At 39.8% G+C, this 71532-nt stretch overlaps 5 protein-coding genes and 1 pseudogene across 6 annotated transcripts in view; all 6 read right to left on the reverse strand.

Annotated features, from left to right (window-relative positions):
• LOC128506171 (cytochrome P450 3A30-like) overlaps positions 1-1571 on the reverse strand; it is a 35349-nt gene extending 33778 nt beyond the window's left edge. For both annotated transcript variants that reach the window (XM_053476487.1, XM_053476488.1), the window contains exon 1: positions 1370-1571. In XM_053476487.1, coding sequence (XP_053332462.1) covers positions 1370-1440 — 71 coding nt within the window. In that variant the 5' untranslated portion in view covers positions 1441-1571. The remainder of the gene's footprint in view (positions 1-1369) is intronic.
• Positions 1572-3774: 2203 nt separating this feature from the next.
• On the reverse strand, positions 3775-13166 carry LOC128506176 (cytochrome P450 3A30-like). Its single transcript, XM_053476494.1, has 14 exons — positions 12978-13166; positions 12415-12587; positions 11418-11511; positions 11263-11315; positions 10297-10396; positions 9508-9621; positions 9293-9381; positions 8795-8943; positions 7458-7585; positions 7286-7352; positions 6697-6857; positions 4966-5192; positions 4731-4893; positions 3775-4560 (listed from the first exon to the last, which is right to left on the reverse strand). The coding sequence occupies exons 2-14, from the start codon at positions 12483-12485 to the stop codon at positions 4471-4473; spliced, it is 1506 nt and encodes a 501-aa protein (XP_053332469.1). The 5' UTR covers positions 12486-12587; positions 12978-13166; the 3' UTR covers positions 3775-4470.
• Positions 13167-14007: 841 nt separating this feature from the next.
• LOC128506173 (cytochrome P450 3A30-like) lies at positions 14008-20527 on the reverse strand. The gene is made up of 13 exons (XM_053476490.1): positions 20351-20527; positions 19962-20055; positions 19807-19859; positions 19056-19155; positions 18528-18641; positions 18344-18432; positions 17898-18046; positions 17671-17798; positions 17519-17588; positions 16624-16784; positions 15426-15652; positions 14961-15123; positions 14008-14835 (listed from the first exon to the last, which is right to left on the reverse strand). Exons 1-13 carry the CDS (start codon positions 20419-20421, stop codon positions 14722-14724), a joined length of 1533 nt encoding a protein of 510 aa, XP_053332465.1. The 5' UTR covers positions 20422-20527; the 3' UTR covers positions 14008-14721.
• Positions 20528-28475: 7948 nt separating this feature from the next.
• Positions 28476-33732, reverse strand: LOC128506172 (cytochrome P450 3A30-like). Its single transcript, XM_053476489.1, has 13 exons — positions 33575-33732; positions 32758-32851; positions 32603-32655; positions 31904-32003; positions 31605-31718; positions 31412-31500; positions 31162-31310; positions 30920-31047; positions 30765-30834; positions 29778-29938; positions 29396-29622; positions 28870-29032; positions 28476-28733 (listed from the first exon to the last, which is right to left on the reverse strand). The coding sequence occupies exons 1-13, from the start codon at positions 33643-33645 to the stop codon at positions 28620-28622; spliced, it is 1533 nt and encodes a 510-aa protein (XP_053332464.1). The 5' UTR covers positions 33646-33732; the 3' UTR covers positions 28476-28619.
• Positions 33733-44574: 10842 nt separating this feature from the next.
• LOC128506174 (cytochrome P450 3A30-like) lies at positions 44575-55096 on the reverse strand (annotated as a pseudogene).
• Positions 55097-58958: 3862 nt separating this feature from the next.
• Positions 58959-63470, reverse strand: thumpd1 (THUMP domain containing 1). The gene is made up of 5 exons (XM_053476495.1): positions 63379-63470; positions 62941-63261; positions 62480-62645; positions 62104-62352; positions 58959-59882 (listed from the first exon to the last, which is right to left on the reverse strand). Exons 2-5 carry the CDS (start codon positions 63148-63150, stop codon positions 59251-59253), a joined length of 1257 nt encoding a protein of 418 aa, XP_053332470.1. The 5' UTR covers positions 63151-63261; positions 63379-63470; the 3' UTR covers positions 58959-59250.
• Positions 63471-71532: the final 8062 nt, after the last annotated feature.

A 71532-nucleotide genomic window follows, 5' to 3' on the forward strand; every position in this document is an offset into this window, starting at 1 on the left:
TTGTTTACAATCAATTTCCTTAAGAAATGTGAAATTCATATGCATGCACCTCAGCTGTCTGATCAGGAGTTCTGGTAGAGAACTTGTTACAGCATGTGGCTGACTGATGGGAGACCAACAGTAGAAGTTCAAAGAAGTTGACTGGCAACAACCACACCACACGTTTCACCACTTCCTACGAATACACTAGAATCGGATATCTGTCAAGATTATTCTTAATGTCATCTGTACTTCTCCAGTATCAAGGGTCTCAAGGAGTTTTTCTTCACCAGGAATGCAATTTTTGTTTTATAGAGGTCTTTTGGTTTAAAGAGCGGGATAAACTCTGATCTGAAATGAATAGTCCCTGTAATTTTTTACCAGGGGAACTTACTCACCCTTACCTAGGGTCAGTGTAGAGGGGCAAAATAGGCTCTCAAGGTCTGTATCTTTGTAGCATGATGTGGTTGGAACAAAAAGGGTCTCAAGATATGGTTTAAGCCTGGAAAATGGCCTGTAGAGACACAAATATGATAATAGCTTGCTAGCATCATTTTGCTAGATCTTGCTATTTGCCTAGGTCATCTACTCCTTAACTAGCCTCATATCCAAGGTTTATGTAGCCTGGATAGCCCCAGCAGCAGTGAGCCTGTGTAAAACTGCTAATCACTAATGAATAAGACAGTCCACCAATCTCTATTTTACTGCAGCAGGCCTGACCATGTCTTGAGACAATGTCCTGCTTAAATGCAGAGCAACTTGACTGCAGGATGGGCATCTGCCCTACAACATGCCTTCATATGGTGAGTCCAATTCATTATCTCTCTTGTTATCTCTCACTCTTTCTTTATTTAACCTACCTGTTTAGATTATACGTTTAGGTATGGTTGATGCCTGGACAGCATCGGTTGATTTGGGAGCAGCCAGCAAGGTATGATGAAAGAGTGCAACATTCCCATACAATCACTTCCGCAGTGTCTAAGCGTTTCCCCATGAGGATGCATCAGTAATGGCTCTATATCAGTCTGCACTGAGACCATTAAAATACAGGTCAGCATCTTGTACCAAGTCAACATAAGGCCCAACACAGTCCTCGAAATGACCTACAAATCACTTATTGGTCCCCCTACAGTCAACAACATTGACTGTCCACCCTCCAGGTGGTGTTTGTGTTCTAAATGTAAGAGCTCGGAGAACCCACCTGTCCAAACATCTGCTGTGTATCTACTTGATGTGTTACATAAAACCAGGTCATGGAGATTGTACCATTGATGTTCTACATACCTCAGCAAGCCTAGAAGGAATGCATCCAGGAAGTGTTGCAGCAGGGCCATGGAGCAGCTTAGATCAACAAGTTAAAGTGATAGAGAGTGAGTGAGTGATCACTTACAGCAGGATGAGGCTGATGAGGATGATGATCAGAGCCCAGGTCTCAGCTGATAAACTCCACCAGAGCTCCATCCTGATTACTGGTAGGACTGGTGTTATTGGGAGTATAATAGTATTAGCAGAAGTGTTGGTAGGATGTGAAGTTTAAATTCAAAGGTGCTGCAGTCTGAGGTTCATGTAGTGTGTGTGTGTGTGTGTGTGTGTGAGTGAGAGAGAGAAAGAGCTGTAACATTACACTGTTGACCCTCCTACTACAGATAAATGCAAAACACCACACACACACACACACACACACACACACAGAGACACAGAGGTAATTTCTGCACACGATCCTAAAGGGCGGAGTCGTGAGTGTCAGCTGGTTTAACCCCTGAGGACTTTGTAAGGAGAGTGTGTGGCCTTTATGTTTGTGTCGGAGAAAAAGGAAGAAAAAACAGAACTGTTACACATTCAGCACTTTATAAAAACATCATTATAAAGACATAAAACTGCTGCCAACTGTGTGTGTGTGTGTGTGTGTGTGTGTGACAACAGGTCTGTACAGGAAAACCTGCTTACCTTAACAAACAAGTTTGTGTGTGAGACACATGTGTGTGTGTATAGCACTGATTAATAAAAAGTGCAATTGGATGCATTTACACTACATCATCTTATCATAGGATTATAGTGTAATAAAACACACAACTCTTTCTCTCGTGCGCCTTTAGTTTCACTTGACTCAAATTGATAACAAAACATTTAAATGTCACAGTGGTGAGTTAAACATACACAGAAGCAGCACTGAGTGCAACGGGAACGCGATCCCACAGAAAAACCAACACAGAACAAATCACTAAATTTAAGTCAAGACTGATTAAGATCGAAGGCCACTAGACGACCCAATGCACCACGGCTCACATCGGCTGGGGCCTAGCAGTCAAAGAGCCCAAGGTCCTCTACATGGCCTTTAGACTCCTCCCTGATCGAGCCCCATGGGATGCACCGGACAAACAAGTCCAATCCATAGAGGCCATAACCCACAGCCCCCAAAGGATCCACTGCAAACGTCCTGATGTCAGACACCAAAGCACCCCCCCCCCCCCGGTCCCCCAGGGGCCCTGTGGAGCCGCAGCCACTGGGGTCAGAGCCCCATTTGTAGCACAAGGGTAACCCAAACCTAGGTGGTTTTAAAGTTAGGACTAATTTGTTTAAAACTTTACTAAACAACAGAACAATAGAAAACACAGGAGGGGTGAAAAGTCACTAGGCATTGAAAATTGGTCATACAGTCCATATTTCTAATACAAACTTATTTGAACAAATTAGATTTAAAGTGCTATATTATGTAAACAAATCAAAGTAAATCTTTAAATTTCAACGTGGGCAATTGTGGCATCAACCAGTTTCCTCAAACGCCTGTGCAGTCTCCTGAAGAAAGTCATTTGGGATAGTGCTGAGAACCTTGTGAATCCGTGCCTTCGAGTTTTCCAGTGTGTTCCTCAGCATTTCCCAGGATGCTTGCTGGTGTCACGGGTTTATAAAGAATACCATTTTTTTACTCAAATTCTTCCTATTTTATTATTGCATAATTTCCGCCTTCTTTCAGCAAAATATGTAGATTTCTATTAATGACGGTTTAAAGACTTTTATTTTGAAATTTCTAGCTGTCATGACGCCATTTTGAGGTAAGTGCGTGCCTCCCGCCAATTTGAGTTAATGGGAAGTTTGATCATCAGTGACTCGGTTCTCTGAATCCGTTCATCAAAATAAACAAATCTTTTTTTGAGTCATTTTGTTCTTTTAATCAGAAATAAAATAAAATGTTGCATTTCAGTAAACAGACCCCCAGCCCATCTACATACACAAAATTTGGCTATAGTTCCAGTAATGAAAATATCACAATGTAACTAAGGACATATTATAATAAACAGAATGAGTAACTCATCATTATATCTTCTGGTCCGAATCGTTCGTTCTTTTAAATCTATTGCACCGCATAGCGTCTATGGGAGTCACGTGACAAAAGAACGAACGACTCGGAGTAGAAGACTCATTGAAAAAGAATCGCTCATTTCTGTTTCCTGTACATAACCTACAGTACGAAAGTTTTGCGATGCTTTGCGCATGCGCGCCCAGTAGAACATGAACAAATCACTCTCCGAGATCCTCATTCTCCAGAGTCACGTTAAAGATTCGTTCAAAAAGAATGATTTGTTTATGAACGACTCATCACTACTGGTGAGTGGTAGGTGCTTTGGAGCTCTTTGTTTTATGAGCAAATAAAGTTTACAAAGTTTAAAAATTGAGTTAATTCCACTTTGAAATAGTGAGACAACATACAGTGTTCTGTTAGACGTTTTGGAAAGTGCCTGTCGGGAAATGCCCACAGCCTCGTAATATCAACCTGTTGATCTTAACACCTTGTTAATACACAACGTGGTAGAGTGTAATAGTGGTCAGCGACAGACTGGGTAAACTGGGACGACACAGTCTAGGATAAGCAGCAAATATGAACAGAGAAGCACAGAACATTTCATATTTCGGGGTATTTTTGTTAACCTGATTATGTACTATACTGTTGTTACTAATGTAAAATACTCTTGCTCTTGTCGTGATTCACCCTTGAGTCTTTAACACAATAATAAAGGAGGATTTATTCCCAAAACAACATATGACAGGAGACCAAACCAGTGGAATCCTTACAGCACAGTTTACTTACAGACGTGGCCATTTAATATTTAGGAATATTTCTTGGTGGAACTTGAATTGATTTAAAATGTTTTCTCAAATGATTTAAATTCTTAGGTTAAATACATGTACATTAATACTGCATGCTCCTGCAGTTACCTAACAGATTATAATCTCTTACATGGTGTTTCACTGACTCTTTAGAAGTGTGTAAATAAGAGAAAGCCATGCTTGAACATATTACAGGTCAAATAGCATTGAAAAGTGCTAAACAAGGCTAATGTATAACAGTAGGATCATTACACACATGATCAGTGTTAAAGACACTGTAACACTCCAGGGGAAAAAAAGCATAAAAATAATACAAAAACACAGCACGAATCAGCTGAACCTTTGGGAGTTGATGTGTTAATGTGTCGTGAGTTAATGTTGAGATCAGAGATTGATATCTTCCCGAATTGTGAGTTTGAGCTTTATTGGGTCTTTAGGAGCCAGAGTTCCAGTCTTGATCAGCTCCAGAGGAACCTGATTGGAAAAGAATGATATTTACTACAGCTGATAAAAATACATGCAGTAAGGTGATCACCTTAAACACCAGAGATTCATTTAGTTTTATGTAAACTGTCAGAATTCGCTACAATATTACCAGTGTTAGCTTTACAAGGTTTAGATGATTAGAGAGAAAAGATCCTGACCTTCGTTTCCTCAGAAAGACTGACGTCGAATCTCTGCAGTATCTCAACAACAGCCAGCTTTATGATGACGCGGGCGAACCTCATCCCGATGCAGTTCCTGGGTCCTAACCCAAACGGCATGTACGTATACGGCTCGGTGCTCTCCTGATTCTCCTTAGTGAACCTGAAACAACATTATTAATCCACTCTTCTCGGTAGATGGATAAACTCATCTGATACTGTATATGCTTTGTACCTCTCAGGGTTGAAAGTGTCTGGGTCAGTCCAGTATTCAGGGTCTCTTTGTACGACATAAGTGGGGATCAAGACGACAGTACCTTTAGGGATGGTAAGGCCTTTTATCTCAAAATTTTCCTTGCAGACTCTTTCCAAACGAAAGGCAACTGGGTACAACCTGAGTGACTCATTAAGAGCAGCATCCAAATAATCCATGTTCACCAGTGTGTCATAATCAACTGCAGCCTGAAAACCAAAAGACAAGACACATTTCTTTTCCACCCCTGTCTCAGACTGTATGCCAAACCTTGTTTCAGTCCATGTGTCGATGCCCATCTGTGTTTGAGTTTAGATCCTTCTTTGGGTCTTTGTGCCGTCCTCTTTTTGCACCTGTATATCAAAATCTATCTGGGTCTGTGTTGAACTCTGTCTAGGTCTCGGTCTGTGTGTCAACCCCAGTCTCACTCAGTGTGTACACCACTATTCTGAAGAACTCCAAACAGAAGTAAGTCATCAGGGTGGATCGCACGACAGTGGTAGCTTAGTGTGTTAAGGCTCTGAGTTACTGACCAAAAGCTCCACCAAGTTACTGCTATTGGACCCCTGAGCAAGGCCCCTAAACAGGTTGGCTCCAGGGGCACCGTATCATAGATGACACTGCACTCTAAACCTAACCAGAGGCAAAGAAAAGAATTCCACTCTACAGTAACATATATGAGACAAATAAGGACTATAAAGGACTTAACTATAAAGGAGTCAGCCACTCAACAAACTTGAACAAACTGGGGGAAGACAGCAACCAAACATACCAAAAAAAATAATCTCTAAACCTCCAGGTCTGCTCATTTATCTAAGGAGATACTATTCACAAAAGACTTACATGTACATTATTTGGCAGATGACCTTTTCCAGCATGACTTCAATTTTTCTAATTACATATCTGACCAGTTCAGGGCCTTGTTCATGGGCCCAACAGTGGTAGCTTGGTGGTGCTGGGTTCTGAACCTGTGACCTTATGATCAGAAGTCCAATGTCTAGTCCAAAGCTACCACTATCACTGGCTTAACTAGACCAATAGGTTTTTCGGCCTAGATTGAAACACAGAGACTATGTTTGTAAGTCCATTACCTGTGGGACCTTTTCAGAGAAAGCTCTGCCTTCTGCTCTAGTCTTTATTATATAAGGGAGGGGTTCGGCATCATAGAATAGCATCAGTTCACTCAGCCACATGGGCGCAAGACAATTCCAAAGGTCAGCAGTAGCATTTTATAATCAATGTGAACTTGATGCTTCATACACATTGGGAACTAACAAGGCCAAAGCTTAACCCTGTTATGGTACATACAGCAGGAAACTCATCCACAACAATAAAGGGGAAATTGGACATTTCATTGTTTTGCAGGTAGAGTATAGCTGATCAGCATAAAGCTGCACCAACAGCTAGAAAGTTATGAGCATGCTGTTTTGCTTTGTTTAACTATTCATGTGGAGTAATACAGTATCTGCAAATGTGATCTTGAGGGAGTCAGTGCGCTCGTGGGATCATTAGTTTCCTGGATATTCCTGGTAGTGATCACAGGGAAGACAAAATGGGCATCATCGTCTCCTCAATCCCCTTGTCTCAGAACCCATGGAGACCCTGTCCTGGTTTGTGTGTCAAAAAATGTCTAGTCTGTTATTCGCACTTTGTGTCTAATGATAAAACAATCGTCTATCTCTAAAACACATGTGTGTAACTTAATTATTACACCTTATTAGGGAAAGTTGCATCAATTTCTTCCTGTAGTTTCTTCACTGTATCTGGATTACTGGCCAGATTGTAGAAGAGAAACGACATCGTGCTGCTGGTCGTCTCATAACCAGCAAAGATGAAGACCATGGACTGGGACAGGATCTCATGATCACTCAGACCTACAGACATCACACACACTCTTTAATGTAAGATCTTACTTCAACATTTACAGTTTATTTCTTGTATTATCTGTCCACAGCTCTATTTTCTCTATTTAGCTCTGGATATTTCCATATTTTTTCAGGGTCAGTCATTGTATATGGAACGATTGCTTTTATTTCTTTAAGCCAAACTCTATGAAGATAAACTGAGCAGTAAACCCACAGCCTGCTGCTATTAGTGTTTTGGGATTTGTTAACTAGTTTTGCGAATCACTGAAAATAAGAAACAAACTAAAAGTTGGAAAAAGGAAAAACTGGAAAATCTTTCCATCCCATTTAGTTAAAAGACAATTTTTTATCTCAGGTTTTTCTTAAGGACAAACACAGACTATTGTTAGCATTAGAGTGATGAGACTAAAGAAAGCGAACATTCTTTGTCTCTTTACCGTTGATCTGATTAACATTTTCTGATTTCTGAGAATCGATCATCAGCTGCATGAAGTCCACTCGCCTCTGCAGAACGTCAGAGACACAATAAAAATGCAATCATACTGTATCTAAAGTGTGTAAAGGACTTTTAGCATTTTTTGCAGTTCATAATAAAATAAACCAGTGTACCTTATGGTGTTGGGCCGAACGTTCAGACTTGATCTTTTGCAGAGAGGAGTAAAAGAATTCAGTCACTGCAGTCGGGAAAATGGAAACGTTGATTTTCTCCAACAGCGCTGTGATGCTGGGGAACAGCGCTATTAAGACAAAAAACATAAACTTTGTGCTGGAATACTGTATAATACATTTCTTATAAAGTGTTACAAAATATAATATTGATTCTATATATAGTTGGATTCATAAATATTTGAACAGCGACTGTTTTCATAATTTTGCACTTGTACACCACAACAAGGAATCTGACATAAGTACATAAAAATATGACTAAAGTGCACACTGTCATGCTCTGATTTAAAGGTTTAGTTAAAAATGCACTAACGGTACAGGAAATACAACCATGCAGTGGAGGGCTCATCGTTTCTTAGACACCCATGTAGGAAGACATGTCCCACAGACATGGAAAAGAAGTTACCGTGTTTCAGAAGGGTCTAATTATTGTCCTTCCTCAAGTAGAACACATTATTAAACCCTGCAAGGATATAGCTGAACCCGCAACTTCACAGAAGACATGTCAGAGCTATGTTTAGCTCAGAGCTATGTTTAAAAGTGACAGTCAGAGCATTTCCATACGCAGTGTGATGAGAACTCTCAGGATCGGGACGAAACAGCTGTGTGTCCATAAGGAAACCACTTGTCAGTGAGACTCATTAGAAACAAGGCTGCAGGGTTTTAGGGATCATAAAGACTGGACTCTGGAGTGATGGAGACAGGTCATGTGACCTGATGAGTCCAGACTGAGCCTATTCCAGAGTGATGGGCGTGTCAGGGTGAGAAGGGAAGGACATGAAGCGATGCTCCCATCATGCATAGTGTCCACTGTACAAGCCTCTGGAGACAGTGTTATGATCTGGGGTTGATCAGTTACTCAGGTCGAGACTCAGTAACGTTATGGGGCAATAAAATGAAGTCAGCTGACCACCTGAATAACCAAGTTATCTCATCTACAATATGGAGCTTTTCTTCCCTGATGGCACTGACATCTTCCAGGACTCAGAGTATGAGAGAGCGGCTCCGGGAGCACGAGGAATCATTCACACACATGAACCGGACACCGCAGCGTCGTGGCCTTAACTCCAGGGAGAGTCTTTGGAGCCAGAGAAGTCTTTACCGAGCAGTTAAACTCCTCCATCATCAATACGAAGGCCTGCCCAAATATTAATGAAATTCTGAATTTAGCTGCATAAGGTTCTCAAAACTGTCTTACAGCAGTTGGTGTGGAGACCTTTTGGGGGGCCAGGAGGTTTACTAATGCAAATTCTCTTATGCACATAAAATGTCAAAATTACCAATGATAAGAAACAGGGGGTTGAGTAAGTCAAAGGTGAGCATCTTCTTAATGTTGGTTATGAACAGATCATCAGGGTTGTTCAGGGAGTCAATATCGACACTGAACGCTGTGCTCGTCACCACGTCCATACTGTACGCTCCGAAAAACCTAAAATGATCAACAACACCATCAAATCAAATCAAATCAAATCAAATCAAATCAAATCAAATCAAATCAAATCAAATCAAATCAAATCAAATCAAATCAAATCAAATCATCCGCAGGCAGAAATGCTTGAGAGAGAGGCTGTGACTCTAAACTTATGTTCAGTGTAGAGTTCGTCTTTTAAGTGCCTTTAGATGGTTGTTAATTTTGTTGGCACTAATTCTATATAAACATTTTACAGCATAAAGGCTTTAAACTTTTGATATTTCACAGACAGACGTTTATGGATTTCAGTTGTCAGCAAACACACTTGTTGTGAGGTGTGTGTTACTGTATATCAGAGTTTATTTACTCTTTGATATCCACTGATTCTCCTCGCTCCGACGTCTTCTGCAGGTTTTCTATCAATGAGTGAGAATGTGTCTTCATGATTTCAAACATCTGAGGAACATGAAATAACATCTACTGTTAGTGTACTTATTAAGAGAAAGAAAAAGCATGTGTTAAATCATTAAAACAACACACACACACACACACACACACACACACACACACACACACACACACCTCCTTAATTCTCCCTCTGGTGAACATTGGAGAGAGAACACCCCTGATTCTCTTCCAGTCCTCGTCTTCAGCGAGGGTCAACGCATCATACAGGGGGCCATTCAGACGGAAGTTCTGAGCCAAATTAAAATGATAAATAAGTGTCAATAAGTGAATTCATATATATTGTTTAAAGTAAAGAAATGTATTGGTTGTTTTGTTCTTGTTTTTGCTGATACCTGTCGCAGGACTCACCCCTGCCTGTCCGTCACTCTTCCTCCCTGTCTGTTTGTCTGTATGTGAATCTGTCTTTCTCTGCACAATGGATACACACCCCGGCCCCACCTCAGCACCACATTTATGTACCACATCTCAGTTTTTGAGGTTAGCCAAAAAAGAGGCTATTGGTAACAGTACGAGACGTCCAACAAGCCACCAGATTTGGAGAGACATTAAGCAGATGGTCCTCAACCTCTAGTAATATCTGGTGGGACCTCTGGTTGGACCACGCCCTGTTCCATTGGCATTGCTGCACTGGTGTTTAGCACTTTAGCACACCACAAGTACAGGAACATCACAGGTGGTGGTACAGGTGGAGGAACAACGTGTAGGCACTGTGGATGTCTTTTATGTATCCGCACATCCCATCCAACAGGAACTCTATTCTAGCTCTGTGTACTGGATGATGTATTTAGTTGTGATAATAAAAAGAAGATTCTCAACTTGACTTCTGCTCTGTTCCTTTCTGTGTCTGCCAGTATCAAGTGTGTGTGTGTGTGTGTGTGTGTGTGTGCGTGTGCGTGATCTCACTCTGCGGTTAGTGAAGTAAGAGTAACACTCTTTAATCAGGACAGTTTTGATGATTTCTGTGTCCATGATACAGAGGACCGGCTGTCTCGCGTCATATAAACTGTAACAAACACCACAAACATCAGACTTCTTATGTAACATCAGACTTACCAGCTGCAACATCATTTAATGCAGTTCCACAAGAGCAAAATTAGTGAAGCCTTCCATCTGTTTAATGCATGTCATGTGTATGTATTAAAGGTCTTCAGACATCATTAACTCTCATAGTGTTAGTTAACTAGCTAACAGCAATCCTTAACTATCTTACTGTGTTTGTTAATTACAGTAGCTGTCTTGCTTTGTTAACTAGCTACTGTACCAGCGATCTACATCTAGTTCATATCTTTCATTAACTAGCTCACATTGTTAACCATCAATAAACTCATAACCCACTGTCTAAGTGAGTAAAAGCAGTCTATACAGTTCTCCTGCATGTGAAGTGTACATTTACATTTACATTTAGGCATTTGGCAGACGCTCTTATCCAGAGCGACTTACATTTTTATCTCATTACACATCTGAGCAGTTGAGGGTTAAGGGCCTTGCTCAAGGGCCCAACAGCGGCAACTTGGTGGTTGTGGGGTTTGAACCTGGGATCTTTCGAACCGTAGCCCAATGCCTTAACCACTGAGCTACCCCTGGCCCCCTGTAGTGGTACCCCTGGCCCCGTGAAGTGTAGTGGAGTCATTAGCCTGAGCTTCAGTGTGAAAGTGGTCAGGCATTTACGGCTGATCCGCAGACGCGAGTAGTAACGTTTCACAGACTCAGGAAGTCTGGAGGGAATCTTCAGCTTGTGATCTGTTGGACTAGACCCTTAAACTAGTCCCTTTCCATGACTTTACATAAACCATAACTGATATTAATCAATGTTCTTCTGGTGTTCTTCATTATAGAGTGTAAAGTGAAGCGAGACTGTAACACACTCACCCCCAAATCTTACCGTACTTCTGAAAACACTCCATATCAAAGTTATGGATTCCCTAAAACCCAGTGAGAGATATTCTGTAAATAACACTCACACTGAGTTTATCATTTAATGCAGTCTTTATTCAAATCATCTTTATAATATAATATAAACTCACCTTACGATACTCTAACATGGTTCCAAAAAACGGGACGGGTTTAGGACCGGGAACTCCCAAACGCTTAAAGAACCCGTACGGCCAGTACCCATACCTGAGGAACACCCGGCACAGGAGGCATTATTGTGTGACGTGTTGCACGTCGTTCAGAAGCACATAATCAGATTTGAACCCAGAGGAAATCACACAGATTGTACAATTCCAGCCGACTCAATGTTGCAATGTCGTGTTATAGGAGCTGTGTCACTTTTTAATAAGAATTTTAGCAATTATGTGCTACTAATATATACAGTACTGTGCAAAAGTCTTGGCCCTAATTTCTTCATATTCATTTAAATTAAAATATCTAGATTAAATAAAAGAAATGGGAACAAATGTTTTACTGCGACAGGCTGCAAAGTGTCTGAAGGTTTGCAGTATTTGCAGTGTCTAAAACGGCTTGTTTATGTAACAGCCCGAGCAGCGACCTCGTTTCCCCTCTCGTCTGTTAGTAATCACCACCTGATCATCTCTCATCATCTGCACCTGTCTCTCACTAATTCATACTCTAGGTCACTGTGTGGCTTAACAACCACAACCACATTCGTCTGAAACTGCTCAGGTACAGGGACTGGAGAGAACAAGAGACTTCAGGAAACCCAGAGAACTGTTCCTCAAGACTACAGTTATATATTCATATATTAAACACACACCAATTCTGATATTTGTAAAAATTAAACTTATTAAACATCCTGGGATTAAATACATTTAACTTTCAAACTCAAGCTTGTTTACATCGCAGAGCAATATTAAAAGAAATTACATAAACTATAATGAAATAGTTGTGTATTAATAATCTGAAGCATGAGTGTGGTTTTATAGAAGAGATGATAATAAGATGCAACGAGCTGGTCTTCTTGTTTGTCCTCATACAGTCCTGAGGGGGGTAAAAACTTTTTTCATGCATTGTTTTCTGTCACTAAGATGGAGATAAAGTGAAATGTGAAGCAGCACTTACAGCAGGATGAGACTGATGAGGATGACGATCAGAGCCCAGGTCACAGCCGAAAAACTCCACCAGAGCTCCATCCTGATTACTGGGAGACTTACTGGTAGGACTGGTGTTAGTGAGAGTGGTGGTGTTAGGAGTGGTGGTGTGTGAAACCCAGAGATGATGCAATTGGGAGTTTCCTGTTTTTCACACACACACACACACACACACACACACACACACACACACAGAGTGACCTAGGTTGAGTTATGTTCAAATGGAATTTCCCAGATAATGTCAGCAAAAAGACACAAACAGCAAACGTGTGTGTGTGTGTGTTTGTGTGTGTGTGTGTGTGTATTGATCAATATTTTATATTTTATATATCAGTTTTTATGAATAGTATAGAACACGGTGGTCTGAAGGCTGTTACGAGCCGTGTTACACATCAGAACCACAGGATTTTAGGGGCGGTCCCAAATGGCTATGCCCGGTCAGAACCACAGTGCCTCTGAGCTATTTATATCTTCATGATTCTGTATATATTCAGGGATAAGAGTTCTCCGTATGCAGAAACAGCAGGTTTTCACCTTTTGATTATGTCACTGCTGCTGGTCCGCTTGTCAGGAACCTGAATAAGAAAATGACTTCTCATACAGTCAGGACTAAAACACACGACAAGATCACTGCGACTGTTATTGAGCATAACACATTCAATATGTCACATTACACATCTGGAGGTTTATTAATAATGTAAAGTTAGCAGCGGAACTTTTACAGCTTACCTCCAGACACCCAGACCTCCAGACACCCAGACCTCCAGCAGAACTGAAACAAACCTTTGTTAAGATACGGAAAGTGCAAAGGGACAAAAAGGCCTGTGCAGAACAAAACAAAATAAGAGCTGTTTCATTGATAGCAGACTGTGGTTGTGAATTTAAAGTAAAAGTACAGAAATAAGTATATACATTTATTAAAAAATATAATGCACAAACTTAACAAAAACATGAATTTGAGAGGAATTGACAGATCTTAACAAGGTTATTTTAACTATTATAAACCCGCTCCTAATGAATTCTTTTAACATTACTGTATAAATCACATCATCCATTAAAAGACCAGAGCGAGGGCTTCCAGTGATTAAAGTGACAGGAGATAAACTTTAGGTTAAAAGGCATGCAAGGCTTTCGTAAGCAGATTTTAAAGAATATTTGGAATGTGAACACCTTTACTGCTTTATATGACCAGTTTATTCTCTTGTTGTGGTTATAAGGTATACAGTACGCACACACACACACACACACACACACACACACACACACACACACTCAGACAATAACTTACAGTTGAGACGATACTGTACAGCTGGGTCTATGGTGATTTTTAAATGACAACACATCTGTTTCTCAATATTTGGGTTAATCCCCATGTGAGTGGTGTGAAGCCAGGGGTCGTTGCAGTCCACTATTCATTATGATGGCAGAATGGATAAATGGAACTGGATCATAAAGGTATTTCATGGCAACACTTTTAATAGATCATTGATGGTGGATTAATCAGATAGTTTTGTCATTAGCGTTCCCACTGCTGTCTCACATCTGGAATAACTGTACAGATCCGTTTAGTTTAGTTTAGTTGAGTTTATTTATATAGCACATTTAAAGAACAACCATGGTTGACCAAAGTGCTTCACAATGCCAAAAAACATAATTACACACAATCAATACATTAAAAGTTGTCAAAATGTCTCACAACTGGAATAGCAAAGTTCATTTCTGATACTTTACTGATGTAATTACAATGTAATGTTTATTGTTTTTGTGTTTCTAGTCTGTAATGCTCGACTGGGTTCAGTTTGTGTTTCCTCTGTCCAATCACACGACACTGTCACTGATTTCACTACCTAAATCTTGGCCGTTTGTAAATAACATTCCTGATGCATGTTTCTGATTACATAGATATAAATCTACAAATTATTTGCATGCCTTCATCATTTTTATCTGTAGTGCTTAGTGGTATAACAGTAACAAAGAAATATTGAACAGTTACACCTTTAATGTTATGCTGTATTTTCATTTACTACCAAGAAAAATCTGCCCCATGATTTTAAATGCCTTTATTGAGATAAATTGATGAGAATAAAGATATGGTTCAACACTAACAAGTCCACTTTATTGGCCACTGGTAGGTAGAGAGGGGAAACACCCTGGGAACTTTATTACACACATTAGAGGTATTTCTATTTCCAGTGTAGGCTGACTATAATATACTGGGAAAAGGAAAATCATTTTAAAATTCTACAAAGCAAAAGCATGAAGGAGAACCTTTAATAGTCTATGAGTTATTGTGATTGTTGTTGCAGGAGTTGGTGATTTTCCGCGGTGTGAATTTGAGTTTTATGGGGTTTTTAGGAGCCAGAAGTCCACTGTTGTCCAGCTCCAGAGGAACCTGATCAAAAGATGAGAAAATTTAAAATGCCTTCCAGAACAGAATATAAAAATAAATACCATAGACTCATAGGCCTAAATGTTAGCTTTACAAGGTTTAGATGATTAGTGATAGAAGATCCTGACCTTCGTTTCCTCAGAAAGACTGACGTTGAATCTCTGCAGAACCTCCACAGCGGCCAGCTTCATGGAGACGACGGCGAACCTCATCCCGATGCAGTTCCTGGGTCCTAACCCAAACGGCATGTACGCATACGGCTCGATGCTCTCCTTATTCTCCTGAGTGAACCTGAAACAACATGGACCATCAACACACAATGCTGTTAAAAAAAGCCCTATTCGGATAGGATTACATGAAGAGTTTTCTAAAGCATTGGATAAAACTTAGGGTTAGGCTTAGGACTAACCCTAAATAGATCAGAAAGTGTTTACTTAAGTAAAATTCTGGATAGTGTGACAAAAAGGTAAACACTGAAAAGCAGGATTGTGGAGGCATAAGTGCCGAGATAGTTCGATTTAAGATAATTTAAAAATGAGAGTTCAACTAATGTTTAATAATATTTTACAATATTTACAACAGCTTATTTGTACCTGTCAGGGTTGAAGGTCTCTGGATCAGGCCAGTATTCAGGGTCCCTATGCAGGGCGTAAGTGGGGACCATGACGACTGAGTCCTTAGGGATCGTGATACCACTTATTTCAACAGTTTTTTTGCAGACTCTCTCCAGACGAACAGCAACTGGGTACAACCTGAGCGACTCGTTCAGAGCAGCATCCAGATAATCCATGTTCATCAGTGTGTCATAATCAACTTCAGCCTGAAAACCAAAAGACAAGACAGTTACAACAATCAGCCATAACTTTAAAACCACCTGCCTAATATTGTAGTTCCCCTTGTGCCACCAACTCAGCTCTGACCCATCGAGACTGACCCCCACCAGTTCTCTAAAGGTTTGTGTGGAATCTGGCACCAAGCTGGCAGAAGCAGATTCTTTAGGTCCCGTAAGTTGTGAGGTGGAACCTCCATGAATGGTACGTTTGTCCAGCACATCGCACAGATGCTTTATTACATTGAGAGCTGAAAAATTGGTGCGCGGGAGTGAACAACTCAAACTCTTTGTCACTTTCCTCAAACCATTCCATAACAGTGTTTGCATTGTGTCAGTGTGCATTAAAGAGGAGACTGGTATCCACTTCCCATAGTGCACCCTGCTGCTATCTAAATGATGCACATGCACCCAGGTGGATGTTCTTCCATTGGTCTGTGGTCCAGTTCTGATGCTCACATGCCTTTTGTACTGTAGGAGCTTTAGTGGTGGACACAGGTGAGAATGGACACCCTGACTGCCCTGCAGTGATAATGTCACCACATGATGCAGAAACACTAGTTCATGCTTTTGCTACCTTTAGGTTGGTCTGTTGTAATGTCTTACTGTCTGGATGGTCTACTAGGTGCATCACCCCTATCTTATCCACTCTACATTGGCTCCCAGTGAAATTTTACATTCATTTTAAAATTCTACTATTGCTAAAGCTATGAATATATAATTCTTTTAATATACATTATGGATTTTTATTCCTTGTAAATCTGTTTTGAGACAATATCCATTGTTAAAATGCTATGCAAAAAATATACATACATTTGACTTAACCTAAACCCTGGTCTTGGTCTCTATGTAAAAACATGTATTGGTCTCAATTCAAACCCTTGTCTCAGTTAATCCCCATATCAATCTAAACTGTCTGGTATTTTCACTTTATGTTTGCCCATGATTTATAGTTTATTCACCTCATTAGGGAAAGTTGCATCGATTTCTTCCTGTAGTTTCTTCAGGGTCTCTGGATTACTGGCCAGATTGTAGAACAGAAACGACATCGTGCTGCTGCTCGTCTCATAACCAGCAAAGATGAAAATCATGGACTGGGACAGGATCTCATGATCACTCAGACCTTTGAACATCAATCACACCACTTATCATGAGAATGCTTTTTAAAACTATATATATTTTATCTATTACCGCCTTATTATTTTCTCTGATTTAATCCCAAAAGTGGCACTTGTCTGTGTTGTTGCAGAACGATATTACCAGAAAGAAACCATGTGGAGAGACTATGACTTATATGTGTGATATACTGTTAGGGGTTTTTAGATGCTATGAGAACTTTCTCATGATCTCATTCACATCTTCTCTGTCATATGTCTAGAAAACAATCACCTTGCTGCACTTCCTTATTCATTATAAAGTAATATATTTCATATGACTCACAGGAACCCTTTAGTTTACTCCAGAACAGGCTAATGTGCTTCCTTTCATCTGTCTGTCTTGGGGTCTACCCAGAGTCTACCTGGGTAATGCTGTTTGTTTTTTTGATGTACAGAATGTCTGACTCAGGGTGTCTGGCCAAAAGCTTCAATAGGCTCTCTTTTTAATAATAACTGAGATCATCAGACACCATTATCATCAACTACACCAAAGATTTTTTCTTCTTTTTCTCAACCTTCGTATGGCCCACGAACACACTATGGTGTGTCTGTTCTTTAAAACAACTTAACAAACCAAACTTTGGGAAAGCAGAGAACTGGAGAGACACTGCAAGAGTCATAACTTAAATGTGTAGCTTAGCTAAAAATGTGTAAAGCTAAAAATGTGCCTGTCTGAGGAACATTTACTTGAGGAGATTACCGTTTGCATTAAGATCATCATTCTCTGATTTCTGAGAATCGATCATCAGCTGCATGATATCCACTCGACTCTGCAGAAAGTCAGAAATGAAAAACTATAATGTCAACAATGTCTAAAGTGTGTAAGGGAACTTAACTCATCTTTAATTCTACCTTATGATCTTTGGCCACGCGTTCAGACTTGATCTTTTGCAGCGAGGCGTAAAAGAAATCAGTCACTGCAGTGGGGAAAAAGGAAAAATCCATTTTCTCCAAAAGTGGTGCAGTAAAGGGGAAGAGCGCTGTGAGGAACAGAGAGGGAGTAGAAGACATCAGCTGATGTAAATCTCATACAAAACAACAAGCAGAAACACAGTAAATCAGTACAGATCAGTAATTACCGACAGCGAGAAACAGTGGGTTGAAGAAGTTAAACTTGAGCATTTTCTTGATGTTGGATACGAAGGGATCTTCAGGGTTGTTCAGGGAGTCGATATCGACACTGAACGCTGTGCTCGTCACCACGTCCATACTGTACGCTCCGAAAAACCTAAAATGACCAACAACACCATCAAATGTCAGTTACATCAGGCAGAAATCTGCAAAATAAAGATCAAGTTGAGGGGTAGCTCAGTGACTAAGGCTTGGACTACTGAAGGTATTGGATAAGAAGGTCACATGTTCAAACCTCAGCTCCACCAAGTTGCCACTGGTCAGCCCCTGCTCAGATGTATGATAAGTTAAATTTAGTAATTCGCTCCAAATAAGGCTGTCTGCCAAATGTAGTTAAAGATTTAATATTTCACAGGCGGCACACTGAGGGTTTTATCTGAGATGATTTATTTACTCTTTGATATCTGCTGATTCTCCTCGCTCTAACGTCTTCTGCAGATTTTTGACCAAAGAACGAGAATGGGACTTCATGATTCCAAACATCTAAAGGACAGAAAATAACATCTACTGTTAGATACACACATGCACACACACTCACACTCACAGGCACACACTCACACACACACACACACACACACCTCCTTCAGTCTGCCGCTGGTGAAGGACGGAGACAGAACGCTCCTGATTCTCCTCCAGTCCTCGTCCTCGACGACGGACACGGCGTCATACAGAGGGCCGTTCAGACGCAAATTCTGAGTGAAGTAGTCATTACAATCACAGTTATACATCCTATTTTTGATTTAATGTCATTAGTTATCATCATCATTAATATTATCTGTGCACTGTGACCTGTATCGACCACGCGATCAGCTGAAAGATAACTGCATGGATGTGCAGGTGTACAGGTGTTCCTCATAAAGTGGGTGCTAAGTGTCTCCTCTGTCGCACTGCATTTCTAGGTAGAAAATCCAAGTCCTGGACCATCTGTCTTTTTTGTTGTCTCTGTCTGTTTATGTCTCTTTCTCACTGTCACTGTGTGTCTCTATCAATATGTCTTCAGTCTGATTATGTTATCCTGTCTGTCTCTACATCTCTCTTCTCTATCTGTCAGAATATCTAAGTGTGTGTGTGTGTGTGTGTGTGTGTGTGTGTGTGGGAGATCTCACTCTGCGGTTAGTGAAGAGAGAGTAACACTCTTTAATCAGGACAGTTTTGATGATTTCTCTGTCCATGACACTAAGGACCGGCTGTCTCCCGTCGTATATACTGTAACAAACACCACAAACATCAGACGTCTTACGTTTTAACATCTGCTTTACTGTCTGTAACATTACATAATCTATTACAGATATAGAATAACTTTGAAGTAGAATTAGTGGGAGAATATAAAAGCCACTGGATAATCGAGAAACTGTAAAATTAGTGTGTAAAATTAGAACTCTATATAATATTTAGACAATTTTAGATCATCATTTTGTTCCCTAAAAGGTTGAAAACAGAAACACTGGAAATGTTCCTATAGATTCTATAATAATATAATTACACAATTCTTATACAATGATAGTAATAATAATTGGTTCTGTTTATCTCTGATGATTAGCTCGGGTGATGTAAGTTGTTGTATAACTGAGACTGCTGTGAGAGTGACGTTCTAAACACACGGTTGTGTCTCATGTATGAAGAGCACTGTCGTAACCTAATAAATACTATCTCTTACCAATTAAGGGAATATGGAGGAACCCTAACTTTTAAAACAGTTAATGTCGTTGTTGTTGTTGTTGTTGATGTAGTAACAGTATAAACAAATTTCATAAACATTTCTAATCTTATTAAAATGTCTAAAGTCTGTAATTTTAGTTGGAACACATTTTCCCCAACCGTTACTGTAACACTAACTACAGACTGGAACACACTCACCCCCATATCCTGCCGTACTTCTGGAAACACTCCATATCAAAGGTTTGTATTCCCTAAAAATCCGTGAGAGATATTCTGTAAATGTGTCTTACACTGAGTGTATAGAGTAGTTCCTTTAGGATGTTTATAATGTTTATAATATAATATAAACTCACCTTACGATACTCTAACATGGTTCCAAAAAATGGTACGGGTTTGGGACCGGGAACTCCCAAACGCTTGAAAAACCCATACGGCCAGTACCCATACCTGAGGAACACACAACACAAGCACTTCTATAAGGAGGAAGGAAAGACGATGATAATGAGAAGTACACAGGAACATCAGTGTTGGAGTTGTAATCATTTTACTTTATACATTATCTTATACTTTATTCCAGCTGTGGAGCATGTGTAATATAAACTACTAGACCATAAACTAGTTTTATTTCTTTATTATTATTAAATCTTAATAATTCCTACTTAATTTTTTTCCCTAAAATTAGTTACTAAATTTAACCGTGTTGATTAAAGTGAAGTGGTAAAGTGAGTAAGTGATCACTTACAGCAGGATGAGGCTGATGAGGATGATGATCAGAGCCCAGGTCTCAGCTGATAAACTCCACCAGAGCTCCATCCTGATTAGTCTCAGTGTTAGAAGTGTTAATACTCTTAATATTAGTAAGTATGGGATAAATCCAGAGATGAGGCACTTACTTGTTGGTGTAGTGTGCGTGTGTGTGTGTGTGTGTTTGTGTGTGTGTGTGTGTAAGAGAGAGAGAGCACTGTAAGAGAAGACATTAAAACCCACAATAATGTTAATTATTAAACACACACTTGTGCAACTCACCTCTGCACACTCTCACTCACACACACCTTTACCCCTGAACACTTTATTACATGCATTCATGTTTTTTTTTTCAGGGCTTTCTGAGTTAAACAAACACAAAGAAACAAATCAAACTTACAGTATTTGAGAATAAAGTGCAGATTAGTTTGGGATGAAATGTAGTAATGCGTAATGTGTTTAATTAATGAAGCATTGTTCTTAGATTAGAGGTGTGTGTGAAAGCACGAACAAGTCTGCAACAGATTGCTAATGTCAGTTACTTGAACTCAGCAAAAAGCAACCTGTGTGTGTGTGTTAACACACTCTGTATATGAACACAGTTCATACTGTGTGTATATCTACACTTCTGTTCTGTACTGCTTGCTGATTCCATGGCTTAGAGTGCTAGCTCCAACACCAGCTAAAGAAGCCACGCCTCCCTGCACCGTTTATAAGGGAAAATCCAGGCACGTGATCCTCTTTTCCCTCCCACTGCCTATTATTATTTGAGCTACAGGCTTCCACTTCCTCCTCGGAATGATCCAAGGTGGCATACATCATAACACTCCTTACTGGTGGAGCCCTTGGAGTAGGACACTGCACACTGAGATGCTCATCATCCTTGCTGCACCAACTTCAAGGGTTTTTAACTCTTTTGACTGTCAAAACTGTTCAAAGATGAACTGATCTCCAGAGAATTACCCACATCACTTTATGAACTTATGGACCTGGCTAGTCGGGTAGACTAGTCCCTCCGTCTTGAAAGGCAGACCAGGATGTCACCTCCTAGGAGAGCCCATCTGTCTTCTCCTCTATGACAAAATGATCAGGACGAGCTCCTGGGGCTGGACAGAGCCAGCATCTCCTTGGAGACACCGTTCGCTCACATGCTGAAGGACTGTAAAGTTAAATAAGTTGCCTCCAGCACAGCAGAGACTTGAGACAGACTCCTGGACCAAGGCTTGTTACTCCCTATAAACATCATCCATAAAGGCCAGACTTACCTGGTTCAGGCACTGATTGATTCAGACTTAGACAGGAACTGAAACTGTGCTGCTGCCAAAGCTTTAAGAGTCTCCTTCCTACCTGTAGAACCTTCACTCAAGGTTTAACCCCTCGACGGGAGCTCTCTACCATTCATCACCATTTAAACTTCTTTACTATTGCTACGAGTGTCAGGTTTAAGGATCATGCTGCCATTGTCCTCGGTCTTCTCTGGCTATCACTTCACAACCCACAAATTGACTGCACCAGGAACATCATCACGGGGTGGAGCCTCTCATGCTCCACATCAGACCTGCTTTCTGCTGTTCACCCACATTGCACTCCTACAAGCGAACCACCTGATCTCTCCAATGTACCTGCCAAATTCCACAGTCTCAGGCAAGTTTTCAGTAAATTTTGTGTGATTTCTCTTCCTCTTTATTGATCAGCGCCATCATTCCCTGGGACCACTCGCTCTCCAAAGGCCGCCTCTACTCACTGGCCCTCTAAGAAAAAAAGCCTATGAACCAGTTAAGATAGAAAAGAGTAGAAAAGATTTTGGGCAAATAACATTTATTAAATATTGTTGGTGTCTAAAATTGCTAGATGGTTGCAGATCAGTGTGTTTGCACATGTGTTTGACAGTCCAGTCTAATTGTATTGAGGTGATTGAGCTTATCTGAGTGAGTGAGTGAGTGAGTGGGTGTTTATCAGTCCAATCCCTTTTTGCCATGTGGGAAGAAGCTGTTACACAGTCTGGATGTGAGAGCACAAATGCTTCTGTACCTTTTTCCAGATGGCAGGAGGGTGAAGAGTGAGTGAGAGGGGTGTGTCTGATCAGCCATGATGCTGGTAGTTTTGCTGATGCAATGTGTGGTGTGGAAGTCAGTGATCGGTTGTTGCAGGATAACAAACTACACCAATGTTCTTTCTTCTCGTTTATGCCTTGCACCAATAAATTATGACAGGTGGTTGCTATTCTTCTCCAGATTCAATTTTATCCTCTTCTAGCAGCCAGGGTCAAAGAACACCAAGCCAGATGCACTATTTCACCAATTGTCTCTCTCCCAAGATTCCATGGCCAAACCTAGTCTTGCACCTCTCTGTATGATCACCAGTGCATGGCTTCAAGCTTTCATGTCACCTGCGTCCATACGGACAACGTGTCTGGTGGCCCACGTTAAAAAAGGATGTCTTCAGTTTTGTGAGTGCATGTGACAAACAAACTGTCCCCTGTGACATTGCTTCAGACTGAGGCATTTTGGAGGGCATTTTGTAGGTTCATCGGAGACACTCATAGAGTAACTTCAGGGTTTCAACCCCAATCCAGTAGCCAGGCTGAAAGAATCAGGCCATATAGGTCACTCTGAGATGCATAACCTCTCAGTATACCATGCCCATAACTCTCAACCCTTGTCTTCCACTGGGTTATCCCCATTATAGTGCTGTTTGGGTTACCAGACATCCTGGTTTCCAACTCTAGAGAAGAAGGTAAAGGTCCCTCTAACGAAGACCTGTTGTCTTTCAAAAACTTGTTCACTTTTAAACCTTAAACTTCAGGCCAGTCACAAAGCTCTTGCTGTTCTACAGGCCTGAGCCTTAAATGCTTTTTTTTTTTATAATGGCAACAATGACTGTTTTGGAGAGTTGAGGATCTATTATGTCTCCTTGGCAGACTCAGGGAATGCTTCAGATAGTTTATTGTAGATCCACAAACAGCTGGTGGAGCCACTGTAAAAAAAATTTTGAAAGAGTTTCAGGGGCACTTGCTCGACCTCCTTTATCCTCTAATGGACACATTCAAATGCTAATTTGAAGTAATTTAAGAGGATTACAGTGTCTTTCCCACTCCTGATCCTTATTTTTCAGCTTAATAATGTGCCATCTGCTTTTTTGATGCTCTTCGTTAACTTGTTTTTCGACATTAAGACATCTTGAAGGCCTGATACAGGGTTTGGGTCTTCTGGGCCTTGTGTTTGCTCTTCATCTTCAGTTGGACCAGCTGCCGGTATTGCTCAAAGTCTAAGGTGGTTGACCCGTCCCAGTCTCTGTGGCAGGTTCATGTCTGTGTCCACCAGGAGATAAGTAATATAAGAGGACAGTGCATTCCAGAGTTTTTCTTCAGGATTTACATCAGCCAATGGACCTTCCCCTTAGAATTTGTTAGTCAGTACAGTCTTGAATTTCCACTTCCACATTCATACCTTCAAGTTATGAATTCTACATTTATAATTTATTCCTAACAAGTACAACACTGTTTATGGCAGTTGCCGTCCTGAACCACACAAATGTTCCATATCAATAAACACTGTGGATTTATTTTGTCTATAAAGAAAACACAAGCCTAGATAGAAACCCTGCCATTCATGTAACAAAAAATTAAGCTATAAAGAAAAAATTATGCAGGCAATACTAAGTACCCCTCCACAAATTCAATAGCTTATAACAAGCAATAACGTTAAGTAATTGTTTCCTGCCCTGTATGACTATCTGTCTTACAATTTGTTTTGGCTCATACTTCTTTACAATATTGTTTCAGTTCATTGAGGTTTTTTGGGCATTCTATTATAAACTGTGACACAATTGTGGATATGGGTTTGTCACAGCTGACAACGTTGGAAACAATAAACTTTATTCTTACAATACCACAGATCATGCGTGGATTCATACATTTCCCCACCATGAAAATCCATGAATATAAGCTGCATTCATATGCATTGCTGGTTTACATAAAGTTGTTGGCATCATCCATAGCTGATTATGCTGATGTAAATATTGACTTAATAATGCATGAAATGTAAATCATTTGCATGCCTTCTGTACCAATCTGTAGTGCTCATTGCACATGTACGGACATGTGCACACATCCTGGACATTTTTATTTATTTTTTGCACATTGCACATGTATGGACATCACATCTACACATTCATGCATATTTGCACCTTCCCCGGATATTTTTTTATTTAAATTATATTTTAATTTCCACAACTAAGGTTTTCTATACAGTGGAACCTTGGGTTACGAGCATAATTTGTTCCAGGAGCCGGGTTGTATTTCAAAACACTTGTAAACCAAATAGATTTTTCCCATAAGAAATAATGGAAACTCAAATTATTTGTTCCACAGCTTAAAAAAATTAATACATAAAAATAATTAACACAAAATATAAAGTAAAAATAAAACAATAACCTGTACTTTACCTTTGAGCAATGTTTCTGTGTAGAGCAGAGAGAAAGTGTGTGTGTGTATCTGTGTGTGTGAAGGTGAAAGTAGGAGGGGTCTGTGTGGGTGTGTATGTTTCAGCAGGCTGATACAGAGAGAGATAATGGATCTTTAACCTCTCTAATGAAACTTGCTTTTGCTTTACACGCACGCATACAGACACAAAATAAAATATGTTTTACACACACACACGTGATCACAGTGTTATAGTAAACAGTACACGCGTGCACGTTGATATACTGTTAATTTTGGTAAGTTTAGTGTAAATCAAGGGGTAAAGTACTTAGTTGTTATTGTAGTGTGTGTGTGTGAGAGAGAGAGTATAAGCACTGTCTAAGAAGGCTTTTAAACCCAATACTATGGTTAATGATTAAACACACACTTATGTAACTTACCTCTGCACACACTCAGTGACACTGCATCATCTTTACCTCTGAACACTTTATTACGTGTGTTAAGGTTTGTTTCAGGGCTTTATGGAATAAATAAATAAATAAGATTGTAAAATAAATAATTACATATCCACATATTTATGAAAATCCAAAGTGTACATTTTAAACGATTAAAGCAAACAATTCTGCAAAAAAACAACAACCTGTGTGTGTGTGTGTGTGTGTGGTATGGTGTCCAATGACGTGTCCACACAGACACAAAGAGCAGCTGATACAGAGATATAATGGATCTTTAACCTCTCTAATGAGACTTGCTTTTGCATTACACGCGCTGTACACACACACACACACACACACACACACACACACACACACGTGGTCACAGTGTAATAGTAAACAGACACGTGTGCACGCATGTTGATAAGACCAGTGAGAGACCCAGCAGGGGAGACGATTACCCACGATTCAAACTCAAACTCAAAACAAGAAGCGCAAACGTGATACATGATACTCGGTACTCATAAAACATTTACATTTACATTTGGCAGACGCTCTTATCCAGAGCGACTTACAAAAACTACTATAATAAAATAAAACTCGTTCGTTTTCCAAGTCAAAATCTATTAAAAATATTTGCTCGTTTTGTGGAACACTCACAAACCGCGTTACTCACAATCCGAGGTTCTACTGTGTTTATTATATTTGTGCAAATAAGATTTTTTATATTTTGCATTTTGTTCTTTTCTTCTATAGATATATTTTATATAGCTAAAATTTCTTATTAATCTTTTTTTTTTAAGGTCACGGGCAGTCGTATAAGCATTTCACTGCATACAGTATCATACTGTCTATGACTGTGGATGTGACAAATAAAATTTAACTTTGAATTTTGTTAGTGGTATAACAATAATACATTTTTGTTGCACCTTTACTGTTGTGCTGCATCGATGTTATATGGGAGTAACGTTGCTACCAAGTAAAATCTGCACCATTTTTTTGAAGGCTTTTTATTGAGATGTGTAAATTAGAATAAAAATGGGGCTCAGCACTAACAAGTCACGTTATTGGCACTGGTACACAGATAGGGGAAACACCCGCAGTACTATAGAGAACTATGACTGAAAAAAGCCGAGGTAGCCATTAATCCATCTATAAATAGCTGTTCAGTCTGGGAAACTGGGTCGAGCATTATTAGTTATACTACTGTCATTTGTTTTGGTTTGTTTTGTTCTTTGTTTAGTTTATATTTTGATTAAAGTTCTGTTGACTTGGGCTCTCATATTGGCAATGTTTCTGTAGATGTTCTGTGTGTGTGTGTGTGTGTGTGTGTGTGGAGCTGATGCAGTCATGTCCTGTGTGGTGAGTATTGTGGTTGTTGTCCCCCTGTGTTCTTGTGTGTGTAGCTAGAGTCAGGTAAGTAGCTAGGTGTGTGTTTGGCTAGGAGTGTGTTTAGCTAAAATCTATGTTGAGCTAACTAGCATGCTTCTAGCCATAGCCGCTTTGTGTCTCTAGCTTTTCTGTGTTTCCTGTTTCCCTAGTGTCCCAGTGAGCCTCGCCTGGCCACTGCGTGCCCCCTAGCCTAGCCACTGGGGATCCCTCGTCTCTGTGTTTCTGTGCCCCTATTCCCTAGTGTGTGTTGAGCTATTAGGTAAGTGTAGCTTAGTGCATGTTGGGACTAAAGACATGCTTAGCTACGTAAATGTGTAGCTGACTGCCAGGGTTAAGTACAGCTTAACCATGTTTAGCTAAAAGCCATGCCTAGCTGATTGCCATGTCTTAAGTCCCAGTCCCATCTCTCGTCTCTCCTGTCTCGTCTTGTTGTGTCCTGTTTCAGCTCCATGTGTAGTTTGTGTGTCCTGTTACGTGTCCTGTTACACGTCCGTCTGCCTGTGTTTCGCCACAGGACGTGTCGTAGTCACCCTTTAGCCTGTGTTTCAGTACCAATCTTAAACGTAGTGTAACGGGTAGTAGTGCCTGTTGGTGTTCCTTTGTCTGTGTCCTGCCAGAGAGCCCATGTTGACCCCCATGCCATTAAGTATTGTTTAAGTTTGTTTGTTCCTTTGTTTGTTTTGTGTCTTTATTATTGTTGTGACAACCCTTATTAAAAGACTCTTTTTGTTAAAATATCCCTCTGCTTTTATGTCTGCTCTCTCCGCCCACGGCGATCAACATCCGCCAATACACCCCATTCGTGACAGCTGGTCCTTGTCAAGGTCACTCAGACCCTTTTAAGAAAGGACTATTCACTTGCTGCTTACTATATCCCACACCCTGATAATAAGATAACCAATGTTAGTGACAGGAGATAAGCTCAAAGCCATAACCAGCGCAAGTGCCAGTTAAGAAAACACTCTCTCAATCCATCACAGGGCACACATACACTCACACACTACGGGCAATTTGGAACCCCAGTTAACATACTCTGCATGTCTATAGACTGTGGGAGGAAACCCAGTAACTTGGAGGAAACCCACCAAGCATGGGGAGAACATGCACACAGACCCAAAGCCAGGGATCGAACCCGGACCATGGAGGTGCAAGGCCATAGTGCTAACTGCTACACCACCATGCAGCCTTGCAAGAAAAAGTGAACAAAAACCTTTGTTGAGCTTTAAACTATACTTGGAAGCGGAAAGCCTTTACTGCTTTATTAGAAGAGACCATTGGTTTTACTGTTAGAAGGTATAGTGTGTTATTGTTAGGGTTTACACACAACCAGCGAATAACTTGTAAACCCAAGTGTGAATGTTGTGACCCCAGGGGTCATTGCTATATACTATCGATTGTGATGAATGGATGAACGATCATTTCAAGGCAACTAATGTTAATCAGTTAGTTTTAATCAGCTAGGTCTGTGCCCTAGTTAGTTAATGCTGTATTCCCTCTATCTAATCAGGACTGTCACTGCTTGGCTACATGGATCCTGGCTGTATGTAAGTAATGTAAAGAAGCTGACGTTCTCTCTCAACGTCTCCGAGCATTCCTGATGCATGTCATGATTATATAGATGTAAATCTACAAATGTAAATTATATAAATGTAATATATAAATTATTATAATGTGAAGATAAATTATTTGCATGCGTTTTATCTGTAGTGCTTAATGGGATACCAGTAATAAAGAAATGTTAAACAGTTACACATTTAATGTCATGCTGTATCGATGCTACATAAAAGTAAGATGTTAGTATTAAGTTAAATCTATTCTATGATTTTGAAATGCCTTTATTAAGATGTTTAAATAAGAATAAAAATAAGAATAAAGACGTTGTTCAGTCCACTTTATTGGTTCTGGTGTATAGACAGAGGAAACACCGTGGGAACTTCATTACACACCTTACACACATTACACAACAAAAGCATTTAAACTTTCTACAAGGCAAGCAGGAAAGTAGGACCTTTAATAGTCTATGAGTTATTGTGATTGTTGTTGCAGGAGTTGGTCATTTTCCGCGGTGTGAATTTAAGTTTTATGGGGTTTTTAGGAGCCAGAAGTCCACTGTTGTTCAGCTCCAGAGGAACCTGATGAGAAGATGAGAAGAGTGAAAATGACTTCCTGAACAGAATATAAAAATAAACAACTCAAACTGCTTTAAAATCAGAACTTAATTAGGTGTTAGGGTGATGGTTTAGATGATTAGTGATAGAAGATCCTGACCTTCGTTTCCTCAGAAAGACTGATGTCGAATCTCTGCAGTATCTGAACAGCAGCCAGCTTCATGATCACGAGGGCGAACCTCATCCCGATGCAGTTCCTGGGTCCTAACCCAAACGGCATGTACGCATACGGCTCGATGCTCTCCTTATTCTCCTGAGTGAACCTGAAACAACATGGACCATCAACACACAACACAGATTTTTTTTAAAAAGCCCCATTCAGATGGGATTACATTTACACTTGTATAAACTGTTTAATAAAACTTTATTCAGATCAGAGAAAAATAAGTACAATTCTGAGTAATGTGTCAAAACATTAAACAATAAAATGTAGCATTGTGCAGGGAAAACTGTACTACTGAGTGATAAAATACTACATACTCCATTCAAGCATAGAGCTAACCAGAGTAAGAAGAATGCTACCTTTAGCTCGCTGCCAAGACAGTTCGCTAAGCACTCAGTCATAAGGAAACATTTTACATTTGTTTAATGATGTTTAACCTTACTGTATATTAATGTATTTGTACCTGTCAGGGTTGAAGGTCTCTGGATCAGGCCAGTATTCAGGGTCTCTATGCAGGGCGTAAATGGGGACCATAACGACTGAGTCCTTAGGGATTGTAATGCCACTTATTTCAACAGTTTTTTTGCAGACTCTCTCCAGGCGAAGTGCGACCGGGTACAACCTGAGCGACTCGTTCAGAGCAGCATCCAGATAATCCATGTTCATCACACCATCATAATCAACTTCACCCTGAAGACCAAAAGACAAGACGCATGCTATGAATTTAAGTTCTGTCTTGCTCTATATGTAAAACCTGTAATGGTCTATATAAAATTATATATATATATATATATATATATATATATATATATATATATATTTATTTTTTTTTTTTTTTTATTCACCTCGTTAGGGAAAGTTGTGTCTATTTCTTTCTGTAGTTTCTTCATGGTCTCGGGATTACTGGCCAGATTGTAGAAAAGAAATGACAGTGTGCTGCTGCTCGTCTCATAACCAGCAAAGATAAACATCATTGACTGGGACAGGATCTCATGATCACTCAGACCTTTAAATATCACACACACCACTTATCATGAGCACACTTTTTAAAAAATATTTATTTTCTCAGGTTTAATGCCAACAGTGAGCATATCCTGTGTTGTTACTGAACGGTATTCCCTCAAATGAAATAAGAAGAGGGACTGTCATGCATGGTGCATATATGAGATATAATGTTAAGGTTTATAATGTACGTGGCTTGGGGTGTCTGGCCATAAGCTTAAATGTGCTATTTTTTAACAGTACACAGTCACAGTCACATGCATGCTGTGTGGTATCTCTCCCAGCCAGTAGCGCAGACTCATCAAACAATAAATGGCAAAATATTTTTGTTCCTTAGTGTAAGGGCTTAGACTGTTTAAATTTGTGGCTTTGCTGCATAATAAACAATTGAAATACATTAGGTCCCCAACTTACGAACATTCAAGTTATGAATTTCCACTGATACGAATGGACCTCGGTCCTACTAACCTTTGTAGAAGAAAACAGATTGCAGAAGTAGCTCACATGAATTGTTCAAAAATAGACACTGCAGTGCACCAAATACCAATATTTACAATTATACACAATATTTTCAGTGTTTAAGTGAATGTATGAAATGTCTAAACTCCGGTATATTGTATGTATGTAATGTAATGTATGTATGTATGTTTCAATGAATCAGTCCAGGAGCGCTATGATGTAAAAAAAAAGTGGATTGGTATGCTTTACATTGTATATCCGTGCTAAATTCATATAAGACTCATGTGGTCTGACTTAAAAACAAATCCGACTTGTTCGTAAGTTGGGGATTAACTCTATATACACGCTCAAAATTTCCCTGAGATAATTACCCTTAACATTCAGATGGTCGTTTTCTGATTTCTGAGAATCGATCATCAGCTGCATGAAGTCCACTCGTCTCTGCAGATAGTCAGGGACAACAAAGGAATATATCAAGAGTAAAACCTAAAGTGTGTAAGGAAACTTACGTTTCCTTTAGTTCTACCTTATGATCCTTAGTCATATGTTCAGACTTGATCTTTTGCAGCGAGGCGTAAAAGAAATCAGTCACTGCAGTCGGGAAAAAGGCAAATTCCATTTTCTCAAAGAGTGGTGCAGTAAAGGGGAAGAGCGCTGTGAGAAACAGAAAGGAAAATTTTTTTATTTAAAAAAAAAACTAAAAAAAAAACTAAAAAAAAAAAAAAAACAAGCAGAAACACATCAAATCAATAAAGGCCACTAAATTACCAACGGTGAGGAACAGGGGGTTGAGAAAGTCAAATTTGAGCATTTTCTTGATGTTGGATACGAAGGGATCTTTGGGGTTGTTCAGGGAGTCGATATCGACACTAAACGATGTGCTCGTCACCACGTCCATACTGTACGCTCCGAAAAACCTAAAAGGGCCAACAACACCATCAAATCAAATTATCAGCAGGCAGAAATCTGTACACACACATACGCAATGATCTGTTGTGAGTTACGTGTTATGATTTACTCTTTGATATCTGCTGATTCTCCTTGCTCCGACGTCTTCTGCAGATTTTTAACCAAAGTGTGAGAATGGGACTTCATAATTCCAAACATCTGAAGAACATGAAATAACATCTACTGTTAGTCTATTCATTCAAAATGTCTTTTTAATCATTAACCTTAATGGTGTTGTGACACACACACACACACACACACACCTCCTTCAGTCTTCCGCTGGTGAAGGACGGAGACAGAACGCTCCTGATTCTCCTCCAATCCTCGTCCTCGACGATGGACACGGCGTCATACAGAGGGCCGTTCAGACGGAAATTCTGAGTTAAATCAGAAGTATTCATTAAAATCACTCACAGTTAAAGATCTTATTATTTTATGTAATTATTATTATATTTCAATTGTATTGTCTTGTATCTGTAGGATTTTATGCACTGAGCTGCTGCCACATGACCGGCTGATCAGATAACTATAATAAAGTGTGTGTGCGTGTGTGTGATCTCACTCTGCGGTTAGTGAAGAGAGAGTAACACTCTTTAATCAGGACAGTTTTGATGATTTCTCTGTCCATGACACAGAGGACCGGCTGTCTCCCGTCGTATATACTGTAACAAACACCACAAACATCAGACGTTACATAATCTATTACAGATATAAAATAACTTTGAAGTAGAATTAGTGGGAGAATATAAAAGCCACTGGATAATCGAGAAACTGTAAAATTAGTGTGTAAAATTAGAACTCTATATAATATTTAGACAATTTTAGATCATTATTTTGTTCCAGAAACACTGGGAATGTTCCTATAGATTCTATAATAATATAATTACACAATTCTTATACAATGATAGTAATAATAATTGGTTCTGTTTATCTCTGATGATTAGCTCGGGTGATGTAAGTTGTTGTATAACTGAGACTGCTGTGAGAGTGACGTTCTAAACACACGGTTGTGTCTCATGTATGAAGAGCACTGTCGTAACCTAATAAATACTATCTCTTACCAATTAAGGGAATATGGATGAACCCTAACTTTTAAAACAGTTAATGTCGTTGTTGTTGTTGTTGTTGATGTAGTAACAGTATAAACAAATTTCATAAACATTTCTAATCTTATTAAAATGTCTAAAGTCTGTAATTTTAGTTGGAACACATTTTCCCCAACCGTTACTGTAACACTAACTACAGACTGGAACACACTCACCCCCATATCCTGCCGTACTTCTGGAAACACTCCATATCAAAGGTTTGTATTCCCTAAAAATCCGTGAGAGATATTCTGTAAATGTGTCTTACACTGAGTGTATAGAGTAGTTCCTTTAGGATGTTTTTAATGTTTATAATATAATATAAACTCACCTTACGATACTCTAACATGGTTCCAAAAAATGGTACGGGTTTGGGACCGGAAACTCCCAACCGCTTGAAAAACCCGTACGGCCAGTACCCATACCTGAGGAACACACAACACAAGCACTTCTATAAGGAGGAAGGAAAGACGATAATAATGCAGGAAAGATAAATATGCTGATCTTCATCAGGACCTATAGGAAATGTTACTGTGCTAAACTACAGTACATCCCAGAATATACCATAGTGTTACCATGGTCATCACGTCAGAAATGATGATGGGAGGCACCGCAGGACCAGAGTCAGTACTGTGGCATTCCACTGGGTACCGTGGTAGCACCACTAATCCCATAGAGCGTAGTTACAGTAATGCTCTAAAGAGGCTCCTGAAACAGCCTGGGAGACGCTGATTAAGATTCAGTTATTCATCTCATGTACCTTTTACAGCACAGTGAAATTTAAGACGTTTATTCATATATCCCTTTGATCAGAGTGCAGGGTCAGCCAGGATACAGTGCCTCTGGAACAGATACGCTCCATGGCCTTGCTCAGGGGCTCAAAAGTGGGAAGTTGGCAGTGCTGGCGCTTGAACCCCTGACCTTCCAGTCAGTAACCCAGAGCTTTACCCGTCTGAGCCACCACTGCCCAGGACCCACTGCCCACACCACATCGGGTAGTGATTAAGACCCAGAAATCAGATGGTTAACCGTTATATATGTAATATTTACACACACTTTTACTAAAATATTAATCAGTGTGCTCCAGTGTGATCGTGTATGAATAAGATATTAGTGAAGTGAAGTAAAGTGAGTGAGTGATCACTTACAGCAGGATGAGGCTGATGAGGATGATGATCAGAGCCCAGGTCTCAGCTGATAAACTCCACCAGAGCTCCATCCTGATTAGTCTCAGTGTTAGAAGTGTTAATACTCTTAATATTAGTAAGTTGTTATTGTAGTGTGTGTGAGAGTGTGTGTGTGAGAGTGTGAGCACTGTCTGAGAAGGCTTTTAAACCCAACACTACAGTTAATGATTAAACACACACTTATGTAACTTACCTCTGCACACACTCAGTGACACTGCATCTTTACCTCTGAACACTTTATTACGTGTGTTAAGGTTTGTTTCAGGGCTTTATGGAATAAATAAATAAATAAATAAATAAATAATAGATAGATAAATAAATAAGAAAAAATGTTAAGATCTTACATATTTAAATAATTACATATCCACATATTTATGAAAATCTTAAGGGTAAATTTGTTTATGATAACAATATTATTAGGATAAGTTTACAGTAATCAAGTTTTAAAATACAACAACAACAATAATAATAATACTACTACTACTACTACTACTACTAATAATAATAATAATAACTTAATTTCTATTTGGCTCAGTAAATTGTAATGGGAGCGTCTCTAGTAGATCCAGTAACTGAGTTTAGAAACTGTGTAGGTGTATAAAGTTGAGACTTTAACTTTGCTGTAATTAATGCAGCATTAATCTTCGATTAGTGTTTTGTGTGTGTGTGTGTGTGTGTGTGTGTGTGTGTTAGCAGTGTTTATAGTGGCAAGTAATAAAAAATGAAGTCATTATACTGTTATATAACACTATATGGAGGAGAGATAACCTCCACACGCACACGAGAGTATGTATACACACACACACACACACACGCTATATAAAATAATATAGTGTCTAAATTGTTTAGCTCACAAACACTTCTGTTAAAGCTGTTAATGCTTAGACATTATGGTTTTATTTTCGTCTATGATTATATTATCTATGTTTTGTTCCTTTCAGTGACTCAGCTTCCTGCGTTGCGACATTTAGGTTATGTATCTCTCTTTGCTCTCTAGCAGGCAAGAGGACGAGGTTGTCTCCCTGAGATGGCATGGTGCTGTAACAGGTGCTGTATTCTGAACTCCACTCATAATGTTGGTCCATGGGAATGGCCTTGGTGTCATAGATGCTGAGGGACACGGCGTGCAAGTTGATTTGCTTTGACCATGTCACCTTGCTAAAACCTTGCTAAATCCACAGGAACAAAAAACAAATGTTTCTTATGATTCTAAAGAACAGGCTGGTATATATATGGCTGAGTTTATATCTACCAACATGGATCAGGATTTGATGTCACAGAGCCAAGAAAGAAACTGTTCTCCACCTCCTTGATGCCAAATACAGCTTTGTCCATGAAACATGTCCAATGCTAATGTCCTTTTTTCCCTCACAGGAACAACACATGGCATCCTCAGCCAGGCACACATGCATAGGGTGAGGTGTGCCACCATGTTTGCTGCGCTGGGAGTTGTGTGAATTTATACGATAGCTTTTGGATTTGTTGAATTTGTGTTTTTCTTTTTGTTGCCTGCCATTGGATTGTGTGTCTTATCAGTTGGAGTCGTAAACCATCAAAGCCGAACTGGTCATATCAAATATAGTTGATGTATGTGTTTACAGACTGTACAGCAGTCAGCCACTAGAGGGCCTGAGATACATTTTGGTTGAACCTTTGACTTCATTACATGGTTTACTGATATACACTGATCAGTCATTGCATTACAACACATCAAACACAGTATTGTACAGGTTCCCCTTGTGCTCTGGGTGTTCTGGTGCCTTTCTAGCATTGACATTTTTCAGTGATTTGTGCTCCTTTGGCTTTTCTGTGAGATCAAACAAGATGTGCTGGACTTTGGTCTCTGTGGGCATGGGCGGGTACTGGGCATGGGCGAGCCCATGATCCTGTCACAGGTTTACTGGAGTATAACTACATAATAATTAATGTTTTTCTCTTCACCCATCAGTGACCATACTATTATGGAGGATTGGAGTATTCAGTCCTTTTAAGATTTTTCAAAAGGTGAAGTTAAATATTAATTGCCACACGCAGGCCTGATTACTGACAGACCTGCTAAATCAAGAAATTACTTAAATAGGACCTATCTGACAAAGTGAACCACACTAAAAGATCTTACACCATGCCACGATCTAAAGAAATTCAAGAACAGATTAGTAGCAGTTCTCTAAATGTTTTTCTAGGCTTTTATTAGCTCCTGGATAAGTTGTTGTTGTGCTCTTGGAGTAATTTTTAGTCGACCAGCCACTCCTGGGAAGGTTCCCTACTCTTCAAGGTTTTCTCCATTTGTAGATGATGGCTCTCACCATGGTTCACTGGAGTCCCAAAGTTTTTGAAATGCCTCTGTAACCCTTTTCAGACTGATACATGTCAATTACATTATTTCTCATCTGTTCTTCATGTGCTCATGATGTTTTCTGTCTTCTTTTTTTTTTTTTTTTACTTTTAGCTTGCTTCACCTTGTAAAGCAGGTTCTATTTATATGAATTCTTGATTCAACAGGTCTGGCAGTAATCAGGTCTAGCGGTGGCAGGTAAAATTTTACTTAGTTTTCCAAAAATATATATTTAATCATACCTGTAGTTAATTCATGAACAAAGGAGTGGTTACTTTTGCACATAGGGCCAGGCAGGTTTAAACAGCATACAGTATTTTCCTTAACAAATGAAATCATCATTTTGTATTTACTCAGGTTATCTTTGTGTCATATTAAGATTTGTTTAATAGTCAAAACCATTTAAGTGTGGCAATTATACAATAAATAAGTAAATAAAGAAATCAGGAAGTGGCAAATCATCACTGTATATATATTGAACAAGTTTAGAGATAAAACTGATTCCTGAGGTGCTGCATGGTCAGAACCACAGCGTCTCCGAGTTATTTATACCTTCATGATTGGGAAATAAAGATTCTACTCATGCAAAAACAGAAAGTTCTCGATCTGATTAAGTCAGTGCCGCAGAGCTGCTAATATCAGATTTCTACTATAATAATTAGAAATCTGATATTAAACTTTTCATACAGTCAGGACTAAAACAATAAACTAACAGTCAGATTAAAACATCCCAAAGGTCACTGCAACTGTTCCTGAGCACCACACACTCAATACGCCAGTAAAGTTAATTATGAGCAAAGTCAATGAGTTAAGTTATTAGAGAACTTCTAGGTAGGGGCAGTAAAAAATTAAGCAACACTGAATTCTGCTAACATTACTGTACAATGCGCAGTGATGAAGTATCTAATTAGTGAGATCATGTGTTTTGAGCACAGGGAGAACTACAGTATAATCCATGGATTATGTTGTCCTAATACTTTTGGCCACCTCTTTAAAATGTAATTTTCCCCTTGTATTAAGATGTTGTAATAAAGGGAGTTCATGAAAATGTAATTAATATGGAAAGATTGGTTTGCAATAAATGATTAAATTTGAATTCTGATTAGCGGTCCGACTATCCATATACCCTCTTGTAATACACCAAGATGCCATTCTTTGCAGATTATCTTTTACAGTACAAGGCGTTTGGCAGCCACTTTTTCCCAGATCAACTTCCATAAAAGCTTTGAATTGCCATGGCTCACTAGGCTACCATCAGCACCTTCAGTCAAAGTCACTGTTGGAAGGGTTTTCTTGTTTGTAGTGTCTGAGGGAGGAGAGGATGGGCTGCAGGTCAGCTGTACAGCAGTGATACGAGAAGCATGTGAGAATATGACTTCACCAGGAGATTCTAATGATAATGTACAATGTGTTGGCATGGCAGGGTGGATTTAATTATTTGTTATCAAGATAGAAGAAATAACATGATGGGGGAAAGAAAGCTGTGGGAGAAAATGCGTGCACGGACGTTGATTATACCAGTAAGTTATGTGCACTAGCAGGGGAGGTGATTACCCACTTCCGCAGCGCAAGAGAGAGAAAAACCGTGGGCGCAGTTGTGATCACATGACGCGAGCGTCAAAACAAGAAGCGGATGCACAATACATGATACTCGTAAACCAAGACTTGCTCTTTTTTCAAGACAGAATTTAGTAAAAATCTTTGCTCATCTTGCAGAACACTCACAAACCATGTTACTTGCAATCCAAGGTTTTACTGTACACCATTAAAAGTAGAGGGGGAACCTTATCTGATAGCACAAACTCTTGCCATCAGGATGTGTTTCCCTTGCTCTCATGGACATATTTCGAATGATAACCCTTTGCTGAGTCACTTGTAGGCTGTAAAGACCCTCTGAGAACTGCATTTATGTCTATACTGGACTTGGTAGGAGTAAATCAGTGTGTAGTAGGACCCACTCATAAAGCAGGTCACACTTTAGATTTAATAATATTATTTGGATTAAGTATAAGAAATGTATTCACAATTCCACTATCTGAAGTTATCTCAGATCACTATCTTGTCTTAATTCAAGTGTGTCACAATAATAATGTACACACAGCGCCGCGCTACCGTATTAAACGTACATTCACATCAACTACCAAACAGAGTTTTATCAGTAATCTCCCAGAGTTCCCAACTTCGATTAGATCACCGTCTGACCCCACAGAACTCGATCAGGCGACTGAATATTTAGAGTCGACATTTCGCTATACCCTAGATAATGTAGCTCCAGTTAAAAGAAAAATTATTAGAGATAAAAAACTTGCTCCCTGGTATAACGATCACACGCGCACTTTAAAACAGACCGCTCGGAAATTAGAACGTAAATGGCGTCAAACTAAATTACTAGTATTTCAAATAGCATGGAAGGAGAGCATCCTGAACTATAGAAAAGCTCTTAGTGTAGCTAGATCAACATATCTCTCCACTCTTATAGAAAATAACAAAAATAATCCTAGATTCTTATTTAATGCTGTAGCCAAATTAACCAGAAATAAGACCACTGCAGAAATCTCCACAACAACATCATGCAATAGTGAGGATAAATATTAGGCATAAAATTGAGGTTTTGAAACCGAACAATGTAATTGATGCAGATGTTAATCTAGCCATGTCAGACCAGAACCTAGAATACTTTACGCCCCTTGAAGAGAATGAACTAATTTCACTCATCTCTTCTTCAAATTCATCAACCTGTATATTAGATCCTGTACCGACACATTTTCTTAAACAGATAGTACCAGCAATAATAGAACCCCTGTTGAGAATAATTAATTCTTCACTCAGCATTGGATATGTTCCAAAATCTTTTAAGTTAGCAGTTATCAAACCAATAATTAAGAAACCTGACCTCGACCCCTTTCAGCTGTCCAGTTACAGACCGATATCAAACCTCCCCTTTATCTCTAAGATCCTGGAAAAGATAGTAGCGGAGCAGCTATGCTCATATAAACATAGAAATGGCATACATGAACTGTATCAGTCAGGATTTAGGCCTCATCACAGTACAGAGACAGCGCTCGTTAAAGTAGTAAATGACATTCTATTGGCCTCTGATCAGGGTTGTGTAACTATGCTTGTATTACTTGACCTCAGTGCAGCTTTTGACACTGTTGATCACGCTATTCTTCTTCACAGATTAGAAAATGTAGTGGGAATTAAGGGTACAGCCCTCTCCTGGCTCAGATCCTATCTGACCCATCGTTATCAGTATGTAGACTTAAATGGTGATTTTTCTGCATGTTCTCTAGTGGAGTTTGGCGTTCCGCAGGGTTCAGTTTTAGGTCCACTGCTTTTTTCCCTTTACATGCTTCCTCTGGGCAACATAATCCGTAAGCATGGTATTAGTTTTCATTGTTATGCTGACGATACACAGTTATATGTCTCAGCAAAACCTGATGAGAAAAAACAGCTTACTAAAATTGAGCAATGTGTGCAGGACATAAGAAATTGGATGCTAATTAACTTCCTTTTGCTAAATCCAGGTAAGACAGAAGTTCTAGTCATAGGACCGCATACAGCTAGGAGTAAAATTTTAGATCACACCGTAACTTTAGATGGCCTTTCTGTTTCATCAAATGCAACAGTGAAAGACCTTGGTGTGATTATTGATTCCAGCCTTTCATTTAAAGCTCATGTAGATAATATTACCAGGGTAGCATTCCTCACCTCAGAAATATTGCCAAGATAAAAAAATATATTGTCGCTAAACGATGCAGAAAAACTAGTTCATGCTTTTATCACCTCTAGGTTGGACTATTGTAATGACTTACTGTCTGCTTACATAAATAAGCTTCAGCTAGTCCAGAATGCAGCAGCAAGAGTCCTCACCAGAACCAGAAGATATGAGCACATCACCCCTATCTTATCTTCACTCCATTGGCTCCCTGTGAAATTTCGCATTGATTTTAAAATACTACTCTTGACATATAAAGCATTAAATGGTCTCGCGCCGCAGTACCTGAGCGAACTGCTAGTGTCTTACAATCCGCCACGCCTACTTCGATCAAAGGATGCAGGCTGCTTGTCAGTACCGCGTATTATGAAAAATACAGCTGGGGGCAGAGCTTTTTCTTACAAAGCCCCAAAGTTATGGAATAGTCTTCCAAATAGTGTTCGGGACTCAGACACAGTCTCAGTGTTTAAGTCCAGGCTAAAAACCTATTTATTTAGCCAAGCATTTTTATAAATAGATTAGCCTTAGGTAAAGGAGCAGATCTGGGGGACTCATGGACGTAGAGTATTATGGTGAACTGGTATGTTTGGATGCTGTCTTCCTCACTCTCATTGATCACTCAGGTTTGCTGACGGTGAGGTGATTGTTTGCTTTACATCTCAGTTCCCCCTCATGTTTGTATTTCCTTCTGGCTCCTCCCTTTTAGTTATGATGTCATAGTAAGTCCTGCCGGAGTCTCTGCTTGCACTCTACAGTTAATATACATTCACATTATACATTGTGTGACTGTGACCATACCTAACTGCCATCTCTCCTCTTCTTCTCTTTCCCCCTCTCTTTCTTTTTCCTCTCTCCTCCTGTCTCCCCCTTTCACTCTTTCTCTCTCTCTCTGTCGAGCTACACATGTCGTTCCTGAGCTGCCAGTGATCCAGACTCCCTCTGCCCTCCGGACCTGTCTGACCCATCCTGGTGCCCCGCTTCTGGCTGAAGATCTCGTCACATGGATGCCCCGTGTGTCTCTCTGGGATGCGTCTGGTGTCTGGGAATGATTCTCTCTACCTAGAAAATGGTTCTGGCCTTGACTGGTGTTGGCAACTGTTTCTCTGGGGACTTGACAGTTCGATAGTTCATGACTGGAACTTCTTACAAGTCTACCTGGGTCTTCAATAACTACCTGGACTCCATATTAACATCAATTAACATCAGCTATTATAGCTGAACTGCCTCCCACCCTACACACTGTATAAATGCAGATCATTTACTGCTTTCTGTTTCACCCAAATGAGGATGGGTTCCCTGTTGAGTCTGGTTCCTCTCAAGGTTTCTTCCTCTTACCATCTCAGGGAGTTTTTCCTTGCCACTGTCGCCCTCGGCTTGCTCACCAGGGACAAACTGACCATTTTGATTCATACAAATTCACATTTCATACAAACCTATATAATTCTTTTGACTATGTAAAGCTGCTTTGCGGCAATGAAAATTGCTAAAAGCGCTATACAAATAAAATTGAATTGAATTGAATAATGAGCATTTTATTCGCGTGATGTCAACACACTAGGTCACATCTATCTGAATAAACCCAAACTGCATATGAATGAAATAACCACTTGTAGTGGTCCATTTTATTTGAATTAAATATATATATATTGTAGCATTTTTACGCCGGAAAGAATGCTGGAGAGACGAGTGAGCTTATTTGCTACCCAATGCAATGGCTGGGAGTACTTTATTTAGCACACAGCAGGTATGGCATGAGCAGCACTTTCACTCAGGAGCCTACAGCTAATTCAGCACTAGCTTGAACTGGAGCACATTTCACACGTCACACCCACCTCATACACAACAGGGCCGAAGCCACTTACCCAAACACCTTTCCCCATCACGGTGAACACACCGACATTCCCGCATAGCATGCTGGTCGTCAGCCGCCGCCCCGCCCACGCCACAAAATATATATATATATATATATATATATATATATATATATATATATATATATATATATATTCCATTGATAAAACAGCACGAATAAATCATGGGTATCGTATATCAGTTATAATAATAAACAAATAATACAACGCATGTTTAGATAAGTTTCGTTTTCAAGGCGCGTGAAATTTGCCGTCTTTTCCGTTTCAGGCATTTAAAAACGCTAGTAATGTCCTTTTCGGCCTTTATCGCGCTCCGTAGAAGTTCACTGGTTCGCGCATAACCCTCCGCGGGCGCGCTTTCTCCTAAATGCTCGTTCCCTGTGCCGTTTTCTAGGGGGTGGGGCTAAAAAAACGCATCCTGGTGGGGGAACCAACTTCGACACAGCACCGGCCGTACGCTGTCAGACACGGAGGACACACCCACCAGGGTTGCCAGTTTCTTTCTCATTCAGACACTCCATAAGTGTAAACACACCAGAGACAGACTGATCATCTGTACAGATCTCTACAGGGACACTTCAGGATAATCACACACACACAGGCAGCAGACTGTTAAAGCTGAACATCTGTACAGTACCAGTCATAAGTTAGTATACCCCTCAAATTCAGTGTTTATTCTTCACAGGTTTATTTACTACATCATAAACTACTGAAGATAAACTATAAACTATAACACACATGGCTTTAGGAAATGAAGTAACAACAGCAACAGTCATGTATTTTATACCCCTTTGATATTCCACAATCTATATCATTTATTCATTTAATACATTATAAATTTGACGTTATTTATTTCTATTTAATTCCATTGTAGCTGTTCTGTTCCATTCTGTTTCATCTCTTCTATTATTACAGAAACGTCTGTCTATATTTCTACCTTCTAATTCTTTCCTTCCTTGTTTAAGGTCATGAACAGTCACTTTAAGCATTTCACTGAACATCATACTTTGTATAGTCGTGTACGTGATGAAAATTTTAATTATGAATTTGAAATTTTAAGCCATGAAGGTTCTTCATACAGTAGCAGATACATCTCAATATCAACTGTTAGAGGAGATTACTGCATAAAGAAGTACAAACAAGAAAATACCATCGACTTAGAAAAGGTTTTTAAACTTTTAACTGGTCGTGCATGTGTGTGTGTGTGTGTGTTGTAGTTCAATATGTTATTAATGTTATCTTTGCGGCTGTAACATACTATAATAATATTGGACTTATTTTGGGCTCATTTATGAAGCTGTGGTTTCTTATTTGTATTGTAAAGTGGGCAGCCATGACCAGGAGAGGAAGTGTGTATCAGCGGCGGTGTTATAAACTGATTAACTACAGCAACGTCGTCAGGAAGAGTAAACACTCAGGCTTAGTAATCCTCTATTGTTTATTTCCTGAGTTAATGTTTTGTGGAGAGATCTCTGTATAGCATTATATCATTTATTTATAAATTCTAATATAAAAAGATATAATAATAATAATTTAATCATATAATTCTTATCATATTATTTAATGTAGATGGAATGTTTTAGTGAAATGTTTAGACTGTGTAAATGCTCCTGTTCTCAAAGTGTCCATTACTGTACTGTAGCTGCTCCTCAAAACAAGGTGCAGGCAAGGGTGGAGGATCACAGGAGTCCTTTCTTGGTGTCTTCACAACATCTATTAGAGTCACGAACATTGAGGAGATAGGAGCATCATCATCATCAAAGTCTGCAGCCTTCATGAGTGTATCAGAGGGTTCAGCTCAAGATGCAAACAAGTGGGAGCTCTCAGAACAGACGTTCTAAAAGTTACTCAAAAAGATTAGAGTAAAACAACCTGTTCAGTTCTGATAGAGGATGAGCTTATAGTACAATGACTGGAAGAGAAGAATATGGAGAAGGAAAGCAATGGCTCATGATCTAAAGGTGTTTATTAACCTCACCAATGATATGGGTGTGTTCTCTCTCTACTCTGCAGGGACACGGGGTTTCTCGTACCAGCCCGTCTCCATGGTGTAGGAACTCCTGGCTCCCTGCAGTGCAGAGAGAGTGCACAGTGGAGACCATCTCTATGTCTCCTTAAATGTGCCCAATAAGAAAGCTCTCATGATGCCCTTTTCTCTTATTTCCACCCCTGAGATAATTCTGAGGATGTTTACACACAGCAACAGTGAAATCAGCTGATTAATACCTTCATCAACACACTGATTATTTAACATTTCCCAGTGTAGTGTGACTGTGTGTCCGCCATAGTGGTCCAGGAAGGCCTGGTAACTAATACAAGTAACGGGATGAGCTAGAAAATGCACCATAAAGTTAACATTTCTCAAACGATACCAACGAGGCGTTCCTATGGCCAAGGGTTTATTTATTACATGCGTGTGGTATAACAACATGTCTACACTTATTTAGAATCCCTATAGTTAAACTGTAAATGCTGCTAATGCTCAAGGGACGGAGTGTCTATCAGATGATTACATGAACTGAATAATGTGAACTGTGTTGGAAATTACTTTATTATCATAAGAAACTTTAAACACTCAACATTTTCTCCAGCATGGACTGGGATTAGTCTCCTGAGTTAATACATGTGATACAGTGCATGTATGAATTCATATAATTTAATGTGCCCTTTAAATTGCTCTTTTATTACCATGTTGTTATAATATCCAGTGGAACGTTTCTAAAGGAATTTTATGGCAATGTTATTAATGTAGAAAGATATGAATGATAAAATAAGAACTATTAAAAGGTTCAACTTTACACTGTGACTGGACACACCCCGTGATACATGAGGACGTCATATCTAACAGATTAACATCCACATGGTCCTTGGCAGCCGCTTTGACCCAGAACAACTTTCATAACGACTGTGATGGTTACAGACACTACAGATGTATTTTATTTTTACATTTTTACCAAAAACCAACTAATTTGGTTAAGCAACAATTTTGCTTCAGGTAATACACTTCTAGAACCTTACACTAATTTTAAGAAAGAAATATGAATAATTTGCATTTTAATTGATTATTGTTTGAAGTGAGACAGTATAATGCTGAAAAATGACCACATTTGGGGCTCATATAAAATCATCGCTCCAAAACGAAGCAAAGTTAGCAACCTGAAATCTTCAGGGAAGCAAGATCAGTCACTTCCATGTTGCATAAACTTCAGAAGAAGCTTCTCTGGCCACACACACGTATTCTGTATTATATGTATAACATAAAAAATAAAATCAGCACCAATACTGTATTTTACTTAAGTCTAAAACACTGTTGGGGCGGGGTTTCTTTCTGTTCATGTTAATATAAGTATTTAAACAGATCAGCTGATATCCAGAGTGAGATATCTGCCTGGCATGCTGAGATCTTAGTGTCTGAAGAGGAAGGAGAGGATGAGCTGCCTGTCAGCTGTACAGCAGGGATACGAGAGAAACCATGTGTGGATATGACCTCACCAGGAGGTCCAAATCAAGTGATAGAGTGTACAATGTTTTAAATATGCAAGGTGGATTTATTGGGCTTTTTGTGATCAAGATAAAAATATATAATATGCTTTATATATAGAGAGAGAGGGAGAGAGAGAGAAAGAAAGAGAGAAATTTATAGCTGAGCTTTACTTTAATCATTTAGTCTTATATGTTACAGAATACTTACAGAAGAGAAAAAAATGAACAAGAAGGCACCGATAGATATAGATATGATTAAGTGATTGTGTAGGAACAAGCGAGCTGTGTGGAAGTAACGTTAAACACATCACGCGTCCATTCGACTCAGCTGTAGTGATTACTGGGACAACAAATAGTTACGCCTCTAATGTCACGCTATATCAGTGCTATATCAAAGTAACGTTACTTTCTAATAAAATCTACTGCATGATTGTTAAATTGTTAACATGTATAAATGAGAATTATATGTGGTTTAGCATTACACCTGATCATCACTTTACACCTGATAGAAAGTGCAATTTCTGATATAGATTGAATGGTTGTCTGATAAAGTGGGGATGAGGGTTTTAAAATGAGATGAGGTTGTTTGCACACGACGTCACTCCCAATGTTTTCCACTGTGTGGCGTGAACTGTTACTGGAGGTCAGGAAGTAATTTTCTACACAGGCAAAAAAAATCAGGCTAAACTGTTACACAAAAGACAGGTGAATGTAAAGAATGAGTCTGCTTGTTGATTGACAGCTTAACCCACCAATCACAGCAGAGTATGAGGAGAAGGGCAGGAAGTGCACGTGAGGACAAGGAACTTACTTACTGCCTTTATAACAGGCACGTCTTTCAATTCCTTAGTAAAATCACTTCTATTCATAACATAAGGACCAGGTTCGACATATTTCGTGATCTTCTTCTTGCACTATTCTCTAGGTATATCATCCAAACTAGCATAATATGAACTTTCTCCATCTTGTCCATTCGGTTTTGCACTTCCTGCCCCCCAGGGAGGTATTGTGTTCTATGATAGTCACGTGATTGCAAACAACTAATTTCAGTAAATAAAATCAGAAAAAAAAAACATCTAAGAGTTAGCGTGATTACTGCTGGAGGAGTCTGGCAACTTCCGTGGTGTGAATTTAAGTTTTATGGGGTTTTTAGGAGCCAGAAGTCCACTGTTGTTCAGCTCCAGAGGAACCTGATTAGAAAAGGAGACATTTAAGAATGACAGACTGTGATGCTGTACTTTAATTGTGTTTTGAATTAACGTTAGCAAAGATCTGACCAGCACAACTAAGTGACTAAGTGATGTTAGCTTTACAAGGTTTAGATGATTAGTGATAGAAGATCCTGACCTTTGTTTCCTCAGAAACACTGACGTCAAATCTTTGCAGTATCTGAACGGCAGCCAGCTTCATGATCACGAGGGCGAACCTCATCCCGATGCAGTTCCTGGGTCCTAACCCAAACGGCATGTACGCATACGGCTCAATGCTCTCCTTATTCTCCTTAGTGAACCTGAAACAACATGGATGATCATCACACAGGCCCTATTTAGGAGGGATTACATTTACATGGGAAACTGGTGGATTTCCATCCATTTATGTAATACTCTGGGGGTTATTTGTCTGGAATCATTCCTGTTTTCCCCTTTCTTTTCTTGAGAACATTACAGACCAGGTAACTCTCCTGTTTTTTGGCTTGTTGTGCAGGCTGCTGCTTGTTGTGTTGAGTTAAAGTTTTTTTTATTTAAAAAAAATGATTTAGCTAGACAACCACAAACTCAAGTGTTTTTTTATTAAGCATAGGAACCTGTCTTTTCATTCATACCCATGCAACTGATTAGTTTTCCATCACTGTTTGTCATAGACTGCTTTGTACCTGTCAGGGTTGAAGGTCTCTGGATCAGGCCAGTATTCAGGGTCTCTATGCAGGGCGTAAATGGGGACCATGACGACTGAGTCCTTTGGGATGACAAGGTTATTTATTTCAATTGTTTTCTTGCAGACTCTCTCCAAACGAAGCGCGACCGGGTACAGCCTGAGCGCCTCGTTCAGAACGGCATCCAGATAATCCATGTTCATCACACCATCATAATCAACTTCATCCTAAGGACAAAAAGACAAGACAATGTTAATGTCCACTGCTGTATCCGTCTCCTGGTCAAACCTAACCTCTAACCTGTTCCCTATGTAAAAGCCAGTCACAGTCTCTGTATATACCCCTGTGTCTGCCTCTTGTATACCCCTGTCTCTGTGTATACACTGGTCTCTGTGTATATCCTGGTCTCTGCTTCTGTTTATACCCCAGTCTTGGTCTCTGTATAAACCCCTGTCTCCTCGTCTTTGTATAACCCTGGCTCTGGGCATACCCCCGTGTCTGCCTCTATATATACCCCCGTGTCTGCCTCTATATATACCCCCGTGTCTGTCTCTATATATACCCCCGTGTCTGTCTCTGTATATACCCCCGTGTCTGCCTCTTGTATACCCCTGTCTCTGTGTATACACTGGTCTCTGTGTATATCCTGGTCTCTGCTTCTGTTTATACCCCAGTCTTGGTCTCTGTATAAACCCCTGTCTCCTCGTCTTTGTATAACCCTGGCTCTGGGCATACCCCCGTGTCTGCCTCTATATATACCCCCGTGTCTGCCTCTATATATACCCCCGTGTCTGCCTCTATATATACCCCCGTGTCTGCCTCTATATATACCCCTGTGTCTGCCTCTATATATACCCCTGTGTCTGCCTCTATATATACCCCCGTGTCTGCCTCTATATATACCCCTGTGTCTGCCTCTATATATACCCCTGTGTCTGCCTCTATATATACCCCTGTGTCTGCCTCTATATATACCCCTGTGTCTGCCTCTGTCTATACCCCTGTGTCTGCCTCTGTCTATACCCCTGTGTCTGCCTCTCTCTATACCCCCGTGTCTGCCTCTATATATACCCCCGTGTCTGCCTCTATATCTACCCCCGTGTCTGCCTCTATATCTACCGTGTCTGCCTCTATATATACCCCTGTGTCTGCCTCTATATATACCCCTGTGTCTTCCTCTATATATACCCCTGTGTCTGCCTCTGTCTATACCCCTGTATAACATGGTCTCTGCTTCTGTTTATACCCCAGTCTTGGTCTCTGCGTATACCCCGTGTCTGTGTAGACAGTCTCCATCTCTCTGTATTCCCCAGTCTCCATCTCTGTATATAACCTGCTTCTGTCTTTGTGTATACATATGTCCCTGTGTATACCCCTGTTTCACTCTCTGTGTAAACCCTAGTCTCAGTCTCTGTGGATACCCCAAACTCCATCTCAGTGTAAAAGCATCAGTCTCTGTGTGTCTTGATGTAAACCTTTTTCTTTCTCATTTTTTGTTATTTCTCATTTCAGAATAATAAAACAACTGTCAATCCCAAAATCACACAATCAGCACAATTGCATAAATATAAAATATTTTTTATATGTAAATAGATATTAGTTAATTGCCTTGTTGGGGAATGTTTCATCAATTTCTTTCTGTAGTTTCTTTGTTGCATCTGGATTACTGGCCAAGATGTAAAGGAGAAATGAAAGTGTGCTGCTGGTCGTCTCATAACCAGCAAAGATGAAGATCATGGACTGGGACAGAATCTCATGATCATTCAGACCTTCAAATATAAAACACACACACACACGCACACACACACACAACTTATCATGATTGTGCCTAAATCTGGTTTAGTTTTTGTTATAACCAAATTTATTTCTCAGCTTTGAGTCCAGCAGTGACATAAGACCATTTTTTTTTGTTCAGGATGGTATGGGCTCCACATAGCGCACTTTGGCCCCAGCTCTACACCAAATCATACTTCCAGTTCAGCATCATGGCATCACCACTGTGCCAGACCCCCTACCTGTGGGGATCCCGACAGCCCAGCACCACATAGAGATAAACAAGGCAATCTCCCATGTCAGGGACAATTCATGCCCTGTTTTTTTCTCAATTGTGCCCTGCTCTTCTCATGGCATACCATTTTTAATCAAATCTATACTTGTCCTGTTGTCATCACCTGCTGGCGTTGAGGATGCAATGATGGCTCTCTGCCAGGTTTTGTGTGCATCATGCCCAGTACACCCAGTACACAGTAAAATGTCCCAAGCACTTCCCAAAGGCTCTTTATGATTCTGCCCAGTAACCATGCCAAGTTATTTTATTAGAAGTAGTTACCTTTAAGATCTTCGTTTTCTGATTTCTAAGAATCGATCATCAGCTGCAGGAAATCCACTCGTTTCTGCAAAAGGTCAGAGTCAAAAACTATAAAGCCTCAATAAAATATAATGTGTATAAGGAATCTTCTTTAGTTCTACCTTATGATCTTTGGCCACGCGTTCAGACTTGATCTTTTGCAGTGAGGCATAAAAAAAATCAGTTACTGCAGTTGGGAAAAAGGCTAAATCCATTTTCTCCAACAGCGGTGTAATGAAAGGGAAGAGAACTAAAGAAATAAAAGAGAATATTAAATATCAGCTGATGGAAATGCTCATTTGAAAGCACAAGCAGAAACAAAGCAAAAAGTATTTAAACTTTAAGTTAATAATAATCTGAGATCAGTAATTACCGACAGCGAGGAACAGTGGGTTGAAGAAGTTAAACTTGAGCATTTTCTTGATGTTGGATACGAACTGATCTTTGGGGTTGTTCAGGGAGTCGATATCGACACTGAACGCTGTGCTCGTCACCACGTCCATACTGTACGCTCCGAAAAACCTAAAATGACCAACAACACCATAAAATCAAATCATCAGCAGCCTGAAGTCTGTGAAAAAATCAATGAGTTGAGGGGTAGCTTAGTGGTTAAGGCGTTGGACAACTGATCGTAAGTGGAGCACCACCAGGTTGCCACTGATCAGCTATGCAAGGACCTTAACTCTCAACAGCTCAGATGTGTAACAAGATCAAATGTAAGTTGCTCTGGATAAGGCTGTCTTAAAGGGAGTTTAAACTTTATTATATATAATACAGGCAGCACTCTGAAGGTTATATTGGAGATGATTTATTTACTCTTTGATATCTGCTGATTCTCCTTGCTCCGACGTCTTCTGCAGATTTTTAACCAAAGTGTGAGAATGGGACTTCATGATTCCAAACATCTAAGGAACATGAAATAACATCTACTGTTAGTCTATTCATTCAAAATGTTTGTTTAATCATTAACCCAAATTAATTAATGGACACACACACACACACACACACACACACACACACACACAAACACACACACCTCCTTCAGTCTTCCACTGGTGAAGGATGGAGAGAGAACGCTCCTGATTCTCTTCCAGTCCTCGTTCTCAGCAATATTCACAGCGTCATACAGAGGGCCGTTCAGACGGAAATTCTGAGTGGAATCAGAAGTATTTATTAAAATCACTCACGGTTAAAGATCTTATTATTTTATGTTATTAGCACTTTTTATGTTTTTAGATGATGTTTTGATGCTGGTTTGATCTCACTTACTCTGCGGTTGGTGAAGAGAGAATAACACTCTTTAATCAGGAAGGTTTTCATGATCTCTTTGTCCATGATGAAGAAGACCGGCTGTCTGGCCTCAAACATACTGTAATAAACATAGACAAATATCTGATATACTTCCAAGCCGAAAAGATTAGTGTATAGAGTATTACATATACGATAGTTCTCAGCTGTCTGGACACCTAGAATCAGAATCCGTAAGTGCTTTATTGCCAAGTTTGTTGGCACATACAAGAAATTTGTTTTGGTGACAGAAGCTTCAACAACACATACACCAAAAAAGGTTCACAACAAATGGTTGTTAATGGATATGGGGTTTTATAAAATAAATCAAATAAATATCAGTGGTATTGCACAGTATTGCACCTATTGCACGGTAAGCAAAACATTTAACTGTTGTTGATGTAGATTGCTTGGAGAAAAAACTGTTCTTGTGCCTGACTGTCCTGGTGTTCGGTGCTCTGTAGCGCTGACGGCAAAAGTTTAAAGAGACAATGGCTTTGACATGAAGGGTGCAAAGTGATTTTTTGAGCGCTTTTGGTGGGCAGGGGAGTACTGATAATCCTCTCAGTGCTCCGTACCATCTTTTGTAATCTGCTGATGTATTATTTTATACCTGAGTCAAACCAGACAGATTCAATGATGGCTGAGTAGAACTGTGTGAGCAGCTCCTGTGGCAGGTTGATCTTCTTAAGCTTGCCAAGGAAATACAACCTCTAATGAGCCTTTTTAACAATGGAGTCAATGTGGTTGTCTTACTTCAGGTCCTGAGAGATGGTTGTGGCTAGGAACCGCACTGTCTCCAATGCTGCCACATTGCTGTTCATGAAGATTAGTCAGGAAGGTGGAGCGGGGTTTCTCCTGAAGTCCACGCTCATTTCTACTGTTTTGAGCACGTTTAGCTCTAGGTTGTTGTGACTGCACCAGACAGCCAGCTGCTCAACCTCGCTTCTATATGCAGATTGGTCACCGCCCTGGATGATTGTAGTGTCGTCTGCAAATTGCAGTAGCTCAACCGAGAGGTCTGTAGATGTTCAGTTGTTGGTGTAGAGGGAAAAGAGCAAGTTTGGAGAAATTTGGGCCCACTCTTCTATGCTGCATTGTTTTAATTCGGCCCCATTGGAGGGTTTTTGAGCATGAATGGCCTGTTTGATGTCATGCCACAGCATCTCTATTGGATTTAAGTTCGGTCTTTGACTAGGCACTACCAAACCTTATTATTTTTTTGTTTGTTTTAACCATTAAGAGGTGAACTTGTTTGTGTGTTGCTGATCATTATGTATAATGCAAACAGAGGATTTTCTGGTAGATCACAGAATTCTTGGTTCCATAAAGTACGGCAAGCCCCAGACCATCACACTACCATGTTGGGCTTTCAGTATGATTATCTTTTTATGAAATGCTGTGTTTGTTTCATGACAGATGTAACAGAAGACACACCTTTCAAAAAGTTAAACTTTTGTCTCATCAGTCCACAGAATATTTGCAAATATTTCGCCCTGGAACTCTCCCATTTACATCATTTTTGCCCCCAGTCTCTTTCTAAACGTTGAATCATAACCATTGACCTTAATTGAGGCGAGTGAGGCCTGCAGGTCTATAGATGTTGTTCTGGTTTCTTTTATGAGCTCCTGGATAAGTTGTTGTTGTGCTCTCGGAGTAATTTTGGTAAGCCAGGCACTCCTGGGAAGGTTCACCACTGTTCCAAGTTTTCTCTATTTGTGGATAATGGGAGTCCCAAAGCCTTAACAATTGCTCTGTAGATGCATGTCAATTAGTCTGAATCATGTCATCTGTTCTTGAATTTCTTTAAATAATGGCACAATGTGCTGCTTTTTTCAGGATCTTTTAGCATGCTTCACTTTGTCAGACAGGTACAACAGGTCTGGCTGTAATCAGACCTGGGTGCGACAAGTGAAATTTAACTCAGCTTTCACAGTTCATCATAGTTCATTCATGCTTCATGAAAGTGGGACAATTACTTTTTCACATAGAGCATGGTAGGTTTGGACAAGTTTTTGTCCCTTAATGAATAAAATAATCATTCTTTGTCAGTTTAAGTGTGACAAATATGCAAAATAAATTCACAGCAAATTTATAACCCACTGGCTAACTGTAGTTAACAAAGAAAAAAAGCTCTCCATGATTTTAAACAATTTTAGGTTTTAGGATTTTGTTTCCTATAAAGTTCTTAGTGAATTATTAGAATGCTTTAGAATATATTTACATTAATCTTCTTTTGCAGTAACTTTGGAACTATAATACTCTAATGACCTAAAATTATCATCAAAATAATCAACAAATTATTATTATTATTATTATTATTATTATTATCATTATTATTATTATTATTGGTTGTAGTAGTAATAGTAGTAGTAGGTTTGACTATGAGCTGCACCGGTGCTACTGGACATTCTGATTGATTGGCTGTTAGCCAGGTAAACCCCAATCCCAGGTCACTAATGACTACCAAAAGCAAGTTAGAGGTTTGTTGTTGTTATTCTGAGAACATTTTACACATATTTATGAACATTTTAAATGAACTTAGTACTGTAATGTTGGATAAATGTTGTGTGAATAACATTATAAGAACCTTACCATGCAACGTTATTGGAACGTTATTTTCATCCCATCACAACTGGCCTTTTTAGAACCTTTTTCTAAATGTTTATTTAGCATTCTATGCTAGCTGTGTAATGCTAACTCCAGACTGTTACACACTCACCCCCAAATCTTGCCATACTTCAGGAAACACTCCATATCAAAGTTGTGGATTCCCTAAAAATAAAAAATATTATCTGTAAACATTGCATGCACTGAATTTTCTGTAAGATGTTTAGAATGTTCATAACATCATAAAAACTCACCTTACGATATTCTAACAAGGATCCAAAAAATGGTGCCGGTTTAGGACCGGGAACTCCCAAACGCTTAAAGAAACTGTACGGCCAGTACCCATACCTGAGAACACACACAACATAACCACTGTGGTAAGCTAATGTACATCCCTTCATATATCAGTGTGTTACCGTGGTACTTTAGACATTACCATGGTAGGCACATTGGGACTTTATAGAGTACCTGGGTCAGTACTGTGATAGTACCACAATACTTTGGTGAACAGCAGGGTACTTATTAGTTCAGCAGGTGTCTAATATGGTATGTTTGTACACACTGTAGAGTATTAGTGTGTTTTTTTTTGCCAAGTTTGCAAATAATTCGCTCCTACCACATGGGACGCTGTGCTGAGTTCTGCCCTGCAGGATTATAGGGGAACTGCAACCTCAAATTTAGGCATGGATAAATAAAATAAAAATGTATTTCAAAATATAGTCTGGAGTCGGTGTGGTAATACATGAATTGCCACACTACAGAACAGTGATACGTAACACCCCCCACAACAATTTTTTAGAGTAGTAAGATCGGTCACTTCCATGTTGCATAAACTTCAGAATGATCTTCTCTGGCCACACACACACATGCATTCTGTATTATATGTTTAACAGTTTAACATACAAAATATAAAATATAAAAATGAGTGTGTGTGTGTGTAAAGCTGTCACTAGTAAAAAGAGCGAGTGATATAGAGTGAGACAGAGTGATTTAAAGTGAGACATAGTGATATAGGGTGATACAAAGTGAGTGGGAGAGAGTGAGACGGGTTGATAGAGAGTGAGATGAGTTGAGACAGAATGAGATGGGTTAAGACAGAGTGAGTGATAGAGGGTGAACCAGGTTGAGACAGAGTGAGTTATAGAGAGTGAGACGGGTTAAGACAGAGTAAGTGATAGAGATTGAGACGGGTTAAGAGAGTGAGACGGGTTGAGACCGAGGGAGACAGGTTGAGACAGAGTGAGTGATAGAGGGTGAGACGGGTTGAGACAGAGTGAGTGATAGAGATTGGGACGGGTTAAGAGAGTGAGACGGGTTGAGACAGAGTGAGTGATAGAGAGTGAGTGAGACGGGTTGAGACAGAGTGAGACGGGTTGAGACAGAGTGAGACGGGTTGAGACAGAGTGAGACGGGTTGAGACAGAGTGAGTGATAGAGAGTGAGTGAGTGATCACTTACAGCAGGATGAGGCTGATGAGGATGATGATCAGAGCCCAGGTCTCAGCTGATAAACTCCACCAGAGCTCCATCCTGATTAGTCTCAGTGTTAGAATAAATGATCCTGATCTCAGACCTCAGTGTAGAGACTCTGTACAGAGAGAGAGAGAGAGAGAGAGTTAAACCCGTCCCTATAGTTAATGATTAACTTACACTCAGTCTAATGTTCCCTCATAAACACACACCTTTAACCCTCAACACCTTTATTACACGCGTTAATATTCGGGTTTATTTCCAGATCTGTAAATAATTAACCGCGAGTGAAGTGAATTTAAATGGAATGAAGTGAAATCCTGCCGATCTCTCCCTCCCTCCGCGCGCGCGCCTCACACCGGGGCTGTACACAGGTCTGAGATCAGTTACAGCGCGGGAGTCTGTTACACTAAACCTGCTCCGCGAGGCTAGGACTGATCTCAGGACGGTTTCCGCTCGCGCAGCTGAGACTTCCGGTTCCGGGCTGAGAGAGTGGACACACTGCTCCACTCCAGAGTTTATACTGGACAGATGTGTGAATAAAAGACACTTGAGTCTCTATAATGCGGATATAACCGCTGTTAGAGTCTCAGGAGAGGACGTCCCTGTCTCCCTGTCTCTCTGTGTCTCTGTCTCAGGCATTAATAAAAGGGGTTATTAGTCCTGAGATAATGATGTGTCATGTAATCAGAATTATATCATAATTACTATTAGACATATCAAATTAATAAAAAAAAATGTTTTTTAATATATATTTAATTTTATATATTGGTCTAAATATATTTTAATATATTTATACAATATAAAATTAGACTTAAGTATAAATTATTTTAAATTGTTATATAACTGTATAGATTTTATTAACACAATTTTATTATATCATTTGTAGATAAAATGCGTAGAAAGTCATTTACATTGTCAGCCAAAACACAGTCTCTGTGCTGATTTGATATTTTTTATGTTATACATATGATACAGAATACGTGTGTGTGGTCAGAGAAGCTTCTTCTGAAGTTTATGCAACATGGAAGTGACTGATCTCGCTTCCCTAAAGATCACAAGTTGCTAAATGAACTTATTTTAGAGAGATGATTTCATATGAGCCCCAAACATGGTCATTTCTCAGTGTTATACTGTCTCACTTCAAACAATAATCAATTAAAATACTAATTAGTCATATCTCTTTAAGTAATAACAGTAAAATTCGTGTAGCTTGTTAGTGAAGCACATGACCTGTAACAATTATTGCTTAAATTGGTTTTTGGTATAAAAAAAAAAAAAAAGGTTAAAAAGCAAATAAATCTGTAGTGTCCATGTCAATTTCATGTCACAATTTAGCATTTTAGAATAACACACCTTCAGGTTTAGGTCTTTTCAGGTGAAATCTAAATCAGCAGAGTTTCATCTGAATGATAATTAAGATCATCAAAAAATTTGAATAAAAAAAAAAAATTACAGACACTAAACCATAAAAAAGGCATGAAATTTTATTTAGCAAATAAGGTGGTGTTTTTTATCTGATATAAATATTAATCTGTATACGTATTTACAAAAACCGAAGCACAAATCAGGAGATAAGAAGCGTTAAGTATTATGAAAAAAAATATTCAGATCCTGGATAGTCACCTTTCCACCTAGGGGAGACACTTTTTAGCACCAATACCGTGTTCTAGACGTGTGGTAATGTCCCTTTCACTATAATAACTGACTTATTAAAAAAATAAATACAAATTAGACAGGGGGACATTAGTAAGCATCAGTCTGATCTCTACATTTATTATATATTGTATATAACTGATGTACATAATTCTCCATATGTGAATTCATTCTATACTGTATATGCTGGTTGTGGTAGGTCTCCTACACACAGTAACGGAGTGTGTGAGTGTGGAGACTGTAGGCTCTATGAAGACTGCTGTAATTAACAGTGTTGTTGGATGTGAGGTGTGTGTAAAGGCAAGAACATGTCTGTACATGCAAACAGAACACTGACGTCAGTTATATGACTCAACAAAAAGCAAACTGTGTGCATGTGAGTGTGTGTGAGTGTGTGTGTGTGTGTGTGGTAATAAATTTAAAGAACAGAGATTAGACTGTTTAACTTTCATAATGGAAACTATATTCTTATAAAACACCACACACAGAGTAAAAGAGATGACCTCTACTCACTCACACACACTTTGAGATGTAGACTATACACAGTATAATGTGCTTATTTTCTGCCCCTGTGAATTGTGGGAAATAAAGGTTTAACATTACACACACATTTATCAGTTCACATTAGTTACTGATAAACCATTAGAGATAAACCCTTTAATGATTAAGCATTATTAATTTTTGTCCACCACTGGGGGCCAAACATTTTTGAGAATTTCAAATGTTAATTTGTTATTAAATATTGTTATATTCTCAAAACTTTTGGCCCCGCTGTATAAATCAGACTATCTATGAAATGATTTCAGTCAGATCATTAAAAACTCAATCACATTTAAATGTTAAATCAAATAAAGTGGTGAAAGTGTGTCTGTAAATACAGCAAGTTTCACAATGTCCAAGTGAAATCTTTAATTTTTTTTTTTTTTTTGTGAAGCTGCTTTGGGACAATGACCATTGTTAAAAGCGCTATATAAATAAAATTGAATTGAATTGAATTAAAAACGACTCATACACAGTCAGGTTCATAAGTATTTGGACAAAGCAATCAGGATCTGACTGAAGTGTAGACTTTCAATTTTAATTCACTGGCTTTAACAAAAATATTGCTTCAACGGTTTAGCTGACTCGTAAGCAGTTTGGCCTGTTTCTTAGTTATTTCATAACAAATTAAGCTGACCAAGGGTGTTTAGTCTGTGTTTGGTGTCCATGGGAACTCTCAGTGAACAGTCGAGAGAGAGGACACACCAACAATCTGATCCGTTCTTAAAAGAAGGGACGCACTGGTGAGCTCAGTAACACTAAAAGGCCTGGGAGAGCACAGAAGATAACTAAAGTGGAGGATTACAGGATTCCTTCCTTGGTGAGGAAAAATCTCTTCACAACAGGAACTAGAGGTGGAAGGTAAATGGTACTCATGTACTCTGATACTGGACTGTACACATTTTAATTACAGTTTATTAGTGTAAATACAGGTTTAACTCCTACAAACCACTGTAATCTTTCAGGGACACAACAGTAGAGCAAAATAAAAGCTGGCTCATCCTGATAGGAGATGAACTTAAACAACAGAAGAGACTGGAAGAGAAGAATATGGAGAAGAAAACCTCATGAACCAAAGTGCATTATATCATTATGGACATGGTGGAGGCGGAGTTATGGCATGGGCGTGTACATCTGCAGTGGAACCGGGTCACTGGTGTGTATTGATGATGTGACGGCTGATAGAAGCAGCAGGATGAACTCTGTTGTTTATAGCGCTCTACTTTCTGCTTAGATTTACAGAAATACTACAGAACTGATAGAACTAATAAGAGGTTCAGTGACTGAAGGGTCGAGGAGGAACCTCAGCATGTGCTGATGGACAGGAGCTCCAGACCTGCACAGGATTCACACCAAAGAGCTGTTAAAAATAATCCTAATATGTTATTCCTTTGTCCAGTTACTTCTATTCACTGTGGTGGTGTACTGAGGTAAAAAATATTACCTTCTGTCACTGTATGGACCTGACTGTAGCTTATCGACTCAGAGTCTACTCGTTCATGAACATCACTAAACACGACATTTGTTCGGCATCTGAAAACTAACTAAACAAAATCCTTATTGAGTTAATTTGTTCCTCCTCTCTCAGGGCTTGTGAACAGCGGACTGTAACTTGTGAAGAAACAGATCCATTTGGTTTTACTCAGCTCGGAGCTCCCTGCAGTCGTCCCGGTGACCATTCAGCGAGCGGGAGGCCGGAGTTTCAGACGAAAAAAAGCAGACAGACAGTCCAATCAGGACTCTGACGTACTTAGAAAACTTTTTACCTTGATGGTGTCCAGGCACTAGTGACACACTGGGATGAGTGCATTAATGTAGCAGGAGATTATACAGAGAAATTAAGTGTTCTGTTATTCTGTACAATAAAAAAAAAAGTTCCGCTTTGACCTGAATGCCATTTGTAAATGCTGTTTATCTTCGTTAAAGACGTGACGCGAGTCTTACTCACCTTATCCTTCACAATTCATGTACTGTCCCCACAACAGCATGTGATAAGAGTTGCTCGTTAAACGAGTGAGAAATGTTTTCTGACTTACAGCAGGATCGAGGCAAACGTTTTATTTAATCTGGAAAAGAATTATCTGAACCTAAAATACAATCTGAAATTAGACTAAAATAAAAATCCAATAAAAAAAGTTTAACAGTAAAAATTGAAATGTATTTAACACACAGTTTTAATAAATGTATCGCACAAAACTAGGTAAAGAAAGTACAAATAAAGAAAACTTCAAGACACTCAACATTTTACACACACACACGCACGCAATTATAAAAGTGTGTATTCAGTATGGACTCCTTCCCCTCTCCATAATCACCAGGAGCATAAAGGTTGGGTTTGGAACAAACCTTTAACTACACTAGCTCCGCCTCCTTTCTTACACTGTCCCCACCCACAATCTGTTCTTCTGTCTGATCGTCTTTGCAGTCGAACATTTCCTGCTTCCTCTGCTACTGACATACTTCTTTTATTCCCACTTCCTGCTGGAGTGACTCCTGATTGGCTGGGCCCTTTGTGACTTCCTGTTGTGTTGATTCCTGATTGGCTGGGCCCTTTGTGACTTCCTGTTGGGGTGACTCCTGATTGTCTGGGCTCTTTGTGACTTCCTGTTGCGGTGATTCCTGATTGGCTGGGCCCTTTGTGACTTCCTGTTGCGGTGATTCCTGATTGGCTGGGGCCTTTGTGACTTCCTGTTGGGATGACTCCTGATTGGCTGGGCCCTTTGTGACTTCCTGTTGCGTTGACTCCTGATTGGCCGGGCCCTTTGTGACTTCCTGTTCGGGTGACTCCTGATTGGCTGGGGCCTTTGTGACTTCCTGTTGGGGTGACTCCTGATTGACTGGGCCCTTTGTGACTTCCTGTTGCGTTGACTCCTGATTGGCCGGGCCCTTTGTGACTTCCTGTTCGGGAGACTCCTGATTGGCCGGGCCCTTGGCCACTTCCTGTAGGTTGTATTTTCGAAAGCGTTTGTAGTCTCGGATCACGCTGACGCAGCACACTGACTTTATCACCTCGATGATGATGCTGAGCTCCGGATCGGTCAGGTCCACTTTGTTATTCGGATTTAACTGGTTCACCAAACCTGGAGTAAGAGCACAAGTTAGAGAAAAAGAGAGAGAGCTCAAGACTGGTACTTATGCCCTCACATGTAGGAATTCTAATCTTTCACTTAGGAATTCTGAACTCTGATGATTCTAAACTCGGAATTGTGATGTTAACCCAAGCCTGCTGGGAAAAGCAGGAGGGGAGAAGGAAAGGAGAAAAGGTATGAGTGTGGTGGAGAGTTTTAAACTTCTGAATGTCACCCCTATGATAATACTGAGAGAGTGAGCGAGATGATCGATATGAGGAAGGTAGATGTAATGTGTGGACAAGAGACCACGTGGAGAGGGGACGGGGGGATTAAAGGTGGGTTCAAACCCCTCCACAGTGGTGTAGTTATGAAGAAAATAATAGTTATAAAGAAAAATGGTGTAAGAGTATGATAAGAGTGTATTGGATATGAAGAGGGTGTCTGACAGAGGGGTGAGTGTGAAGCTGTAGCCTGTAACGTGTGGGAAGTTGAAGTGATGGAGGGAATGGAGCAGACCCTGGTCATGAGAAGACAGGTGGAAGAGTGGATGGTAGGGAATTTTGCAGTAAGGATGGATACGGTAGTGGTGAAGACTTTAGGGTAGAGACGGTGAGATGGTGGCAGAAGATGGTGTAGGGGATGGCACCTTATCTGGTGGTGGTCTGAAAGATGAGTATGGAGGTGAAGAAGAGAAGAAGAGAGAGGAGTAAACCAGAGACCAGATGGTGAAAGCTGAAGTGGGAAGACTGTTGTGTGAAATTCAGAGAGAAGGTGAGACAGGTGAAAGTGGTGGCACGAGTTAGGAGACTAGTGAAACAAGTGAGACAGGTGAGATGAACGTGGCGAGTAGGTTTAGAGTTAGGGTTGGGTACCTATATAACCGGTGTGTACCAGACCGAAACAGAACACGAATTTCAGTGCCACTTAAATGCCTGAACTCTTGACTAAATTATGCAGGTTTAATAAGCATCAGATTCATCAACACACGATTGCTACTAAAATTTAAATACTGCATTCATCGGGTGTCAGAAATGATAAAAAAATAAATTATTTCCTAAATTAGAAAAATCCAAAACATTGTTGCAGTAATGTTACTGTCCATTTTATTTTTGTAGATTAAAAGTTTATTAGATTAGATAAAAAAATTAAAAGCACAATTCATAAGGAAATGAGACCACCCGAGATGTGCGTGAATGCAGCAGCTAACGTTACACTCGCTCTAACGGCAGCAGGCGGTCTACCGCTATCTTAGCTTGCTAAATTAAACCACTTTAGTTAAAATGCCTAAAACTAAACCGTAGAAAGTGTGGCTATATTTCACAAAAAAGGATTCCGACACCGCGACGTGCAGCAAATGCTTTACAGCAGTTGCGTGTAAAGGAGAAAACACTTGAAATGAAACATTTGAGGGCACACGGAATAAACTTAAAAGCAGAAGGATGCATCGTGTTTTAACAGCTTGCGGACAACAGGTGGCACTATCGTGTGGGTGAACCCCAGCACCCAGTCATACCAACTGTAGCAAAAGGAGTCCATGATTATGATGACGACAGCAGCCTTTCCGCAGGTCAGTAGTAGGCTAATGTAATGTTAATTGCAAAATGCAAATCTTGCATTCATGCTAACAAATGGTCAAGCGGTTTGTAAAATACTAATGTAACATGGATTCTCTTTATAATTATGGCTTTCCAGCTAGTACTAGTAGTACTACATCAGTGACCCTATTTACCATTGCAAAGAAGGCTATGCATGTTCTGTGCAGAAAAGGCAAAGGCAAATATAGTGAAATTTCTGCTAAAGAATTGCTAAAATCTGAGGCGGTTTAGTTATTGTAGTTGGGTTGGATGGCTTATGTTTTGTTGTTGTTTTTTGTATTTACATATATATACTTAAAACTTTTAATATATGCATAAAATTTTTTGTTCAATAAAAATGTATTCTTGAGTCATCCACCATCATTTTGTGGCTTTTGTAAAGTATCGGTTCAGGCACCGTTTTGGCACCGGTACTGTTTTAAAAGTATCGATTTGGCACCGGTATCGAAAAAACCCCAAACAATACCCAACCCTAGTTAGAGTAGGAACACGGTTGATACTGGTGAGACTACACTGAGTTTTATTAATGTGTATCATGGACTGCCTGTGTGAACTCTAACCAGGTCTTTGAGAAATCAGCAGTTTTAGGCAGTGTGTGTGTCTGTGTGTGTGTGAGATAAATGCGTTTTAGTCACCAGCGATGCTCTTGATGATGTCGTCCCTCTTGCTATTGTTATTGTTGCGAGCTTTGAAGCAGATCTGGTAGGAGGCCTGGTTTGGGGAGAGGAACCAGGGCTGCAGGAACGAGTTCAGGAACTTCAGCATGTCTTCAGGGAACGCTTTACATGAGCCACACACCGGCAACATGCGCAGAATCACCCGCGACTTCAACCTCCGAGTGCTGTAGAGATCCTGCAGGATGGAGTGCACCAGCTGAGCCGGATCTGAGACAGACAGACAGACAGACAGACAGGGGAAGGTAGGAGTGTGGAAGGAGTGTGAGGGAGAGAGATTCAGTTTTTTCAAACATCTAAAATCCTATCAGTGTGTGTGTGTTTGTGTGCGTGTTACCAATGTTGTGTGTGCGGATGAACAGGACGTTGTTTGCTCCGCTCTCGACTGCAGTAAAGCGTCTCTGTTGTCTCTCTGTAGACGAGTGGAACTGTTTCACCTCCTTTTGCAGCGCCGCCTCTACGTCATCCTCACTGCTGCTGCCGCTGTCTTTAGTGTCTGTTAACTACACACACACCCACACACATAGTGGACAGACATATTAATGCTGCACAATGCCTTATGTGGCACGTGTAGTGCAGCTGCAAATCACAGAATTATAATACGCCCACTCTGATACGTTATAGTTTTCATAGTAACTGCTTTCTGACTGGGATGTGTACATCAAGGGGAAGGAGTCTCCAGTGTCAGTGTAACAGTCAGAGGGAAAGCTATAACACCTAGAGGACAGAGAAGTGCGTACTGATTCGCAGTTTCTCTGTGTGTGTGTGTGTGTGTGTGTGTGTGTGTGTGTGTGTTACCTGCTCAGGCCCGTACAGCTGGTCTGCGTACTCGTTCAGCAGGCTGTAGGCCTCGGCGGTGCAGCGGCGCTCGTTCATGTTACAGGTGATGAGGATGCCCTGCATGCCCGCCTCCAGCTCCCTGCCCCCTCTCCTCCTCTTAGCGCCCCCCTGTGGACCTCCATACCTCCTCTTGTTCCTCCTCCTCTCATCCTGCACACTCTCAGACATCACCTGCTCAACACCACACACGTGGGCCGGGTGCTGCGCTCTGATTGGTCAGGAGGTGCTGAGGAATGTTCTAGAGCAGCACGTGCTACAGGAGTGCAGCTGCAGTCTAACCTGAGGGGTTTAATACACATACACGATCATTACTTATATAATGTTAAAGCTTTGGAAAGTCTGATTCTAAAGCTGCTCTGTCTCTGTGTGTGTGTGTGTGTGTGTGTGTGTACTTACCCGTTACTAAGCCCTTTAATAATCACACTCAGCCTGACTATACTCTCACACACACGCGCGCGCGGCTACACAAGCGGCGGCGTGCCTCTGCGCATGCGCTCTCGAAGCCCAGCGCCTACAGTGCGCAGCCCGGGACAATCTTCCTCAATTACACAAACGCGTTTCCTCAAAGTCTCCAGCACTGGAGAAAAATCCAGAATACTTTATTATAGTCTACATTTTATTTACAGGTCATGTGCTTCTAGAAGTGTATATCAATGTAAGTACCAATACCCATAAAGAAATATAAATGATTTGCATTTTAAATGATATTATATGTTTTATAACTTAAATAAATAAAATCACCACCAATACTGTGTTCTGGTCAAAAGGAAAAGAGAGACAGACAGGTGTGGAGTCAGTAAGACAGGTTTAGAATGGATCAGTGAGGTTTATTGAGACAGGTTTAAAGTAGGGTTTCCAAGTCCACTTGAAACAGAAACATCTCAGAACACATTTGGACATTTGATGACCATTGAAATGACGTCCCTCTGTATATACACACAACTGTACACCAAAAGAATATGAATAAAATATATACAGTATATAAAAACACACACAATCTAAAAATGTTATCTAGAGAACATGTCACAATAAACGTAGCCCTCAAAGCATCTAAGAACAAACAGTACAGTGTCTCAGTCCTGCACCAGCCAGTGGGAGCAGCAGGTACGTCCAGGCTTTACTTTAGATGTCCATGGGGTTTAATTCTCTCGTTCCCTAAGAGAGTTCACTGAAAGTCCTGGTTTGACTTTAACACTACTCATATATAAGTTTCTCATTCTATAGTATATCTACATGAACTTTATTTATAAATTATTCATAATTATAAGATACTGTAATTGATATTATTTGCTCCTCAGTTGCTTTACGTTAACAGTAAAAATAATCACAGTGTATCTATAAGTTATTACACACTGATCTGCCTGATTACACTGTGTTCAGTTCTGTTCTGTATTTTTGACTTATAGTGTAATTTTTGCTCTGGTGCTGTGTCACCTCATCGTACCCCTCTGGCAGCGGGGTGTGTATGGGGAACTGGGACAGTCCCCTTCAGTGACCTGCAAAAAAATAATTAAAAACCTTGCCTTATCTTTCCTAACTTTATGGCATGAAACACTGGATATGAACTGATACCCAGTGTTCTGTAAGCGAGAGACACAGCAAGGCAGGATAGACATAAGATACACTCAGCTATATTGTACTATGATATTATATGCTTTTTTTTTCAGGACATCACACACTCCTAATTAATCAGGACTAAATCATTTTTCAAATTACTTAATCATTCCTTTATGATTTGACCCCTAAACAGAAGAAGAAGACCTTTCTGTGGGTCTGTACAGTACAGTGTATATACACAGTGTTATAAATGATCTGTGCTTTACTTGTACTGTGAGTGATGTTATTAACTACAGTGCTGTATAAAGTTAGACATATGCTTTGTTCCTGCTCCCCCTAATGTCCACTCGCCCCCTCCCTCCCCATCTCGTCCTCCTGAGTGAGAGAGCTTCAGTGAGTCCTCTGTCTTACTCACACAATAGAGTCAGCGCATTAACCATGTTAATTACCCCACATGGGGACATGAAAACATGCAATGTGCAAACGAGGGATAGACAACAAATCACACAAACGTTATCATCGTTCTGACCTTCACTGACTGACGGCATCTCATTCACATCACCGCGTCTTAGTATCCTGATCTGTAATTATTATCTCCCATAGAATTCCCAGGTCCATCATGGGCTCCATACAGAACAGGGACGATTATGCATTTTATAAGATGGTTGAAAACCGTAATATTTATTTTTTTATTTCAAATCTCAAAAGACAGAAAATAACACAAGAAGAAAAACACACAGAGAGACAGACAGGTGAATCAGTAAGACATATGTAGAATGAAACAGTGAGTTTGGCTGGGACAGGTTTAAAGTGAGACAGACAGGTTTAAAGTGAGACAGGTTTAGAAAGAGACATGTAGGAAGTAACTAACAGGTTTAGAGCATGAAAGCGTAAAGCAGACACATTTACAGATATACAAACATGTTTAGAGTGAGACAGACAGTAGAGCACTGAGCAGTGCGAACCGAACACAGGGAGATGTAGGTGGAGGAATAGAAGTGCTGTTTTCTTTAAAACAAAAGTGAGGGGAAGAACAGACGTCCTGGACGTGGGGATGGTCACTGCTGACGGAGGCTGAGGACGATGAACCAGAGGAGGCGGATGAAGCCTGGTGTTGTCTCTTTCTAGTGAGACTTCCTGGCTGTGGTGCTGAAGGGTTCCTTGGTCTCAAGTGTCGGCCTGCCATCACAGTAGACAGACAGGTTTAGAGAGAGACGCATTTAGAGAGACAGACAGGTAGAGTGAAACAGGTTTAAAGATTTAGAGACACACACATCTCTTTTACACAGTGTTTTATTACAGTGTTGACCCTCACGCCACAGTACACTCTGTATTTACTCACCACATGCAAAGCATATTGATTTTGAATACAGGATAAGGCCGTATAAACGACGAGTGAGTAAGTAATCTATAGTGATCTCTCTCTGTTCTTCTTCCTTCATGTAAATGCTTTGGGTGGAGTACAGGAGAAACACTGATGAGCAAAGTGAGTCGAGTGGAGACGCTTCTGCAGAAATCAGGAACAGAACTAAGAGAAATTTGCAGAAACTATAGATCTTCTATAGTTTAGAGATGATTGATGATTGAGATGATTAAGGGTCATTGACGGATAAGACTTTTTAACAGGCCAATTTTAAAATACAAAAAATATGGATATGTTTGCCCATTTTCTAAACATTTGGAATGTAGTGTACACATGCCTTTATAAAGAAAAGTAAAAAAATTGTCATTTTAGTCTTTTTACACTTAAGTTAATAAAACATAGCCTTAAAAAAGTCATCTGGGGCTAGGCCTGTCACGATAACAAATTTTGCTGGACGATAAATTGTCCAAGAAATTATCGCGATAAACGATAATATTGTCGATCTGAGACCATTTTCATTTAGAATAATAATAATGGCATAATAATGCACATAAAACAAAATGCACGTAAAAAAAAATTGCACTTTAAAAAATGCATTCCATATGCAAGGCTCAACATGCATTCCATAACAGGCAAAACTGCCTGTTAGGACCTTTGTAAACAAACAAAAAAAAAGCCTCAAGCCATATGCAAAAAAACTTTTGAAAAATGGTAATATATATATATTATATATATTTGTTAATTATTTAAGTTAATTAAATATATTTATTGTAGGCCTGTCTTATGTTTTTATTTATATTATTTTATTGTTTTTTTCTGTTGTCACTATCAGAAATGCTGCAGGTGTATAAATTTTATATGAATCCAGGTTCTGTAACTTCTGTTGTTGATCTGTTCTGCATGTTTCGTTTGCTCGTTAAAATAAACCCGTGATTTTTATTTTTAACGGATCACAGACACGTGTCAATTAAATTTTTTACTTAATGACAATTTAATACTATAATCTTATAATATTAACGGATAAAAATCGGATAACAAGCGGCGGTTGTCGGTCGGGAAAATGAACCGAAATGAGCATATTATATAAATATTTTATCTGTGAATTAAACACCACTCACCAGTATTAGACTGTGTTGGGGGAGATTAGCCGGCTTTTCGACGACACTAAAGGGCAGCATCTCTTTAGCAATCAAGCGAACTAAACTGTCGGTGAGTGCACACCATTTTGCACTGTCCTGTTTGTACTTTGTTTGTCGACTAAATGCCCCAGTTATGGTGCACTGTCGGGAAGACGAAGACGTCTGTTGTAGCTTTTTTTTTTCCCATCTGGAAAAACTGCAACAGATGATTGTGTTTAAGGTGCATGTGCATGTTTTTTGTGTTACCGGTTTTAGTCGATACTGTTTTGAAACAAATGCGACATACCGGCTCGCTCAGATTAAGTGGTTCACCACGGTCATTCGGTTTGAATCCGAAGTGCTCCCACACGGCAGCTGTCGCGTTTGGCTTTGAAACCAATTCCATGTCACAACAACTTTTGCTCTTCTCTGCAGTCGCCTCAAGCACTCCCGCCTTCTCACACAAAGTCCATGTGACTGACAAGCGCCGCCTCCCCACACAAAAGACACTGCAACTAACAAGAGGGTTCGCTTCTCCTACGCTAAGGAAACGAGAGTTGTCATTCAGTCGTTTAGTCGCGGATAACAAACAAGTATGCAAATGAAATTATTGCAGCCGGAAAAATTATCGAGGTCATTTTTTTAATAGTGCGATTAATCGATTTATCGACTATCGCAACAGGCCTATCTGGGGCGACCGTAATATATCTCAGAATTTACATTTTTATGTATCATTAAGACTAGTTGAACTCATATCAGTAAGTAGATAAACTGATGAAGAAAGATAAACTTTAGTGCCCTTTCATTTTAACCCATTATTTCACAAGTTTATTCTATAATATCAGAGTCTCCTTCATTATCCGGTTAAAATAAATGTTTATCCCTATAAAAGGAATGGAAAATGGCTGAATTTAGAAAAAAAAAGATAAAATATACAAATAATTATACTTAAACAATTAACTTTATGTATATAATTGATGTATAGAATATGAAAACTACAAATATAGGACATATATCTATCCTTTAAAACATTTAGCAGTGGTCGCCCCACATGATACTCGGTCGCCACATATGATGTTTTCAAGTTCACTCAAGTATAACAGGCTAACGGTTAGCCTCAGAACCTGAACTAGCTTCTTCTAGTGACAAAGCACTATGAAATTTATCATCAAAATATAGATTTGTGGAAAAAAATTATAATTCACAGTTTTGGGGTGGTCGCCCCACATGATGACCAAAAGTGCCTACGACATTACAGCAGTTAAAAAACAGCTTTTTCTTACTATATGAGAGAGACTGATTTACTATCCAGTTGTTTCCAGGGGGTCTTCACTTGTGTCTGGCTGATGCAGTATCCCATCCTTGAGATGTTTTTTAAAATAAAGGTCCCAAAATTGTGGTTTGTTGATGGTCGCCCCGGATGAAATGGATAGAATCAACATAATTCGGACAACATTCGTTTGTATATCATGATAGAAATATATGAGCAAATGCTTTATAGTTTTGTCAATGAGTGTAAAACATGTTTAAAATTATGCCAACTAGGAAAAGAGATATATTTAAGTTGATTTAAAGTGTTTTTAAACCAGTTGTCCTAACTAAAGTCAAGGCCGGACAGTCGCCCCATATGATGTTTTGGCACTTCGGATAGCAGAAAAATGATGAAAAACTTAAAAATTTGGAGAAGTTAGAGTGGTTTAGTAGGTAAAGAAGGTATAACAAGTAGATGAGAAATTTTTATGTATTTTTTAGTTTTTTCTGCAAAATAAAATTAACCCGGACAGAAAAAGGGGGCGTCACGTCATTGACCTTTAAACAGTTAGAGACCATTAGTGTGTAAGACTGATCATTAGATTCTACATCTCAACCCTGACTGATGAAGCTGAGGGCGCACACACACACATACAGTACACACACACACACGCACGCACGCACGCACGCACACACACACACACACACACACACATTATCATCATCATCATAAATAAACACTGATTGATAAACTAACCACCTAGAACCTAGAATACTTTACTCCCCTTGAAAAGAATGAACTAATTTCACTCATCTCTTCTTCAAATTCATCAACCTGTATATTAGATCCTGTATATTAGATCCTCCAGCACTGCTCGCCTCATTCCACCATCTCTCAGGGATCGAGGGCGGCATTCATCCAGGCTCTTTTCTGTTCTAGCACCTAGGTGGTGGAATAAACTTCCTCTAGATGTCCGTACATCAGGGACTTTGACTATCTTTAAACGACCACCTAAGACGCATCTATTTCTCCAGTACTTGGACTACAAAAAAAAAAAAAAAAAAAAAAACTCTTCCCTGTTGTGTTGGACTGATGGCACTTAGTTATTAACCTAGTTAACCCAGAGTAAGTATGTATCCAATGATGTAAACATTAAAGCACTTTTTGTAAGTCGCTCTGGATAAGAGCGTCTGCCGAATGCCTAAATGTAAATGTACCAACACATTTTCTTAAACAGATAGTACCAGCAATAACAGAACCCCTGTTGAGAATAATTAATTCTTCACTCAGCATTGGATATGTTCCAAAATCTTTTAAATTAGCAGTTATCAAACCAATAATTAAGAAACCTGACCTCGACCCCTGTCAGCTGTCCAGTTACAGACCAATATCAAACCTCCCCTTTATCTCTAAGATTCTGGAAAAGATAGTAGCGGAGCAGCTATGCTTATATCTACATAGAAATGGCATACATGAACTGTATCAGTCAGGATTTAGGCCTCATCACAGCACAGAGACAGCGCTCGTTAAAGTAGTAAATGACATTCTATTGGCCTCTGATCAGGGTTGTGTAACTATGCTTGTATTACTCGACCTAACCAGAAGATATGAGCACATCACCCCTATCTTATCTTCAATTCAATTCAATTCAATTCAATTTTATTTGTATAGCGCTTTTAGCAATTTTCATTGCCGCAAAGCAGCTTTACATAGTCAAAAGAATTATTTAGGTTTGTATGAAATGTGAATTTGTATGAATCAAAATGGTCTGTTTGTCCCTGGTGAGCAAGCCGAGGGCGACAGTGGCAAGGAAAAACTCCCTGAGATGGTAAGAGGAAGAAACCTTGAGAGGAACCAGACTCAACAGGGAACCCATCCTCATTTGGGTGAAACAAAAAGCAGTAAATGATCTGCATTTATACAGTGTGTAGGGTGGGAGGCAGTTCAGCTATAATAGCTGATGTTAATTGATGTTAATATGGAGTCCAGGTAGTTATTGAAGACCCAGGTAGACTTGTAAGAAGTTCCAGTCATGAACTATCGAACTGTCAAGTCCCCAGAGAAACAGTTGCCAACACCAGTCAAGGCCAGAACCATTTTCTAGGTAGAGAGAATCATTCCCAGACACCAGACGCATCCCAAAGAGACACACGGGGCATCCATGTGACGAGATCTTCAGCCAGAAGCGGGGCACCAGGATGGGTCAGACAGGTCCGGAGGGCAGAGGGAGTCTGGATCACTGGCAGCTCAGGAACGACATGTGTAGCTCGACAGAGAGAGAGAGAAAGAGTGAAAGGGGGGGACAGGAGGAGAGAGGAAAAAGAAAGAGGGGGGGAAAGAGAAGAAGAGGAGAGATGGCAGTTAGGTATGGTCACAGTCACACAATGTATAATGTGGATGTATATTAACTGTAGCGTGCAAGCAGAGACTCCGGCAGGACTAACTATGACATCATAACTAAAAGGGAGAGCCAGAAGGAAACACAAACATGAGGGCTTCCTGACATGTAAAGCAAACAATCCCCTCACCGTCAGCAAACCTGAGTGATCAATGAGAGTGAGGAAGACAGGATCCAAACATACCAGTTCACCATAATACTCTACGTCCATGAGTCCCCCAGATCTGCTCCTTTACCTATGGCAAATCTATTTATAAAAATGCTCGGCTAAATAAATAGGTTTTTAGCCTGGACTTAAACACTGAGACTGTGTCTGAGTCCCGAACACTATTTGGAAGACTATTCCATAATTTTGGGGCTTTGTAAGAAAAAGCTCTGCCCCCAGCTGTATTTTTCATAATACGCGGTACTGACAAGCAGCCTGCATCCTTTGATCGAAGTAGGCGTGGCGGATCGTAAGACACTAGCAGTTCGCTCAGGTACTGCGGCGCGAGACCATTTAATGCTTTATATGTCAAGAGTAGTATTTTAAAATCAATGCGAAATTTCACAGGGAGCCAATGGAGTGAAGATAAGATAGGGGTGATGTGCTCATATCTTCTGGTTCTGGTGAGGACTCTCGCTGCTGCATTCTGGACTAGCTGAAGCTTATTTATGCATCTAGCTGAACAACCAGACAGTAAGGCATTCTTATGTCCTGCACACATTGCTCAATTTTAGTAAGCTGTTTTTTCTCATCAGGTTTTGCTGAGACATATAACTGTGTATCATCAGCATAACAATGAAAACTAATACCATGCTTACGGATTATGTTGCCCAGAGGAAACATAGGAAACATCTTCACTTCATTGGCTCCCTGTGA

The sequence above is a fragment of the Clarias gariepinus genome, chromosome 18 (assembly GCF_024256425.1).
Source record: "Clarias gariepinus isolate MV-2021 ecotype Netherlands chromosome 18, CGAR_prim_01v2, whole genome shotgun sequence".
In the NCBI taxonomy this organism is placed as follows: Eukaryota; Metazoa; Chordata; class Actinopteri; order Siluriformes; family Clariidae; genus Clarias; species Clarias gariepinus.

What these genes read in the sequence shown, in the direction of transcription:
- LOC128506172 (XM_053476489.1), bottom strand. Translation starts at nt 33,645, where the DNA reads ATGGAGCTCTGGTGGAGTTTATCAGCTGAGACCTGGGCTCTGATCATC. An exon ending in CCAGCGGAAGACTGAAGGAG is followed by an intron (nt 31,501 to 31,604) that starts GTGTGTGTGTGT and finishes CATGTTCTTCAG; the next exon opens with ATGTTTGGAATTATGAAGTC. An exon ending in CGACCATCTGAATGTTAAGG is followed by an intron (nt 29,939 to 30,764) that starts GTAATTATCTCA and finishes TGATATTTAAAG; the next exon opens with GTCTGAGTGATCATGAGATC.
- LOC128506176 (XM_053476494.1), bottom strand. Translation starts at nt 12,485, where the DNA reads ATGGAGCTCTGGTGGAGTTTTTCGGCTGTGACCTGGGCTCTGATCGTC. An exon ending in CCATGTTAGAGTATCGTAAG is followed by an intron (nt 11,316 to 11,417) that starts GTGAGTTTATAT and finishes ACTGGGTTTTAG; the next exon opens with GGAATCCATAACTTTGATAT. An exon ending in ATGCAACTTTCCCTAATAAG is followed by an intron (nt 5,193 to 6,696) that starts GTGTAATAATTA and finishes TTTGGTTTTCAG; the next exon opens with GCTGCAGTTGATTATGACAC.
- LOC128506173 (XM_053476490.1), bottom strand. Translation starts at nt 20,421, where the DNA reads ATGGAGCTCTGGTGGAGTTTATCAGCTGAGACCTGGGCTCTGATCATC. An exon ending in CCATGTTAGAGTATCGTAAG is followed by an intron (nt 19,860 to 19,961) that starts GTGAGTTTATAT and finishes ACGGATTTTTAG; the next exon opens with GGAATACAAACCTTTGATAT. An exon ending in GAGACCTTCAACCCTGACAG is followed by an intron (nt 15,124 to 15,425) that starts GTACAAATAAGC and finishes ATGTTGTTTCAG; the next exon opens with GTTCACTCAGGAGAATAAGG.
- thumpd1 (XM_053476495.1), bottom strand. Translation starts at nt 63,150, where the DNA reads ATGTCTGAGAGTGTGCAGGATGAGAGGAGGAGGAACAAGAGGAGGTAT. An exon ending in AGCTGTACGGGCCTGAGCAG is followed by an intron (nt 62,646 to 62,940) that starts GTAACACACACA and finishes GTGTGTGTGTAG; the next exon opens with TTAACAGACACTAAAGACAG. An exon ending in CATCATCAAGAGCATCGCTG is followed by an intron (nt 59,883 to 62,103) that starts GTGACTAAAACG and finishes CTCTTACTCCAG; the next exon opens with GTTTGGTGAACCAGTTAAAT.